This window comes from Schistocerca americana, chromosome 4, assembly GCF_021461395.2.
Source record: "Schistocerca americana isolate TAMUIC-IGC-003095 chromosome 4, iqSchAmer2.1, whole genome shotgun sequence".
Classification (NCBI taxonomy): domain Eukaryota; kingdom Metazoa; phylum Arthropoda; class Insecta; order Orthoptera; family Acrididae; genus Schistocerca; species Schistocerca americana.
Genome location: NC_060122.1, coordinates 514,282,568 through 514,354,656, shown reverse-complemented (window position 1 = coordinate 514,354,656; position 72,089 = coordinate 514,282,568).

Here is a 72,089-nt window from a genome sequence, read left to right as displayed (position 1 = left end):
GAATGATCAGCACTGTCTTTATGGACTGTGAGAAAATTTTAGCTTTTGACCAAAATTGTATCAATACGTGTGTTCATTTGATTTCTTTGTTATAGTAATTATGAAAAATTTTATCAAATCATTATTGGCCACTGCCCAAAACAATTTGCAAAATGTTTTGAGGGGAGCATTGGGGATATGTAAGTAGGCTGTTTATGTTTTCTTATTGGCAACGTTACATAGCGCTCTGTATGAAAATCACTGGCTGTGCTGTGTGCAGTCTGTGGCTGGTTGGCATTGTTGTTACACTCGCCATTGTAGTGTTGGGCAGTTGGCTGTTAACAGCGCATAGCGTTGCGCAGTTGGAGGTGAGCCGCCAGCAGTGGTGGATGTGGGGAGAGAAATGGCGGAGTTTTGAAATTTGTAAGACTGGATGTCATGAACTGCTATGTAAATTATGATTTTTCAACACTATTAAGGTAAATACATTGTTTGTTCTCTATCAAAATCTTTCATTTGCTAACTATGCCTATCAGTAGTTAGTGCCTTCAGTAGTTTGAATCTTTTATTTAGCTGGCAGTAGTGGCGCTCGCTGCATTGCAGTAGTTCGAGTAACGAAGATTTTTGTGAGGTAAGTGATTTGTGAAAGGTATAGGTTAATGTTAGGGCCATTCTTTTGTAAGGATTATTGAAAGTCAGATTGCGTTGTGCTAAAAAATATTGTGTGTCAGTTTAAGGACAGTCATGTATAATTGTTCTAAGAGGACATTTCAGATTTAATAGTCATGGGTGACTGGAATTCGTCAGTAGGAAAAGGGAGAGAAGGAAACATTGTAGGTGAATACGGATTGAGGGGAAGAAATGAAAGAGGAAGCCGTCTGGTAGAATTTTGCACAGAGCACAATTTAATCATAGCTAACACTTGGTTCAAGAATCGTAAAAGAAGGTTGTATACATGGAAGAATCCTGGAGATACTAAAAGGTATCAGACAGATTATATAATGGTAAGACAGAGATTTAGGACGTAGGTTTTAAATTCTAAGACATTTCCAGGGGCAGATGTGGACTCTGACCACAATCTCTTGGTTATGAACTGTAGATTAAAACTGAAGAAACTACAAAAAGATGCTAATTTAAGGAGATGGGACCTGAATAAACTGACTAAACCAGAAGTTGTACAGAGTTTCAGGGAGAGCATAAGGGAACAATTGACAGGAATGGGGGAAAGACATACAGTAGAAGAGGAATGGGTAGCTCTGAGGGATGAAGTAGTGAAGGCAGCAGACGATCAAGTAGGCAAAAAGACGAGGGCTAATAGAAATCCTTGGGTAACAGAAGAAATATTGAATTTAATTGATGAAAGGAGAAAATAGAAAAATGCAGTAAGTGAAACAGGCAAAAAGGAATACAAACGTCTTAAAAATAAGATCGACAGGAAGTGCAAAATGGCTAAGCAGGGATGGCTAGAGGACAAATGTAAGGATGTAGAGGTTTATCTCACTAGGGGTAAGATAGATACTGCCTACAGAAAAATTAAAGAGACCTTTGGAGAAAAGAGAACCACTTGTATGAATATGAAGAGCTCTGATGGAAACCCAGTTCTAAGCAAAGAAGGGAAAGCAGAAAGGTGGAAGGAGTATGTAGAGGGTCTATACAAGGGCGATGTATTTGAGGACAATATTATGGAAATGGAAGAAGATGTAGATGAAGATGAAATGGGAGATATGATACTGCGTGAAGAGTTTGACAGAGCACTGAAAGACTTGAGTCGAAACAAGGCCCCGGGAGTAGACAACATACATTTATAACTACTGACAGCCTTGGGAGAGCCAGTCATGACAAAACTCTACCATCTGGTGAGCAAGATGTATGAGACAGGCGAAATACCCTCAGACTTCAAGAAGAATATAATAATTCCAATCCCAAAGAAAGCAGGTGTTGACAGATGTGAAAATTACCTAACTATCAGTTTAATAAGTCACAGCTGCAAAATACTTACGCGAATTATTTACAGACGAATGGAAAAACTGGTAGAAGCGGACCTCGGGGAAGATCAGTTTGGATTCCGTAGAAATGTTGGAACACGTGAGGCAATACTAACCTTACGACTTATCTTAGAAGAAAGATTAAGAAAAGGCAAACCTACGTTTCTAGCATTTGTAGACTTAGAGAAAGTTTTTGACAATGTTAACTGGAATACTCTCTTTCTAATTCTGAAGGTGGCAGGGGTAAAATACAGGGAGCGAAAGGCTATTTACAATTTGTACAGAAAGCAGATGGCAGTTATAAGAGTCGAGGGGCATGAAAGGGAAGCAGTGGTTGGGAAAGGAGTGAGACAGGGTTGTAGCCTCTCCCCGATGTTATTCAATCTGTATATTGAGCAAGCAGTAAAGGCAACAAAAGAAAAATTCGGAGTAGGTATTAAAATTCATGGAGAAGAAGTAAAAACTTTGATGTTCGCCGATGACATTGTAATTCTGTCAGAGACAGCAAAGGACTTGGAAGAGCAGTTGAACGGAATGGACACTGTCGTGAAAGGAGGATATAAGATGAACATCAACAAAAGCAAAACGAGGATAATGAAATGTAGTCAAATTAAATCGGGTGATGCTGAGGGAATTAGATTAGGAAATGAGACACTTAGGTAGTAAAGGAGTTTTGCTATTTAGGGAGTAAAATTACTGATGATGGTCGAAGTAGAGAGGATATACTCGTAAGATGTAGACTGGCAATGGCAAGGAAATCGTTTCTGAAGAAGAGAAATTTGTTAACATCGAGTATAGATTTAAGCGTCAGGAAGTCGTTTCTGAAAGTATTTGTATGGATTGTAGCCATGTATGGAAGTGAAACATGGACGATAACTAGTTTGGACAAGAAGAGAATAGAAGCATTCGAAATGTGGTGCTACAGAAGAATGCTGAAGATAAAGTGGGTAGATCACGTAACTAATGAGGAGGTACTGAAATAGAATTGGGGATAAGAGGAGTTTGTGGCACAACTTGACTAGAAGAAGGGATCGGTTGGTAGGACATGTTTTGAGGCATCAAGGGATCACAAATTTAGCATTGGAGGGCAGCGTGGAGGGTAAAAATCGTAGAGGGAGACCAAGAGATGAATACACTAAGCAGATTCAGAAGGATGTAGGTTGCAGTACGTACTGGGAGATGAAGAAGCTTGCACAGGATAGAGTAGCATGGAAATCTGCATCAACCCAGTCTCAGGACTGAAGACCATAACAACAACAACACCTCTCACCACGGCCGACAGCCTTCACTTAACGCCCGAGAGCAGCGGCGTTTGCATAGAGTAGTCAGCGCTAACAGACAAGCAACACTGCGTGAATAAAAGTACGAATCAATCTGGGACGTAAGACGAACGTATGCTTTAGTGTAGTGCAGCGAAATCTGGCGTTAATGGGCTATGGCAGCAGACGACCGAGCCAAGTAGCTTTGCTAACAGCACGACATCACCTTCCGCATCTCTCCCGGGTTCGTTAACACATCGGTTGGACCCTAGACTACTGGAAAACCGTGGTCTGGTCAGATGAATCCCGATTGCAATTGGTAGGAGCTAATCGTAGGGTTCGAGTACGGCGCAGTCCCCACGAAACTATGGAGTCAAGTTGTCAACAAGGAGCTGTGTAAGCTACTGGTGTTGTTTACATGGAACAGACTGGGTCCTCTGGTCCAATTGAACCCATCACTGACAGGAAATAGATACGTTTGGCTACATGGATACCATTTGCAGCCACTCATGGCCTTCATGTTCCCAAACAATGGCGGAATGTTTATGAATGACAATGCGCCATGTCACCATGTCGCAACTGCTCGTGATTGGTTTACAGAACATTCTGGACAATTCGAACCAATGTTCTGGTGACCCATATCGGTCGACATGAACCCCAACGAATATTTACGGAACATAATCGAGAAGATAGTTCCTGCACAATATCCTGCACCGGCAACATTTTCGCAGTTGTGGACGGCTATAGAGGCAGCATGGCTCAATATTTATGCAGGGGACTTCCAACGTCTTTTTGAGTCCATGTCACGTCGAGTTGGTGCAGTACGCCGGCAGAGCAGGTCCGACACGATATCAGGAATTACCACATGACTTTTGTCACCTCATTGTTGGTGGATGTCTGTTGCTACCAGCACGCTGTGTGCCAGGCACACAACTTGCTTGTGGTTATCAAAGCATTTTTCAACACTTTCCTGGGTACTGGATAGGAAGTGAAGGAGTTGTTAGTTGGCCTGCTCGTTCGCCTGATTTGACAACAATGGACTTTTATAGCAGAGGTAAAATCAAAGATGAAGGTTGTGCATCTGTTCCGACGTTCCATGACGGTTTGAAACATTGTGTTGACACTTGTTGTTGCAGCATGTGCAATGATAGCAAAGAAGTCACTTCATTATGTCCAGGAGTCCTTACACCAGTGACTGCGAACGTCTATTGCAGTAGGCTGAGGGCATTCGAATACTTATTGACGTAAATGGAACCTTAAGATAGTGTTTTTGGCACAGTCTTTTGTAATTCCTTTTCTGTTGCTGTTGATATAAATTTTCAGTGTAAGCATATACCTTGAACTTACACTCATGACGCGAAGTAGTTACTTAACAGTCTTTATAACTAAATTCTTTTACAAATCCATTCAATTTCATCCCCGGCTGAAATACGTCTGCAAGGCGTTAGACATTTTATCAGCACCATCACAATACATAGATTCGCTGACGAAATTCGACATAAATAATTTAACATAGATTGGAAAGAAGAGTAATGTCCATATCTGCGGCACTAGTGGAAAATGTGATCTTTATTACCTTTTATTGAAGCTGTCGGGGGGGTTGGAATGTAGTTTAATATGCTGCACCAATTTTATTTTATCTTTTACCCAGAAACAAACAGAGAGCAAAGAAAGTTTTATTCCTAAACTAAAATAATTTCTCTGTTTCACTGACGAACTATTATTGAAAAGTGGCAGTCTGTAAAAACAAAGATAAATGAAGAAACTTGGTTCTCAACTTTAGTTGCATGAGTAGGACTAAAAAACATGTTCATTAAAGTTAACACGTAACACATGCACTTGTGGTGTACAGGGGCTCGTTCCACATCATTTCTACAGAGGAATCTTTCAAATGTCCTACGGAACATACTTATAACAAACTGACTGACTACCGGTCCAACACACTTCAATGAAGATTACACTGAAAAATGAACATATACACTCGAAGACAAAAAAAAGAACAAAAAAACGCACATCGAAGGAATTATCCAAATAGGACGGAAATGGAAATTGGTAGATGTGATGTACGGACAAACAAATGATTCAAATTACCTTCCTTTAGGAAAGTGGAATGCGCTACTCCCCTGTGGCGTAACTTTCAAAATGCTAAAGAGCAGCTCGTCGTTTCCGTTCCTGCATTATTATAGCATATCCATATTTCGGCTAGTAACTAGCCGTTATCAATGGAGTCTTTCTGAGTTGTTATACATGCTCTGATACGTCTACACCTGTTGTTCAGGCTCTTGTCACAGTTTATTAAAAACTTTAATGAACTGTGAGAAGGGCCTCAATGGAGTAAAGATCAGTGTGACAGGGATATATATTATTTTTGCTAAGAGGGAAGATATGATGGAAACAAGAAGCCTCCTATATGTTTTGTGTAATAAACGTGAATGTGCACGTTCCGTAGGTTGGTATGTAAACGTCGGAAACTGGTTAAGAGTAACAAAATGGAAAATATAGATAGTGACCGTTTGCTGCAAATCATTTTCCTACTGCATTAAAAAGTAAAATAAAATCCAAGAGAATTATCAATAAAGTAACCAATCTGAAAGATTGGATGAAGATAAATTTTACCCAGTAACCTTCGAGTGTACACTAATGCTTGGCAATAACCATTTCTCTTTGGTAGAAGATATTTAATACATTTTCCTCCAAAGGGTCGGAGAGTGGAGTATGTAAGATTTGCAGATGACATGGTTGTGATGGAAGAGAGTGCACGAGAGATGGAACAAATGTTAGATAATCTAACACAAAATTAGATGAATATGGAATGAAGATTAACAAGAAGAAAACGAAAAGCATGGTAATCGGAGGAAAGGGGAGAAAATGTATGAAAATAGGGGGAGAGGAAATAGTGCAAGTGAATAACTTCAATTACTTTGGAAGTGTAATAATGGATTATATGTATAGCTCAACAGAAATTAAGAAAAGAACTGCAATGGCAAAAGAAGGATTCAAGAGGAAACAGGAATTACTTTGTGGACAACTAAACAAAGATCTGAGGAAAAGACTTGCCAAATGTTACATCTGGAGCGCTGCACTATATGGTAGGGAGACCTGGACATTGAGGAAGGAAGATGAAAGAAGACTGGAGGCACTAGAGATGTAGATATGGAGAAGAATGGAAAAGTGAAATGGGAAGACCGAGTAAGGAATGAACTAGTATTAAGAAGGGTTGGAGAAGAAAGAAACATGCTGAATGTTACCAGAAAGAGAAAACGGAACTGGACTGGACATTCTTTGAGGAGGGACTGTTTATTGAAGGAAGAAATAGAAGGAATAGTGGAGGGCAAAAGGGGAAGAGGAAAAAGAAGATATCAAATGCTGGAGATTATAAAAGGAGACAAATAGTCAGAAATCAAAAGACTGGCTATGGACGGACTAAAGTGGAGGAGGCTTAACCCACGACAAGACCTACCGTAAGGCAGGACACCATACTACTACTACCTCCAAAATACATCTTTTTTTAGTCGTATTGATATTTTTCCTGCACTGCCGAAAACAGTGCAGTGCCTATAGAAGAACTGTTGCAAACATTAAGTGGCACCATTTCCGTCAACATTCTTTCTTTATTTAAATTCTGATTGAAAATATTTCCGTGAAACCACAGATTCTCTGCAAAACAAAGACATCTAGGTAGACACCGAGGTACTTCTACGAATGTAACGTATTATAGTGGACACCTACAGCGTTCAGATCAACAGTCAATAATAGGGAAAGTAAGTATATCTAAAGTTATTGTAACCTAAATTTGAGTTTGTACTACTTTTTGTTGTTGTTTTGTTTTGTACTGGAATAGATTGTAGTTTTGACATAAATTTATTAAATTGTTGGACCATTTTGTTTGTTATTTAGGACTATAATTTGTTTTAGACCTTATGAGTTCTCAAGAAACAATGGATGGTTGAAAGCCGTATGTCCCAGTTATTCGAACTTTAAAAAATTGATTGTTTTCTTTTTGACAATTTATTCTTGTATCTAGGCGCTCCAGTCCGGAGCCGCGCTGCTGCTACGGTCGCAGGTTCGAATCCTGCCTCGGGCATGGGTGTGTGTGATGTCCTTAGGTTTGTTAGGTTTAAGTAGTTCTAAGTTCTAGGGGACTGATGACCACAGCAGTTGAGTCCCATAGTGCTCAGAGCCATTTGAACCATTTATTCTTGTATTCGTTGCTTACTATGATGGTAAAGGTCAATTTTGTGAGATTTTTTAAGATTGATTTTTTTGTATTACTGGGGCTCAAAAGGTTAAATAGTTTCAGAAGAAAGCTTAGACTTTGATATCACATAAGGGTATTTATTTCCTTCTCTACAGCTCACGTTAAATAATTAATTATAATAGCAAGATGCCATTTCGACAACAAGCACTTAGGAAATTTATATTTGAAATAAACACATCTCCATCTGTTGAAAGAATGTTAGCGGCATAGTTGAGAGCACAGCAAACTTTAATTTAAGTCGTTACTAACGACCCCCTCTGGCTTCTCACGAGTAGCTTAAAGTATTTACGACCAGATGACTTGTCTGGCATAGCGGCAATAAATTTTACACACAGACCTCTTTGTGTATCACTCTGTCTGTTAGTGATAACCGAATCGAACTCCAAACAGAAGCTGCTGAAATTAGCTTTCATCTCTAGATACAAAAACGCGGCAGGTGGCTTTCATTCATCATACACAAACCTTTATCGCGAATCATTCTGTCTATTAGCGAAAACTGAATCAAAACCCTTACAGTAATTGAGAACTGTTTGTGGGAAACGGTATAAGCGTCAGGATACCTTATTTTCAGAGTTTACGTTGAAATCGGTCTATGTACTTTTGCTAATACTGTAGGAAATAATTCATGTGCCAGATCATTCTCATTTAGTTCAAGGGCTTGTCTAAAGCTGACACCTGAATTACCTCCATTACATTGTCCATGGAGACCGATATAAGTGCCATCTACGCGCATTCTTAGTACAGAGGTCTTTTCTGTCTGTATCCGTGAAGATATACATTTACATGCTTCAATTCGTTATTTACTAGCTTAATGCTTTAAAATGGACCTAAATTCAGAGTGTAACACTGTGACGCTGATAGGAAATACTTGAAAATTCATGGAAAGGCTTACACTACACCAACAGCGATAAATAAACCAGCTAAGTGCAAATCTATGTTTCCTGAAGAAGTTCAGGAAATAGTCACGTCAGCGGCCAGGTTGAAAACCCCCCTTCACCATCACTAACATGCAACAAAACCACTTTTTTGATATCTATGTGCTAACAGACTTGTACATCAGTAAATCCCAACACAAACTAACCCAATTCAGATCAACTGAAGTGAGTAATTACAACAAAATTCTGGTCAAGAAAAACCTTCAATGACATTGGGGAATGAAATGCTTATTCAGTCGTCAAGAAAGATTATACAGTGAGAAACATAACACGTCTGGAGTACCTCCTTCAGTTAAATTCGTCACCTCTAATAAGTGCCGAAAAAAGGAAGACCTTACGTCTATACTTCCTTACATGAATAAGAAACACCACATGTTCGACAGTAACATTTGACAATCGAATTAAACAGGCGATTCCAATTAAATTTCAAAACGATTAACTTTCTTATTCGGTATTTGTTATTTTGAAAGTTTTCTTTTTCAGTACTATCCGTATCTGTATTTCTGATCCAATAAGACAATTATTAAGGACAAAGAAACATTAGATAACATTTGAGTTGTTTTTTGCATTTCCTGAAAAAATGCCGTATGGCACTTATATCGTTTCCGTGAGATAATCTTCACATACGGAAGGAAAGCGCGACCGGGGGGGGGGGGGGGGGGGGGGGGCTTTAAAAGATGTGTATGTACAGATTTTGTACTTGAAAATTTTATTTTGACGTAATTTATTTTTATTGAAAGACAGAAATTATCATAAAATTACATCTTTCCTAGATTGTGACGTATTTACGTGCAGCACGTGAGCTGAGTTTTAACGTATGCACCAACCCTACACGGTTTTTGCGTCGAATACCAAGAATACATTCGCGCAGTCATTAGCAAGTGTCAGAAACAGTTACGCAAGAGCTAGCCAAAACCCAAAAGAGATAAGAATGCAGCATCGCGTAATCCGAAAGCAGGGGCTGTGTCACACCACAGCGACGCTAAAATCCAAACACGGGAGGAAAATGCAGTATTCAAGCAAATAATAATTTCGCGGCTGACGCAAACTGGCCCGGGCACGCTGTTGAGTCCATCTCGTGCTTCCCTCCCTACAGCACAGCGGACGGTGTGACGGCGAATAACGGCAGAAAAACGAAACACAGAGCGAACGCGGCAACAGCGGCAGCAGCAGAAGGCGTGCGGCAATTATTAACGTCGCTTGTACGGCCGCCGTCAGAACATCCAGTGTGGATTCATACCGCGGCGACGTTTAAATTATGCCCGCAACAAGGGCGGGGCCGGAGCCGCTGACACCCGTCACGTCACGCCTTGTTTTTCGGTGTTGGCAGCACTGGCGGCGCTCATTAGGCCAGTCCGAGTGTCGGCACGCAAAGCAGAGCGGGCCGTCGCCCCTACCAGGTAATTACACGCCGGGACCCGTTATTAGCGTCGGGAATGTGGCGCGCCCGACTGCGGCAGCGTTGTACGGCAGCTGCGAAACTCCGCACTCGTCGCGCCCATGTTATGGCACTACAACTGCGCAGGGGACACTTGCGTCGCCCCCGCAGTGCCTCCAACCGTTTAATGTTGAACGCAGTGCCCCGTCGCTGACACGTTGCTTCCGTGTATTGCGCAGCGCGTCACACGTGGTAATTTTTGGCTTGAAAACGTCTTTGAAATGGTCGTGGTACTGTCCGCAGCTGAGAAGAATGCACCCGACTGGAATACGGCAGCCCAGTTGAGTGCGCATTTTGGCGTGATCTAGTACTCACCGTTCTAAATACATCTTTATCATCCACACCTTCATGCACACGACTGCTCTTCATTTACACTATTTCTCCACCGGTCGATTCCCTAACAGCGTGTGGAAAAAAATGAACACTTAAATCGTTCTGTAAGAGCTCTGATTTCTCTTATTTTATTATGACAATTGTACAGAAACCAGATGGCAGTTATAAGAGTCGAGGGGCATGAAAGGGAAGCAGTGGTTGGGAAGGGAGTGAGACAGGGTTGTAGCCTATCCCCAATGTTATTCAATCTGTATATTGAGCAAGTAGTAAAGGAAACAAAAGAAAAGTTCGGATTAGGTGTTAAAATCCTTGGAGAAGAAATAAAAACTTTGAGGTTCGCCGATGACATTGTAATTCTGTCAGAGACAGCAAAGGACTTGGAAGAGCAGTTGAACGGAATGGACAGTGTCTTGAAAGGAGAATATAAGATGAACATCAACAAAAGTAAAACGAGGATAATGGAATGTAGTCAGATTAAGTCGGTGATGCTGAGGGAATCAAATTAGGAAATGAGACTCTTAAAGTAGTAAACGAGTTTTGCTATTTGGGGAGCAAAATAACTGATGATGGTCGGAGAGGATATAAAATGTAGACTGACAATGGCAAGGAAAGCGTTTCTGAACAAGAGAAATTTGTTAACATCGAGTATAGATTTAAGTGTCAAGAAGTCGTTTCTGAAAGTATTTGTATGGAGTGTAGCCATGTATGTAAGTGAAACATGGAAGATAACTAGTTTGGACAAGAAGAGAATGGAAGCTTTCTAAATGTGGTGCTACAGAAGAATGTTGAAGATTAGGTGGGTAGATCACATTGTAAGTAGGCTGTTTAGGTTTTTATATTGGTAACGCCACGTAGCGCTCTGTATGAAAATCACTGGCTGTGCTGTGTTCAGTCTGTGGCTAGTTTGCATTGTTGTCTGCCATTGTAGTGTTGGGCAGCTGGATGCGAATAGCGCGTAGCGTTGCGCAGTTGGAGGTGAGCCGCCAGCAGTGGTGGATGTGGGGAGAGAGATGGCGGAGTTTTGAAATTTGTAAGACTGGATGTCATGAACTGCTATATATATTATGACTATTATGGTAAATACATTGTTTGTTCTCTATTAAAATCTTTCATTTGCTAACTATTCCTATCAGTAGTTAGTGCCTTCCGTAGTTCGAATCTTTTATTTAGCTGGCAGTAGTGGCGCTCGCTGTATTGCAGTAGTTCGAGTAACGAAGATTTTTGTGAGGTAAGTGATTTGTGAAAGGTATAGGTTAATGTTAGTCAGGGCCATTCTTTTGGAGGGATTGTTGAAAGTCAGATTGCGTTGCGCTAAAAAATATTGTGTGTCAGTTTAAGCACAGTCATGTATAATTATTCTAAGGGGACGTTTCAACGTAACTAATGAGGAGGTATTGAATAGGATTGGGGAGAAGAGAAGTTTGTGGCACAAGTTGACTAGAAGAAGGGATCGGTTGGTAGGACATGTCCTGAGGCATCAAGGGATCACAAATTTAGCATTGGAGGGCAGCGTGGAGGGTAAAAATCGTAGAGGGAGACCAAGAAGTGAATATACTATGCAGATTCAGAAGGATGTGGGTTGCAGTAGGTACTGGGAGATGAAGGAGCATGCACAGGACAGATTAGCATGGAGAGCTGCATCAAACCAGTCTCAGGACTGAAGAGAACAACAACAACAACATAGGTTATTGTTAGTCAGAGCCATTCTTTTGTGGGGATTATTGAAAGTCAGATTGCGTTAGGCTAAAAATATTGTGTGTCAGTTTAGTGATGACCAGAATAAGTAAAGAGCGAAATGTCTGAGTACGTTCAGTTTTGCTCATCTGTTTGAAAATCAAATAACGTAAGAGGTTTATCAGCACAGTAATTCATAAATTTTTCTAAGGGGAGGTTTCATATTATCTATGTGAGCGTTCCAGATTACGTTATTGACAACTGTAATTCCTAGACATTTAGTCAAATTGACAGTCTTTAAATTTGTTTGATTTATCGTGTAATTGAAATTTAACGTTCTACTCATGCGGATGACTTCATACTTTTTCTTTTGAGAGACGACTATCACATTTCGCACCATTCAAATATCGTGTATAAGTCATTTTACAATTTATTTTGATCTTATGATGACTTTACTGTACGTTAAATGACAGCGTCATCTACAAACAATATAAGAAGGCTGCTCAAATTATCTTTCAAATCGTTTATATAGAATAGAAATACCCAAGTTCCTACAGCACTCCGTGGGGGAACGTCTGATAACACATCTGCTCTACTTTTCCATCGGTTACTGATTTCTGAGACGAAACGTCGGAACCAGTCGCACAACTGAAGCGATACTCTGTAGGTATGAAATTTGATGAGTAGTCAAAACCCTGCTGGAAATCTAAAAATGTGGAACAAATCCCCTGTCGATAGCATTCATTACCACGTCTGAACAATGAGCTAGTTGTGTTTCGAAAGGGTGATATTTTCCGAATCGCTGCTGACTGTGTGCCAATAGACCGTTACCTTCGAGGTAATTCATTATGTTCCAACACATGTTCCAAAAGCTTACTGCAAATCGACGTTAAGTCATATGGGTCTCTAATTCAACGGAGTACTCCTGCTTCCTTTATTGAGTATTTGTGTAACCTGCGCAACTTTCCAGTCTTTTTGTAAGGTTCTTTCGTCAAGCGAGCGGTTGTATATGATTGCTAAGTATCGAGCTATTGTATCAGCGTACTCGGAAAGGAACTTTATTGATATGTTGCCCGGACCGAAGTATTGCCTACATTAAGTGCTTTAAGCTGCTTCACTACATCTAGGATATCTACTTCTAAGTTACAATTTTGCCAGTTCTCCTCGAATCTAGTTCTGGAATATTTATGTCTTCTTCATCTTCCTTGGTGAAGGAATTTCGGAAAACTGTGTACAGTAAATTTGCTTTAGTGGCGCTGTCATCAGTTGTATTACCATCGGTATCACGTAGCAAAGATAGTGAGTGCAATTACGTCCATACTTTAGCTTTGACTGACTTAATGAGGTTCGAGCGACGTATATGCAGCAAACCCCCTATAATCTAGGAGCGGATTATCCGGTTTGCGCATTATTAAAGCAAAGTTCGCCGATTTTGAATTTTTTTATAAAAACGGAGGCTGAAATATTATAACTGGAACCAATATTTTCGTTTAAGTGACAACATTATGTCTCATTTCGAGCCCTGTTAATAGCAAACTTGCTGTAAAAATAAATGGTATACTGTAAACCTCGCTAAGGAAAATGAACCAAACCGAGATGATCATGGAACCCAATACCACGAACTCTGAGCCATAGAAATGTGTTGATACAACCCTACAAGAGTACTGCAAATGTTTCATTCGTTTTCAGAGCTAAGTATTATTTGTGCGAGAGCTAATCGTTTATTAAAGTCCTATCGGTACTGAATTGGAAATTATAGTGAAATTCCGATGAAGCTTTCCATAGATGCTTTGGACAGCGTCTCTAGCATGCCTGTCGATCGCGTCACCTCGCCCTTTTCAGTGAACACGTTAAGATGGGTAGAAAATAGCGTCTCCCGCCGAGTATGAGCACCTGATGGGAGATTTCCCCTGATTTCACGCAGCCCACATAGTAAAACTGTCGTACATTTCCTTCTTCATGACAATTTTCGGCCGCACATTAAAGGGGCGATGGAGGTCCGCAGCGTTTTCGATGGGAGTTATTTGAGCACCCGTCATACAGGACGGGCTTCTCTTCCACTGATTTTAACCTGTGCCCTCATGAACCACTGGCTATGATGACAACACTTTGACACAGACAACGAGTTGCAGACAAGCGTACAGAATTGGCGGAAAGCACAGGCGGCTTCCTTCTATGACGAGGCTATTGGAAAGCTCGTAACACGCTACGACAAATCTCTAAGCCGTAGCGACGACTATGTAAAGAAGTAGGTAGTAGCTAGAAGATGCAGCTAACTGTTGCAAGTAAAAAATTTTCGATTTTCACTTTAGTTTCCGTTTCGCGACCGATCTAGACTTAATAAACGAATAACCCTCGTGCAAATATGATTGAAGCATGAACAGAACCGTAAACTCACCAAGTTTGCATTTTGCACCCTACAAATTGTCTATAAGTGCTCCTCTGGTCACACGACACAAATCCAAGCGATAATCAAGTTCCTTCTGCAGTGTACTGAAGCGTTTCTGAGCTGTTCCAGTGTTCTGGGCAGTGAGCGCAGTAGATACAGTAATTAATGTACCCGCAAATGAAAAATCACAAGGCGTTAGGTCAGGGCTCCCGGGGACCAAGGGAACAGAGCCACATCATCGTCAGCACTACACCCAATCCAGCTATGCGAAAGTTCGTTGTTCACGTAGCGATGAACATCGATGCCCCAGTTAAGGAGTGTGCTGTTTCAGGGCAGGTGAAATTTTTGGAATCAGCAGTCAGTTGTGGAAACAAACACAACTGCAAAATCTCAGTGTAAGAGGTACCAGCACAGTCTTCCCATTGAACAGGAATGGCCCATACAGCTTCGTCTGTGACACTGCAGAGAAAACGCTAGCTTTCGATCAAATTTCGTTCATGCACCACAACTACATGAGGATTTTCAGTGCCCCACATTGCCACATTGTGACAATCGACCTTACCAGGTAAATAAAAGCTTGCTTGGTTGCCGGCGACCTTGGAAAAGACTTTGGAGGCGACATTGGAGGCGAAATGTTCATCCTCACGTGCTTTCTGCATTGTGATGCAAAATTTAAAGCCCCGTCGATAATCTCCCGGTTTCAAACATTTGCTACGGTGTTCCAAGTTCGTAGCCTGAGCAGAACATTGATTCTTTTTGGACTGCATACGGATCATTCCGTCACCGTCTCTGCATGGTTGCCTCTGACACTCTAGCTAGACCGGTACTTTTCTTTTACAGAGACAACCAGGATCCCTACATTGTCGATAGCAACGCACAACAGTCTGTTTACATAGCAGTTCTTTTCCATAATTCCTTCTGAATGTACGCTGCACTAATATGACAGATAAATATCTTGCATATTCCAACATACCAAAATTCTTTTCTTGCTTTGTCGTCATTTTGTCAAGGCACTGCATTCGTTAAACCAGTCGGTGGGCACAAAGCAAACACGGTTCTATTCATGTATCAATCATATTCGTACATGTAAGACATCGGAAATTACAGACCTCTGAAAACGAATGAATCATTTATAGTAGCCCTGTATTATTAGAGTAGGCAGACCAAAATTCATTTTATTATAACTGTCTTTTGACAGAACCATCGACAGGAGAAAACTGAACGAAAAACAGAAACAGAAAAAATTGGACTATTATTTTGTGAACGAGACATGAAAATAATTCACACGAAATCTCCTATGTGTTAAGCGTAATTTTGTAAATATGTTATCAGATTTTGGCGAATAAAGTAAGAAATGTAGTGGGCTTTCAAATGCGGCATGAATTATGTTTTTTGAATATTGTTAACAGCTTTTTTTACTGAAAACAGGTCTGTTTAATTAAACAGGCCACCGATGGAAAAACTTTTTTGCTGAAAATAACTTATTCTTAGGCTGAGAAATCCAAAAAACTGTATCACCCACCATTTCTTCACATTTTACAGTTAAATTTATTAAATTAAGCAATTTTTTAAAGGATTTAACAGCTTTTTTATGGTTGAAATAATTTAAAAAGGAGGTGTAATGAATGCAGATGACGCTGGTAGCACTGCTGAAAAACATTTGCTGGCAAAAAAGGTCGATTCTATTTTTGTGTTAACAGATGGCGTTTTGTTTACTGCCAACCTAATCTCACTTTCCCGTTTCTTGTACATGTGATCAGTACAATGTCTAATCGTGGTTGTAAAAACTCTGCTGACAGTTTTTGCTATATTTGTGGTGAATCTATGTTTAAAAAACACCAAAGTAACATTACAGACTTTGTGAAAAAGGTTTATATATCATACTTTGGATCTAAACTTGGTGATCAAGATAAATCTTGGGCGCCGCATAAGGTATGTTATGTGTGTGTTGAAGATCTGAGAAAATGGTCCAAAAAGGAGAAAAAAGCCTTTAGATTAGCTGTTCCTATGATAAGGAGGGAGCCAAGAAATCATTCTGATGGTTGTTACGTTTGCAGTGTTGGTATTACTGGTCATAATTCGGAAAACAACAAGGTAATAAGCTCCTCTAACCTTTCGTCCGCCATCCGACCAGTAGGGCATGGTGTAGATTTGCCGGTTCCTGAACCACCAGATGATTTAAATTCTATTCCAACAGAAGTATTTTCTCATGTACAATGTAATTTACATGAACCAGATGGTGATGAATTCCATTGTAATACAGAAAGTCTAGAGCCCAAATTGTTCACTCAGACCGAGCTTAACGATTTGGTTAGGGATCTGGGCTTAACGAAAGAAAACGCTGAATTGCTTGGCTCTAGATTAAAAGAAAAGAACTTGTTGGCAGTTGGAACCAGCATATACATGTATAGAAAGAGAGAGCAGTCATTTTCCAAGTTTTTTTCAGCTAAAAGTTGATTTAGTGAACTGCTCAGACATTCCAGGTCTGATGAATGAGTTTGGTATTGAATACAAAAAGGAAGACTGGAGGCTGTTTATTGATTCATCCAAAACTAGTTTAAAGGCCGTTTTATTACACAATCGTAACATGTATGCATCTATACCTGTTGGACATTCTGTACATACGAAAGAAAGCTAAGAAAACCAAGAAGTAGTGCTAAATAAAATAGGCTATTCTGCTCATGGTTGGATAATATGTGGCGATCTATAAGTAACATACATGCACCTTGGTGAGCAAGGTGGCTTTACCAAATTTCCATGTTTCTTGTGTGAAGGGAACAGTGGGGCTAGGGATCAACACTGGTGCAGAAAGAACTGGCCTGTGAAGGAGTCTTTAAAACCTGGTGAGAAGAACATTCTACGCAAAAACCTTGTAAATCCAAAAAAAGTACTCCTGCCACCTCTACATATAAAGTTAGGCCTAATGAAACAGTTTGTAAAGGCTTTGCCTAAAGATTGACCATGCTTTAAGTGTCTTTGCCGAAAGTTTCCACATCTTTCAGAATCTCAACTAAAAGAAAGTGTCTTTGTTGAACCTGACATTATAAAATTGATGTTTGATATTAACTTTGAATCCATAATGTCCTTAAATGAGAAAGAAGCATGGGTATCAGTCAAGCAAGTCGTTACAAAGTTCTTAGGACATTAAAAAGACGCAGAATATGTTTCTATTGTAGCTACAATGTTAAAGAAGTTTAAAACTGTAGGATGTTTAATGAGTCTGAAAGTTCACTTTTTGAACAGTCACCTTGATTATTTCCCGGACAATATGGGAGACGTCAGTGACGAGCAAGGAGAGCGTTTTCTCCAGAACATTAAAGTGATGGAAAACCGCTACCAAGGCCGCTGGAACACCAACATGATGGGGGACTACTGTTGGTCACTTCATCGAGAAGTTCAGCAAGTGACTCACTGTAGAAAAAGTTACACAAGAAGCTTCAATGAAACAAAGAGAAAGAACATACAAACCAATTCCAGCTGACAAGTGAAACCTCTGTTACCACACATCATTGCTTTAAGTAGTTTGCTGTAAATACAAACCATGCTTATGTTGTAACAAAGCGCTTCGTTAGTTTCCCCATTTACCGTATAGCATAGGATTTTTATTCAGTATAATAAAAAGCATATTGTTCGAAAACTATGGGTGATACAAAAAACTAATGCTAAATTTGGATTGAGCTCATAAAAATCAATAAAGATCAGCTATCAAAGTAAAAAAAGTTTTTCGTTGGCCTGTGTTATCTGCGTGTTTCGACAGCTCTGCTCAGCCTCAGGTTCACATTAACCTGGATAATGAGGAGAGTACCCTATATTAAGTCCTCCCACCTCTTCATTGAATCGACACTTTCAGAATAATATAGGTCAAATTCGCCATTTCTGTGTACTTGGTGTCAGTGTATACTGTCTGATTAGTTTATTGATACTGGTAATGACTATGCAACTACTGATATACGTCCAGTTTTTTCATCACGGTACATGTTTTATTTATTTAGATAAAACATCGGAAAAGCTAGAGTTACCTCGTCTATTTCGTGCTTAGAATGCGCGTATGTGACGTCTGATTGCGCATTTCTGGACAATTTTCGTCTTTCTCACTGATGCTAGACATAAAAAATAAAAGAAAGTAGGAGCCCATGGACGGCGAACGACAGAACGTTGTAAGTCTGACCACGAGTCAATTGTCAGTGCACATTTTTCGGGCGGCCAAGAACACAGACCGTTGGCAGGAAGTGAGCTAGAAAAAGGACTGTTACACCTCTTCCTGCCTCAGCCTTCTTGACATTTTGCTCACATGCCTACTAACCACTAGATTATGGCATTATGCATCTGCAGAAGAAAAACATTTCAAATACTTAGATACCTAAGTAAATGGAGATTTGACTTACACCCAAGAAATGAAAACCAGAATTCCAATGGCAAACCAAGAATTCAAAAGGAAGAAGAAGCTGCTATGTCAAAAACTTGACACACAAATGAGGAAAAGACTGATAAAATGCTTCGTGTAGAATGTAGTTTAGAATAGTGCAAAAAACATCAACAATACCAAAAAAAGAGAAAGGAAAACACGTTTCAGGCTTTAGAGATGTGGATATGGAGAGGAATAGAAAGGATAATAAAACAGAAAGATTTAAAAGTTAAGAAATGTTAAGAAACTTGGTGAAGAAAGAGAAATATTGCAGGAGACTTTCAAGAGGAATGAAATTGCTATGTACGCTGTCTAAGAACGCAGTTGCAATTAACAGATGTTTTAGAAGGGATGGTAAAAGGAAAAAGAAGATAGAAAAAAGCATAACATTGGAGAGATATGGTGGAAGTACTGAGTAGTAAATACCGACAAAAATGATGGAAGAAGAAGGAAAAAGATAGAAAGTCTGTATTATATAGAGACCTACTTAATGAATAAATCATTTAAATTTTTAAAAAAAGTTAAAAATGAGCCAAGTGTTATTTCTTCACAAACAGAATGATTCCTGTATGTGTGTGTAGAAAACTAGTAAAGTGGCGAGAGCATGCAATGTGTCTGTTTCATTTTGAATATGGTTATCTTTCTCTCTGAGCTCCATCGGGCTAGTTGTCGACTGCGGCAGCGAAAATATTTGTCAGCCGAAAACCACACAATAACTAGGTGACCTCTGGCCTGGTTAACCACGAGTAGAGGACGGCCGCTTCTGCTATATTCATTCTGGTCTCTTCCCTGAATTCGACTGCATCCAGCAGTGAGCCACTAGTGGGAGTCTCCTGAGTGGGAAGTGTGCTGCAGTGGATTAATGCGGGCTGTACTGTTAATGATTGATGATGATTATTATTGCTTCCAAATTTATTCACTCGCTCGACCAGTTATTTATCTCGGTGAATTAATAGTTCGTTTGGAATGTTAATTACTCACGCCAGACAGGTGGAAGCGCTAGGTGCTAAATTTTGCATCCTGGATACCACCAAATCACCTATAGAATTGAATCATTTAGTCTTCGTACTATACTGTGCTCATACAAGCAATAAAATTTCTTTCTTTCCTATTCTTTCTAATGTCTCATTTTTAAAGGCCAGCAATGTAGTTACTTTGATTTGTTTAGTGTAGCTCTCACTACCCAGTAACGGCTGAGTTATCGGGTGGAAGTAACACAGAGGAAAACTTACAGAATTAATAAATTAAAAGCAGCATGCCATTCGGATAGTTGTTCACAGCTAATAAAGAATCCGACGGGACACGAGCTGAGCTAGACAGGGTCTGATAATATAAATGTTGATATGGATTAATGTGGTTGTGTGCGCTGATTTCATCTCCTGTGTTTAATGCACTGTGGTTTAACCCAGTACTGGCTGCTTTTCTGGGTAAACTTTAGAACTGAGACGCGCTGATGGTACAGGACAGGATAGTGCTTAGTGTGGCACCCGAAACCGACTTCGTGTGGACCGAGGGAAAGTGTGCTGTGCAGGGGTGTCACAGGTAGAAGCTGCCCTCACTTTAGAAAAGACACCTCGGCTAATATCATACTGGCGCCGAGGCTGTTGTGCAGTTTATCACATGTACCACTTCGGGTGCCGAGCTGCAAGCATTTGTTTCGGATGATGGAACTCTGCTCAGGAGGAGGTGGGCTTCCGGACCATGCTAAGGAAATTACTTTCAGCTAATAGACATCTCCCAGTGGTCCAAAAAACATGGCAAACAGCTGTGACACGTTAAAGTTTCAGAAGATACTGCGAAGTTGATGGAAAGCGTAGAGAACAGTTTTCTAGAGTTTCCCAGGGACTATGATATGAGGCTAGCTGCTGCTACATAGGTTACCAAGTGGTGAAATTGAGTAAGGTCAGGAGAACGTAACATGCAACACGAAGTTTTTAGCAAACGTGGGAAGTAAATCGAGATTACTGGTTTGATCAGTAAGTTCTTCACTGATCAGAAACTAGGGATGTCATCTCTGGACGTGGTGCTGAATGCATCGGTACTCCACAGGCTTCGCTCTCAACTAGGACAGCACATTCCATTAGAAGAGTGGGGTCCAAAGTTCGAGTCTTTGGCAGAGCGGTTCTAGCAACGTTAGCATGTTAGAACCATTGCGAACTAGAAATTCATAATCGTGTTCTGATCTACTTTCTCACCTTTGTCACTACATTCTCAGTTGCATGGGCCACTTCGTCTCACCTGTAGACAATAACTGTAAATGATGTGTAGGCAGGTCAAGTTAAATTTCACGAACTCACTTATATGATTATGAGCTAACTCCGACCTCCAGCATTAGCTTTGCCAGCCGATAGTTCTTCCCATAGTTAATATTCCGTGCTTGTAATTTTCGTGATTTCATGATTTATTTAGATGAGTGTTCATTCTCATGCCTTTTTGTGATAAACTGAAGAGTTCCCTTAAATCATCTCTTTGATTTGAGCAGATGTTGCCTCACTGATCATATTTAATACTTTTCAATGATAAAATGTGTATTCCTTACCTTAAGAGTCACTGATAGAGCCACGATCTTTCACAGTATTCGTCATTCTTCCGCTTACATTTATTCCAACATCTCGATGAGTCTATTATCACGATTATTCCCAATGAAGTTAACTTCACTCACTCTCTCTCCCTCTCTCTCTCTCTCTCTCTCTCTCTCTCTCTCTCTCTCTCTCTCTCTCTCTCTCTACACACACACACACACACGCACACACACACATGGGGTTTCGCATGATACATAAAAGAAATAATTTCACTATACTACGTATGCCGTGATGAAAGTTATGTCTAGAAGGAAGATGTGGAGAACAGCAGCATCTATTATACTTCTGTTTCTTAGGGAATAAACGTAAGGCAAGAGCGATTACGGAGCATGCCTTGGATACCACTAACGATCTCGATTGCTACGAATTTCACGTGTTCCCCATTTAAAGAATTTATGTCTTGGAAATTGTACAGCGAACATACATAGTCCGTCACATCTGGAAACAGCATCGCTTTATCTCTGCCCTTGTGAAAAATTGTTGCAGGTGTTAAGCATGGCAGCAAGAAAGGCAAGGAGAGTGGAGATTCTTTGCCACCATTACCTACAGAAACCGTAGGTGAGAAAGTTATGAGAAAGTGATTACGAAAATGAAGAATGGGAGACAACTGCCCTATGACCTTTAACTCTTTCCAGAGGTTGGGTAAACTTTAAATAACACAAGAGTTTATGTTAGGAATAATACTTCTCGATTTGCTGGTTAAATCATAAGAGATACTGGAAAATATCTGATATAAAATGTTACTTTCTCATTACGTAAATACAGGGAAAAATACTTATGTCAATTCGTCAACTGAATCGAGCTTGCCTGTAAGTGACACGTATCGTGCACCAGATCGTTATCACTGCGTCTTCTACGCCGTATAGGTGCACTAACATTTTTAACATTCATTTATTATGAACAACGACACTTGTGAAAATGGCAACACTCAGAAAGAATTGCTCAAATGGTGCCAAAATCCATGCAAAAATTCTAGCAGTTCGTTATTCATATTCCAAATAGATTGTGTTGATGTAGCTTTAGCAGTTCTTAGTTGCTTATTACTTAAAAGTCAGAGAAAACTGTTACACAAAATTTATTTATTTATTTGTCCATATGAATCTCTTTTTCAGTGCATATATTATACACAAGATATCGGACAGAAAAACCTTTTAGTTGTTGATTTTACAACCATTAAACATACATCACTTAAATTTTTATAGTAAATTGGATCTATACAATTAATAATTACAAATTTGATTAAATACTGTATACTGATAACTTATTTCTTCAATAGAAGGTATGATTTGCATTTTTTCATTCAGAAGATATTGTGAGACTGAATATTAGCTATTTTGCAGTAGGTGGGCTGTCACAGACGTTTTGAAGTTTCGTAGTTTGGGAAGAGATTTTATATTTCTTGTTAATCTGTCGTATGGGTTTATCCCTGCGTGATATACACTTTTTTGCATAATGTGGTGTTACAGTGACTAACATGTATGTAACTGTCTAACCTGGTACTGGGTAATCATTGACACTTTTGTTTTGAGGGGAAAGGTTTTCTTCTCAGAGTATACTTGTTTTTACAAGCATAACTACTTCCAGTATATAAATGCAGGGAAGGGATAAGATCTCTAGATCTTCAAATAAAGGTTTATATGGTTTTCTGCTGCTTGTTTGTTTCATTATTCTTGTAACTCCCTCTTGTATCCTGGAAACTGTTTTGGCCTGCTGTACATTTTCACAGAAAATGATACTATACTTCAGTATTGAATACACACGAGCAAAATATACAGCTCTAACTATTTCTGCACTAGTATTGTCGCGAAGAATTCTTACTACATAGAGCCTTTTTGCTAGTTTTGAATTAAGGGACGTGATATGAGGTCTCCATTGAAGATTTTTCTAGATATGAATCCCAAGAAATTTGGTTTCAGTAACAGAACTACTATTTTGTTTATCTATATATATATTACTAGTTGCGCTGCATTTTTATTTTGACCCGTGTGGAAATTCATGAATACTGTTTTTTTTTTTTACATTACTGTAAGATTGTTTCTGTCAAACTATCACACACTTCTTTCGTAATATATGTTGCAAAAGCACTGAGATTTTCTTCTTTATTCCCTTCAGTAAATGGAATGGTGTCATCTGCAAACAATACTGGTTCTGAATCCGTAACATGTACTGAGAAATTATTAATCAATATCAAAAAAGAAATGGACCTATAATAGAGCCCTGTGGAACACCATGAGTTAATCCACACGGTTCTGAAAGCTGTACCTAGAGTTCATTTCCATCCATGTACTTAATTCCAGTTACCTAAGAGCGATACTCCAAATACAATTTAATCCACTTATTTGGCACACCCCTAACATCATATCGTTCAAGTTTACTCAGGAGCACACAATGATCAGTCACATCAAAAGCTTTTGTTACGTCCAACAATAAACCTGGTGGTTGTCCAATGCATTTAAGACATGATTTGTGAGGTTTAAAGTGGTTGTTTCATTTAGCACTGTGATCTCAAGCCATGTTGACATCAAGAAATAATATTATTCTTGCTGAAGAATGTAGTTAGTTGTAAAAGGAACACTATTCCAAGAATTTTCGAAAATTCTGACAGTAGTAACACTGATCTTTAACTATCCAAATATTTCTGATCACCTTTTTTTATATGGGGGTATTACTTTTGCCATTTCCAGTTGCTGGAATTTCGTGTGTCTAATAAAGTAAGGAGTATTTGTCTTGCTGTTATTTTGATAATAAACTCTGGAATATCATCAATACCAGCTGAATAATTACTCTTCCGTGAATTAATAGTGTTTAGAAGTTCAGTTGGACCTACTGGACTCAGGAACATGGATATATTATTTATTTCAATAGATGAAAGTTCTTTCATTGTTGTATTGAGTGGGTTACCAAATTTTTCCTTCACTAGTTTTCCGGCAACTGTAGTGTAATAAGAACTAAACTTGTTTACAAATGCCCTAGGATCAGTGAGATTTTTGCTTTCGTGCGATATAACAATATTTTTGTGAACTGTCTTCTTCCGCATAAGATCCTACACAGCTTTCCATATGGAATTAATGTTTTTGGATTACTTCATAATGTATTTCTCATTTCTCTTAATTTTTGCCTCTTTTATGACACTTTTGAGAAATAACTTGTTTTTTTTATTTTAAATTACTAAGAAATTCTGGACTGCTGTCAGCTTTTGAGAGCAGAAAGTTACGGCTTCCTTTTGCAAGATACTTTAATGCCTAATGCAAACCAGTTTTAGAATCTGTCCGTGCTTCTGTAAATCACTTTCCGTTTTGGAAAAGCGACATCAAAGCTTCAAAATGTTCAAAAAATTCTCCATCTTTTCGTTGGTAATAGAGAGAAGTTAAAACCTGCAAGCAAATACAACCATGCCATGTCGATTTTAAGTCATTCAGTATCAGCATATGAGTCAGAACAGGGCAGTTCTTTTGTCACTGGGAAATCAGCTATTCATAAAATCACATTTCGACTAGCGCAGAGTATGATGTTACGACAGTCAGAGGAGAGAAGAGGGTCGTATGCTGCAATGTGGAGTTGCTGGTTCTGAGACGTGATCCTATAACGCATCGACTGCTGTTGCGCTCTCGTGGTTCTCCTGGAGTGCAGCGTTTCGTGCAGCATCTTGGTCCAACGCTGAGCAGTAAACTGAGGTGACAAACGTCATTGGACACCTCCTAATATTGTGTTGGATCTCCTTTTGCCCGGCGTAGTGCCGCAGCTCGAAGTGATGTGGACTCAACAAATCGCTGGAACACTCTGCAGAAATACTGAGCCATTCTGCCTGTATAGCCACCCAAAACTGCGAAAGTGCCGTCGGTGCAGGATTTTGTGTGCGAACTAACGACTCTATTATGTCCCATAAATGTTCCGTGGGATTCATATCGGGCGATCTGGGAGGCCAAACCATTCTCTCGTATTGTCCAGAACGCTCTTCAAACCTATCGAGAACAATTGTGGTCCAGTGTCATGGCGGATTGATGTCCACAAAATTTCCATCGTTGTCTGGGAACACGAAGTCTATGAATTGCTGCAGATGGTATCCAAGTAGCCGAACATAGCCATTTCCAGTCAGCGACCGGTTCAGTTGGGCCAGAGGATCCAGTCCATTCAGTGGAAACTCAGCCCACACCATTACGTTGCCACCACCAACTGGCACAGTGTCTTATTGACAAGTTGGGTCCATGGCTTCTAGGGATCTGCGCCACATTCGAACCGTGTCATAATCTCTTACCTACTGTAATCGGGACTCATCTCACCAGACCATGGTTTTCCAGTCGTCTAAGGTTCAACCAATATGGAGACGAGCCAAGGAGAGGCGCTGCAAGCGATATCGTGCTGTTAGCGGAGGCACTCACGTCGATCGTCTGCTGCCATAATCCATTAACGCCTAATTTCACCGCACTGTCCTAACGGATACGTTCGTCGTACGTTCCAGATTAATTTCTGTGTCTGTTACGTGTGTTGTTCCTCGTTTGTTACCACTTACAACTCTACGAAAATGTCACTGCTCTCGGTCGTTACATGAAGGCCGTTGTCCGTGGTGAGAGAGAATGCCTGAAATTTTGTACTCTTGACACTGCGGACATTGGAATATTGAATTTTCAAACGATTTCTGAAAAGGAATGTCCATGCGTCTAGCTGTACCTATCACTCCACGTTCAAAATCTGTTAAGTCCCACCGTGCCGCCATAATCACGTGAGAAACCTTCTCACATGATTCACCCGTGTACCCAATCCTCTGTCCTTTTATACCGCATGTATGCGTTGCTACTGCTATCTGTATATGTACATATTGCTATCCTCAGGCTTTTGTCACTTCGGTGTATAACTAGTGTAGATCTATAACACGTATATGTTGTTGTACTCTTGTTGATACTGTAAAATATACCCGTTGAGGCCTTCCCACATTTTTCCTCAAGTTATTGGAACAGTTCCTTCGTGAATAGTGGTATAAAGTCATAGGTAGGCAAACATAGATTCTGTACTGAGGTTCAGCATGTTTCGGTACCGAGGATTGCTCTTCGGCATTTTAGACTGATTTCATGATATTACGTCAGACCTCTGTATCTTGTACCAGTAAAAGAGTCGTGTGCATTCAAACTTAAGATATTTCGTATCAAAACGGGACCTGTATTCTGCAGAGGGTGATTTTCAAGTTGCACACTGGAATAAAAGTAATTGAAATCGTTGTATAATTAATATTAATTAAATGCTAACAGCTATTTAAGGCAGAGTTAAAGCAGCACCGGCAATATGCTGTTTTTGATCATCAGGTTGAAAGAAAACGTCACGGAGATCGCTATGATAGGACACAGCCACTGACCCCCTCATGACAGAAGGTAATGACTGCTGTTCACATTACAAAACTGGGACCTATCTGAAAACAAGTGGTGCCACTCCTGTGTCCAATGATGGACACACCATCAATGGTTCGCCTTTCTCACTTGTCGTACGTGGGGATCGGAACTATGTGGAGGATGTGTCGAAACAACCCTGGCAGCACGTGGGCAGGCGTTATCCTGCAACAGAATGACACTGTCCACAACACTCTTGAGCGTTTGGATTTGATGGCACACTTCAGTTTTTGCAAAATGTCAACGTACTGCTGTGCGTTAATAGTTCCGCCATGTTCCAGTAAGTCAATGAGAAGCGGGATCTTGGAGCCAAAGGAGAACGTCATCATGCCTGTCCTGGAGATTGCGTGTCTATTGTTTCGAGTACGCTACAGATGTTTCGCTAGGAAGACCTTACATATCCTCCATACAGTCCTGATGTCTCCCCGTGTGATTTCGATATTTTTGGAGAAATGGAGAAAGACACTCCTGGACGTCAATTTGCTTTGGACGAAGAGGAGTACAATCATGTCTCACAGTGGGGTGAACGTATTAACAGTTACGGGGGTTACTTTTGAAATCATAAACAGTTTTCTTACTTTTATTTATATTTCTCGTTTTCATTTAACCGCTCTTATGTTATGGGTGTAAAAAAGAAATTCGGGCATTACTTATTGAACGAATCTCGCACAGTGGTGTAACGGAAAAGACGTAACGGTGTACAGGAAAATTTGTGCATCAATTTTAGAGCACCAATAAGGCAGAATTCTGCTGCTAATGTTACTGAGTATGATGTACGAAGATGATAAATCAAAAATGGTTCAAATGGCTCAGAGCACTATGGGACTTAACATCTGAGGTCATCAGTCCCCTTGGAACTACTTAAACCTAACTAATCTAGGGACAGCACACACATCCAAGCCCGAGACAGGATTCGAATCTGCGACCGTATTGGTCGCGCGGTTCCAGACTTAAGCGCCTAGAACCGCTCGGCCACACCTTCCGGCAATGATAAATCAAGTCGTAACCCCCCTCCGCTGTAGATTTGACACGCAGATATATTACTTAAATTACAAAATAGTGTTTTCCATCACCCTGTGTAAATACTCACGAGTAAGAAGATTTGCATGTGGAATAAACTATATGACTGCGATAAGTACGAGCAACAGAACGAACACATGACACGGCAACTCGACGTTTCTCTCGAGACACGCGCAGAACTGAATTAATGTTGCCCGTCTGACAGCCGAGATGTTATCGCGAAATCGCATTAACCTTTGATTGCAGAAACGCTGTCATTGTAATGCCGGATGCAGACGCGATCTTGGAGAGGAATGAGGCGAGCGAAATGTCTACCGTGTCAAGTGTTGCTATACGACAGGCGTGCCTTGTAAATCTCGATGGCAGTTTCTTGCTGATAAAATATGTCGGAACATTAATTAAGGGCAGCAAGGCGGCGCAGCAACCCGTTGATTGCTTCATCAGACAGTCAGCAGGCAGATACAAGGGCGATCAGCCGGATACGTCAAATAATATAATGCTAAATGTTTCTGATGGCTGTAACCGCGAGAACCTTTTTTTTTTTTTGTTTTCCCTCTCGTCATGTGGTGATATGTGTAGTACGCGCAGGCAGGGCGGTGTAATTATCGTTTAGTTTCTCGCGAATAGATTGGAACTCTAATGGACGAGATTGGGATCGGGAACGCGGCCAGTGATTATGCATGCGTCTCGCAACGGAGGCAGATTAATTAAGTCTAGCAGACCCCTCGCACCCGCCGGCCGACTTTTCCGGCTTACTTAAGCTGTCTGGCAAACACGACAGCGACGGGGCCAGTAATTACAGCAGATCTGACGTAGAGCTGTATCCAAGACAGGTCGACACGCGTGTTTTCTCAGGCAGGAGAGTTTCGCAAAAAGGTTCAACAGTCCGGCTCTCAGCAGATCCGAATAGGAACGCTGTGTCACACCAAAAATCGCCAGTCGGATAGCCGAAGTTATCGAAGACCATAAATACAGTGCACGAAGTAACTAAATTTCAGCTGCGATCGACTACGAATTAACACTATTCGAAATCCGGAGGTTGAGGTAATGTGTCAGGCAAGGCTAGGAGATTAATATAAAGCCAAACCACCGCAGTTAGCGTATTATTCGCTCTTTTATTACGACTTTCGCTCTTTCAGAAGAGCATCTTCGCAGGTACGTCACCTGATGGCGGAGACAAGTTCAGCAGCGTCGTCAAACACTAACGGTTTGATTTGGATCCTCTATGCTCAATATTGACAAAGATGCTGAGCGTAGCTCTAAATTTTTGAGGTGTGATGAATAACTTACACTCGTTGACAGAGTAAACCCGCTGATAGTGTAACAGTTAACACTCAACTTGTGGCAGATTTTCTTTACATTGATTCCTAAAGGACGCTGTCATTCCTGCAGTCGATGCCTGCGTTTTCTTAGAAAAGAGGTAATGAGGTTGTGTGCCAATGTACTGTGTTCAACATCTCCACACTCTCTCTTAACCATACTGAAGAGAGTGTCTTTCCCGATTCTAAGGCTGCGGTACTTGGCAAGAGTTCACATTATATAGTCTAGTACGTCATTCTGAATAGTACGGTACTTAACAAACAGGCTGTTTCTGAAAAAAAAATCGTTATATTATCCAGTTTCGATTAACTTTGGAGGAATCATTGAGAAGCTGCTCCAGTACCTTCTACTTCATTTGTCTGCAACTCTATACATTAGACCACCAAGGTAAGGATGTATAATAATACTGATGTTAAACTCGGACTGTAAGCGAATTTCTTACCATTAGTGGTGCGTTTGGTTATTAATTTTTCCATTTAGAAGAAAAGAAGGAAAAGTAGGACGTCATGTGTCATCAACAGCGAAGGTGCGCATTAATACTAGCCCAGCTTTAGGAACATGGGCTGAAAGAACTAGGCGTAGTGAAGGAAATCTTTTTAACATTCACCTGACGTGTTTCTTGCGTAAAATACTGAAAAAAACTGAAATACTGCAGCCGGATGAGTATTAGATGTCACATCCGCAATACGAGTGTCTTCGCAAAGTGTCCTGACATTTTATTTCAGTTTTCTTAAAAAGCATTTGTTTCATGGACTTCTGGCTAACTTATCGGTTTCGAGTAGTGTCATCTTGCTACTTTAATGAACAGTATAAATTATAAAATGTCACTATCGACATAAAATGCGAGGTCTTCTTTCAACCCTCGCTATACCTACCAAAGAAAAGAGGGGGGGGGGGGGGGGTATTCATGCCCACGTTTTGACAATATTGTTATCTAGTCATGTATTTCATATTTTAAAATCTTGAGAAAATATTAATTTTTTTAGTAATTTCTTACGGCAGAGTCCTTTATTGTTTTAAGTTTTTCAGTAATGCTTAGCCTCAAAGTTTAAGTCTTAGTCTTAGTAGTGAATGTTTCATTTCATGTTTCACGTTCAGGACCCTCCTTACACATCCATATATCTTTAAACAGTATAATGTGGATAAAAGTCCTCTACAACTAAAGAAATTTTCAGTTTTTTTAAAATGTTGTCATAGTGGTCATAGTGCTCTCAAAAAACCCCTCCCCTCTACGTACGCATTACGAGAAATGCGTTGATGTTACTAGAAGATGTTCTCATGTTGAGGACCCTTACTTATACACCAGTATCTATTTAAAATGTATGTTGTTAACAAAAGTTAGTAACAAATAACGACATTTATCTTTAAAAATTTTTTTGTGATGAGTACAAAGTACCCACACGTTACGGAAAATGCGTTGGTACTGCTAAGGTTAAGCCTTTTTTAAACTTATTTCAACGGAGAACCAGCAAACATGATGTATCTCGTCATTTTTTTGAATTTCTCTAGCCTATCTGCAAGACGCCATGAAATAGGAATATCTATGGAGCGGTATTTATATGTATAGCATATGATTTTCATAATCAACATATACTGCTGCCGAAGTCACGTGAGTATGGTACGACGTAAGATTTGTCCGTAAGCGCTCTGCTGATTTTGAATGTTATTACATCGCTGATGCACACACGCTCCGTTCTAAAGTGCCATGGATATTGTACACACGATTCATAGGCATCTTAAAAGTTGGCGTTTGAAACCTGGACTGAACTTGGTTTAGAGCTTTGACTTTATGAACGACAAGGTATTTCGCCTGTTTGCAACACTTGTCACAGCTCACATGTCGGTTTTTTTTTCATCTTATAAATAAAGAAGGGATAACCAAAGCACTAAGGTTCTTAGTATGGCAAAATGCAAGTGCCTCGAAGAAGTTGAGGGAAATTATTAGTTTATCATACTGTGAAATATTTTTCAGGTATGTAATTCTTCCGCTTTTACGTTCTGATATAATATTTAAATCCTTGTTATTCCGTAAGGAACCTAAAATATTAACCGCCATACTCATTCTCCACATCTTAAGTACTGTTATTACAGTTTACTGTTGTAACTACTCGGAAATAAGCACAATGGTTTGGGGATTTGTACATTCCGCAGTAAATGACTCACGTTGTCGTGAATAAGTCTTATCTTCAGCTGAAAATCGCTTTAAATGTCTTCTAATAACGTTATTCACTGATTATTATGCACGAATTCTGTCTGTGTGTGACTTCATAGTTTATCGCCATGTATAGTTAATATTTATACCCTGATTTCAGTTTTGTATTTAAGCAAATATTACGGTGCACTGATGACAGAGCATCTGTCGACCCAAGTGAATAGGAATTATGATGGATGCTCAGTCAAACGGGATCTGTACTCGAGATACGTAACCAAAACGAATAGTAAGTAGTTGACCATACTGGATGGTAGAATACATTACATGACCAAAAGTATCCTAACATCTCTACGTAATGCGCAGCTGACCACTTCATGTCACGAGCGACGGATCTGCCAGTATTTGAAGAGGCGGGAAGTACTGGGTTCTCAGCAGAGAAGCAGTAATAGGAGAGTAGGTCAGTTAGGAGAACTCGGTAACTCTGTACGTGGACTACTCATTGCGAGTCAACTGAATAGTAAATGTATAAGAGACATTCCATCGCTTCTAAAGATGCCAAAGTCAGCTGTTGGTGATGTAATGGTGAAGTGGAAATGGAAGGTACAACCTCCGGCCGCTATGGACGAGCGGTTCTAGGCGCTTCAATCCGGAACAACTGCAGCTAAAGTAAGACCAGGCAGGCCTCTTGTAATGATGGACAGGGACGTTTTCAGAATGAGATTTTCACTCTGCAGCGGAGTGTGCGCTGATATGAAACTTCCTGGCATATTAAAACTGTTTGCCGAGCCGAGACTCGAACTCGGGACCTTTGCCTTTCGCGGGCAAGTGCTCTACCCTCTGAGCTACCCATGCACGACTCGCGATCCATCCTCACAGCTTCAGTTCTGCCAGTACCTCGTCTCCTACTTTTCAAACTTCACAGAAGCTCTTCTGCGATCCTTGCAGAACTAGCACTCCTGGAAGAAAGGTTCCGAGTTCGAGTCTCGGTCCGGCACACAGTTTTAATCTGCGAGGAAGTTTCGGAAAGGGACCGTTGAACATTGCAAGAGTCGTTGCAAAATTTCCACAAAATCAGCGGAAGGAATCACTCGAGAGTTTCAGCAGTCCAACCAGCACAATGATTGTGGGTAGGGAGTTTAAAAGAAGGGAGCACAGCGGTCGAACATTTCTGAAGTCAATGCTAACACACGCTTGAGGTGGTGTAAAGAGCAATGCCACTATGCAGTGAATGGAAACAAGTGAGTTGAACTCATGAATCACGAAGTGTCCTGTGGTAATCCAATGGAACGGTCCGTGTTTGGTGAATGACTGGTGAAGATTACCTTCCATCATGTGTAGTACCAATAGTTGAAATAAAGGGGAGGTGATGTTGCGGTATAGGGGTGTTTTTCGTGGTCAGGGTGTGGTTCCCTTATTGCAACTAAGAAAACTCTAATTTCGGAATGAAATGAACACATTTTACAGCATTTTGTACTGCATACAGCTGACGTACAGATCGGAGACGATAATTGTTTTTATGGTCATGACAAAGCACCGTGTCATAAAGTAGAATCTGTGAAGCAATGGTCTGTGAAGAATAATATTCCTGAAATGTCTTCGGTCCCAACCGAAGCCAGTGTAATACCTTTGAAACGAGTTAGAATGACGACCTCTCTCCAGACCCCAGCGCTCAACTTCACTACCTTCTCTCGTTTCGGCGTTTGGGGAAGAATGGGCTGTCATTCTTCCGTAGGCATTGAGATGTCTCGTTGTAAGTGAAGCGTGGAGACACTCCATATTAATGTTCTTTAGTATGTTCCCGGCATCTTTTCATCAGATAGTGTTTTAACGTTACACAAAAGACCTTCAAGAGGTGGACGGAGTCTGGCGTTTCGGAAACAGAAGAGACAAACAAGGCCTGAAAGATAGAATGAGGTACACAAAGCGAAAGAGTTTTCTAGAAGGAAGACCTCCTCATATGCAGAAATACGGATACCGAAACCAGAAAAATAACCGATGAAAAGTTAGGTTTGGAGCTCAGCTCTGTATGGTTGCAAAACTGGGTGCAATATTTTGCGGACCGATACTCTGGACAAAAGGTCTCCAGTTAAGCTCAACACATCTCGGCCCCACGCTGTGGACAAAAGGGTTCCAGTTAAGCGTCTGAAGACGGACAGATGTGGGGTACAAGTGTTGTGCTTTGCTTTGGATACAGTGTACCGTTTAAAGACTGACTGACAGTTGAAGAATGCCGAAAAGTTCCCGATGAACTGGGAAACTTGAGTGGGGAGCTTACAGCCCTTCCCGTTACAAACAGACGCGCCTGCTACTTAGTACACACACCTGGACACACTCACACTTTTCTACGAAAACGCGACGTATAAGGTCCGTATTACAATGGCAAAGTTCTCTGCCAAATCTTTTATTAAAGTCAGGGCCCATGCTGCAGCTTTTATACAATATATGCTGCAAATATCCTAGTGCACTTCCATAGATTTTATTAAACGTCTTTTATTAAAGATAAAGGGTGAGGAACTTAAAACCGAACCAACAATGTAATCACTGCAGGGTCAGTAGATTATGTTGGAATTAAATTTAATGCATGATCGTATTTTAAATGTTGCTTTTGGTAACATTATTGTTACAAAAGACGTTCAAAATGATCACACTGAGCATCGATGCACTTTTGTGCCCGACCGAGCATATTGAGAGTCTTCAGACACGAAATGTTGTTGTCAGTTACGTTGATTTCTCGATATTGCGAGGATTAGGTAAAGAAACTCTCCCCTTTAACTAGCTACAAACGAACAAATCATAAGTAGACAACTCTGGGGAACACTGTCCACTGCTGACAACTCATTCAACCGTCATAGCTGCATGAACGCAATTCAATGAAACGTTTGATGTGTGAAATGTTGCTCCATATTATTGGAAGAACACGTATTTCTTTTCATTATATCTTGATTCCTCGTAGAATTCTTCGAAAATTGTGAGGTAAACTTAGTCCGGACAAAAATTACTGGTTGCCACTGTACAATTACCGGAATCCGCACGTCGAATACCAATTTTCTCATCGTGAAGTGGACGCTCTCGTGAGGACTGCTTGCCGTGTGATATCTAGTGATCTGTGAATTAACATGGCCAGATAAATAAAATCATGCCTCGTCCGATATGAAATATCTGCCCACCAACAACTTTTTCGACAGCTGAGTTGTAATTACCAATTCGTTTCGGTTTGTGTGTCACCTTCATCTCTTTCAGTAGTTGCACAGTCTGAAATTTATTTCATAAACAAGTTTGGGACAATTTTGTTGGGATAAAATACGTACTTCTTATTTTGGACTTCTTTCAATATCGGTCAGTGGAGCCCTAACGGTGAGTTACCTATCTCATTTTGCATTTGAAACAGGACTAGTTGTACGCATTTCTTAACTAAGTCGCGTATGCTTCTCTTCACTGGAATACGGGTATTTGGAAATTTTTATACGAACGTGTTCCATCAGTCCACTGAGAAGCGATGTAAGTCTCAGCTACAGCTATCTACAGTACATCTACAGCTGCGTCGCTACTCTGAATTTCATACTTAAGTGCCTAGCAGAGGGTTCTTCGAATCACATTCAGACTATTTATTTACCGTACCACACTCTTAACAACGCATGGGAAAAATAATCGCTTAAATCTTGCAGTATGGGCTCTTATTTGTCTTATTGTATTACGATGATCATTTCTTCCTACGTAGATTAGCGACAGTACAATATTTTCATATTCAGCTATACTCTCCCGTACTGAATAACGCATATACGTAAGCACTCACAACACTTCACTGTGATGAATCGCATAGTGCACTGGTACGCAACCATCTGATGAATGGCAGCAAGAATCAGTATGTGAGTTAACGAGCATTGCGCTCTATTTTAAATATATGGACGAAAGAGTTAGCCTACAGGAAGAGTGAAACGAACGGGCGCAGATTCACCACGATATGGGGAAACTCACATGCGTCTATTGTCTTGTGAGGCCTAAGTGCTGTAGTGTACGAGTGAGACAGACGAGAACGTATGTCATAGGGAAACCCAGTAGAAGCCGTTTGTGCCGAGGAGACATAGCTGTGTTAAATATGGCAGACATAAGATCGGCTATAAAGGCGTATATTTAATTCTGTAGTAATACAGGGAATGAAGCCACAGTAACTTTAATCTGCCATCCTCCATAAATTTTCATGGTGATCCTAATAAAACTTGAATATTGATCACATCCATAATAGTTTGGGATTTACAGCTAAAGTAAAATTAACAAGTTTTGTAACAAAGACCTGAGTGCTAAAATCTGAACGCATTTGTCAATCTTAATGATCGACATTTTATATAAATGGTTCAAATGGCTCTGAGCACTATGGGACTTAACTTCTTAGGTCATCAGTCCCCTAGAACTTAGAACTACTTAAACCGAACTAACCTAAGGACATCACACACATCCATGCCCGAGGCAGGATACGAACCTGCGACCATAGCGGTCGCGCGGTTCCAGACTGTAGCGCCTAGAACCGCTCGGCCACCCCGGCAGACTATTTCATACAAAAGCACATCATTAAAATGACAAATGTTGTAAATATCAACTCTGTAACTTTATTTGTTTGAAAGATATAGTAAATTTAAATTATCTGTATTTAAAGTTAAGCATCACATCATCATTTCCTCCACGCAAAACACAACATGACACCTCATTGAATCATTAGGTAATACAATATTTGCTGTAAAGTTTAGTGTATAATAGTTACTTTTGTTCTTTATTTATTTATCAGAAAGCACATTGGTGCAAGACTACTGGCCGTGGCATTCAAAGCTAAGAAGGAAATTGTATTGGTTTTATGTAAAAGAATTTAACGTTTATTATGTAATGGATATTATTGTTACTATATTTGGAACGTGAATATGGTCAAGCTTTGATTATTTAAATATGTTCAAGTGTAATCAGGCAATCAGCCAATCAGATGGACGGCTTCAGGAAAGGGAAGTGCACTAATCAATTGAGCCAGATGTTCGGAGTGCGGGAAAACGCAGCCGGGGACAGGCAGAGACACAGTGCTGGTGGAGATGCGAAAGCGGACAGTTCGGCTGGAGACACCAAGAGGACAGTTCGGATGCAGACGCGAAAGCGGACGGTCGATCTTTAGGCAGCTAGGAAGTGAAACGACTTAGAAAATTTCGCGTTGTGTGGTATCGCAGGACTTTGTCTCTGAGCGGTGAGCAGCCACGCGCCTGGTGTGACCTCATAAGTTTTCGCGTAGATGCATTTCGCTATGAGATTGTGAACGATCGAACTGTGTCAAATGGATATGCGCTAGAGTATAACAGTAACTCGAAATACCACCACTTTCGCTTTTCGTTTGCTTTCTGAATAAACATTGCTCTAACTAAATCAAAATTGTGTGGTCTACATCATTTATGGGTCGTTAATTTAGTTCCCGATATTATTATTACTGTTATTATATGTTATGTTAACTTTTTATTTCGCAAACTTACCATCAGCCAGACAACTTAACCAAAGGGTCACATGTGTCTAATTTAGGGCGTGTAATGTGACAAGTGCGGTTCAACCCTAGACTAGTTTGAGCCAAGACATTTCGACGAAGAGGAACCACATGTGAGCCCGAACATCTTTGGGATGTTAGCTGGCAAGTAGTAACACATACATTCGCTAGTGGCGCTAGCTGTATGGGACTCAGTCATAAACAGCGCGGGTAGCTGTTTCATTATGGGTTCGCTTTTATGTTACTCATTCCGTATTTGAAAAATATCCTTTACAGCGTGATACAGGTCTAAGCCGCTACGGAAATCATTGCAACCCCAGAGGCTGGCACCACGATTTGAGACGACGCAATGCTGTATTGGCGAGCTGGTAACACACCAAGTTGGCTTCTGATGACGGGAAGCACGACTACCTGCGAAGGAGAATCTAAAATTTCTTAAGAGCTGTCTGTAAGGCTGGTGCCCTATAACGAAGAACTGCAATGCTGAATTACCCAGCGTCGATTCTTCATTAAGGGCATTGCAAAAAGAGTCCACCAATGACTAGCCTATACGAAGGGAAATTCTGCGCACTAAGCGACAAGAGTGGAGGAAAGGAGACCAAACTCCCGATCAGGAAGATGCTGAAGGTTATTTGTATTCTGAGTCTTTCAGACTGTGAGTCTTAATTTTGGAGCTGATTCTCTTTCTCATAAAGCATTCGGACTAGGCGTCTTTCTAAATCGAGGTCTGATTCGGGAGTTGATTCTCACTGTCATGGCCGCGCTGAGTGGCCGCGTGGTTCGAGACGCCGTGCCACGGATTGCGCGGCCCCTCCCGCCGGGGGTCCTCCCTCGGGCATGGAATTGTGTGTTGTTCTTAGCGTGGGTTAGCTTAAGTAGTGTGTAAGTCAAGGGACCGATGACCTCAACAGTTTGGTACCTTAGGAATTCACACACATTAAAACATTTCATTGTCATGCCTCATGCCGTGGTACTTGGTGTCATTTCTGAACATACATCCTGTGCACGTATCCTCATTCTGACTCATATGGTGCCATGCCAGTCTCTTTTCTACTCACTTTTCAGTCTGATAACTGCATTCACCCCGATTTCTATTAACGCTTTGTAACATCCACAGCTTCCATTCCGTTTCACATTATTTTCTTTACGATCCAGTGTTCGGATTCATGAGTATTCGACTGTGTTGGTGCTATTTGATTTTAACCTCCTCATATAACTTGTATACCACATCTGCAGTCTTATTACTGCAAGTATAAGAAACTGTCTGAACATCGGGAGACACCAAAGGCACAATGTGACTCAGACAATATAGCTATGCTGACCAATGGTGCGGGCTGCTCTAAACCTGGTTAGGCTGCTCAGAGTGATGCCCTGAAGCCTCGTGTACAGGGAGACACAAGCCGCTGGCCGTCAATCAACATCCGCATGTGATCATCCTCAGACCGCCTTCACTATAACACGGCGCACTGACGCTACTCCAAATGCGTACGCTTTCGCGAACCAGCTGTTTCATGGATCAGAATGTGGTGTGACCAAATGATTAACCCCTCCCTCCTTCCCCTCCCCCTCCCCTTCCCCTCACCACTCCCTCCGCCCACATGCCCAGTTGCTAAGTAGTGTCTGTACCCAATTAAATCGGGCATGAGCACTTTAAACTGATAATTTTTGTCCAAGGCAAATGAATAAACACAATTATTGCTACTTCCAATTACTGTTTTAAATTCATTTAATTTAGTTTGAAATGAATTTATTATTACATTTGAAGCCCAAAATGGGGCTATTTCATTTAATTTATCTACTATTACTACAAGGGACGTTTCATAAATAATGTATCACTTTTTCTGAAAGCAGGTTGGTTGTATTCAGGATTCCCATATATCATATTATTCTTCACGTTCTTGGCTACACAATCCAATTTTTCAACATAGTCCCCGTTCAACGTGACAGCCTTACGCCACGTTACTGGGACGGCCTGTATGCCCCCATGGTACCATTCTCCTGGTCGAACGTCAGAGCCAAGACCTTGATGCATAAATAACCTCCGCATCAAGGAGGCATGCTACCACTCTACTGGTCGATGTCGGATCTATCGTCTCGCTGCATCAATAAACTCCCTACCATCCACGTTTTGCTTCCCGTGGAATGCAACCTTCACCGTGCCAAGTAGATAGAAATTGGAAGGTCGAGATCCAGGCTCTAGGGTGGGTGAAGAAAAACAGTACAATGAAATTTTGTGAGTTTCTCTCGCGTGGGCAGACTTGTGTGAGGTCTCGCGACGGAGAAGCTCGTTTGCATTTTTTTGGCGACGAAGATGCTGATATCGTTTGTGCAGTTTCCTGAGAGTAACACAGTACGCTTCCGGTCTCATCGTTGCATGTCGGGATGACCGGCAGAGGGCGCGTCTTTGAAAGTTTGCTTGAAGGATGGGTTGGTGGCGTCGCTCCATGGATTGCTATTTTGTTTCCGGTTCGAAGTGATGGATTTATGCTCATTGCCTGTGAAGATGTTCGAAAAAATTTGTCACGATCAGCCTTGGAAACGCTTAGGCGGTTCCAAACAGTGGTCCTTCGTTGCTCTCTATGGTCTTCTGTTAGGCGGCGAGAAACCCGTCGGACACACACCTTTGATTACCTCAACTGGTGGACGAGTGTGTCAACACTACCAAAAGAGGCGTCTAGTTGTGTTGCGAGGTGTTCAATTGTGACCTGTCGATCACATCGAGTCCACACGTTCCAACACTGCAGGAGTCACAGGTGTATGGCCGGCCGGAGTGGCCGAGCGGTTAAAGGCGCTACAGTCTGGAACCGCACGACCGCTACGGTCGCAGGTTCGAGTCCTGCCTCGGGCATGGATGTGTATGATGTCCTTAGGTTAGTTAGGTTTAAGTAGTTCTAAGTTCTAGGGGACTTATGGCCACAGCAGTTGAGTCCCATAGTGCTCAGAGCCATTTGAACCATTTGAACAGGTGTATGTGGCCGCCCACATGCGGGAGGTGGGAGACGTTTGCGCGACCTTGTTGCGATGATGGCAGACGCCTCCCCCAACGACTCAATGTGCTTTTGTTCACTGCCAAGTCAGTGTAGATTTTCTGCAAGCGCCTATGAATATCTGCATCTTCCGCCAAAAGAAACTCAATCACAGCTACCTATTTGGAATCCACGTGAGTTACAGATGCCATTTTGAAGACTTCGTATAGCGTCGCGACCTATAGGATCTTCATGAAACTATAGGGGTTGAAGCGGGAATATTCCATGATGTCCCACAACAAATTTCGAATTTCTTCAACCGAGAAAAATAATGTGTTGCATTGCTTACTGAACGCCCATCGTACATCGACCCATTGTCCAAAGGGTTTAGAAGTCTTGCTATAATGTAACTGTTAAAATGAGGTTTATTGGTGTGACAAAGTCGACTAAGGAAAAAAGAGGAATAAAGAACACAATGAATCAAAGAGACAAAATAAGTGAGTGTGTATTGGATCATGAGTTGTTATTGAAAACAGTTTGTGGAGGGATGACGTAAAGAAAGAATCGCACAGGCTGGTATAGATATGAGTATACTTGTGGGATATAGCAAGTAAGCTGAAAAAAACCTGTCAGCCAAGAGACAGGAATGCTTGACTATATCAACAAATGCTGAGATGATTCCTTGGGAAACAACACGGTCGATTTCCTTGAACATATTTTCGCATTGCTTTGTGCCCCGTGTCGTCGTCTACAGGAAGTTAAACCTGTATCTAACTTACCTCGAATTTTATACTCAAGTAACACTTTTCCCAATCTAATGGAGATTTTGAAGTTTCCGAATTTTCCTCAGGCCTGCTCCAGTGACCTTTCCACTGATCACGTTATTGTCACCGAACAGCTGTGGCTGTAGTGCAGGCGACGGCGCCGTGCCCGCGAGCTCTCGGACAAAGGAAGTCTGCAGATGGCCGGTGCATCCAGCGCAGCGGGAGCCGCTCCAGAGGGCACGTACCAGGCAGGCGGTGCCGAGTAATGGGACAGAAAGTACCTGTTCGTGGGGCACGTGACTGCACAGCTGGCGGGGTCGCAGGCGGAGGCGGATGCAATACGTGCCTCGCACAAGTCTTCTCCCTAGAAACGCAGTGCTCGACGAGACGGTGGCCTTTTGCACACCAGAGCTAGCGTCACGACAGTTCCTCGTACTGCAAGATACTTTTTTCTTCAGAAAACCCGGAAAGAAATGCCCTTAAACAACCACAATAGAATCACTGCGCATTTTGAACATGAAATAGGATTCGAAGAACGACATGTAGTGAATGGCCATCTGTAACGCACAAATTAAGTAGTGCTAATGCTTTTTATGAAGGAAGGAAGGTTGGGTTTAACGTCTCGTCGACATCGAGGTCATTAGAGACGGAGCACAAGTTCAGACTGTAAGCAAATTGGCCGTGTCGTTTTGAAGGAACCATCCCGGCATTTGCCTAGAGCGATTTTGGGGAATCACTGTAAACCAAAATGTGGATGGCCGGATGTGGGTTGGAACCGTCGTCCTCCCGAATGTGAGTCCGGTGTGCTAACCAATGCGCCACCTCGTTCCTTAAATAATGTTTTTCATCTTCTTCTAAGGTGCTTCAGAATTTAATCACACAGCAGATAAGTCACTTTACCCAAAGAAGAACGTCGGTCGAAACTTCGCCGTGTATTTCAATTTTTTACGTCGGGCGTTTCTAACTAAAGCAACGTTTATTTCTGAGGCCAATTTCGGTTGAAAAAATGCGGAAGTTGTTGTGGGACGCCGTGGAATATTTCACCTACAACCCCAACAGTTTCATTAAGTCCCGGTGGGCGACGTTGCAATACGCAGCCCTCAAAATGGGGGTCTCTAACGGAAGTGCGTTAAAAGCAGAGAGTAATAATTGCGTTTCTTTTGGTGGAAAACCAGAGCATCGCACATATTCATAGACTCTTGCAGACCGTCTACGGAGAGCTGGCAGTGAACAAAATCACGGTGAGTCATTGGGTGAGGAGTCTGTCATCATCGCAACAAGGTCGCTCAATCTTGTCTTATCTCCCGCGTATCGGCCGGTCACGCCTGCAGTGATGGAACGTGCGGACACTCTCATTCGAGGTGATCGAAGGATCACAATCAAGCAACTCGCTGCTCAACTGGACGTCTCTGATGGTAGTGATGAAACACTCGTCCACCAGATGGAGTACTCAGAGGTATGTGTCCAACGGATTCCTCGCCACCTGACTGAAGATTATAAAGAGCAACGAAGGACTATCTGTGCGGAAGTACTTGCACATTACGAAGCTGATGGTATCAATTTTTTTGTCGAACATCGTCACAGGGCATGAAACATGGATTCATTACTTCTTTGGATTCATCACCTCGAACCAGAAACAAAAAGATAATCCACGGAGTGGCGTTATACGAATTATCCTTCGAACAACAAGTTCAAAGCCTCATCATCCGCTGGAAAAACCATGGCGACGGTCTTCAGGGACTCTGAAGTGGTTATTCTGTTGGAGGCCCTCCATCATGTGTAACGACAAACTCAGAATTGTATTGTGCTACCCTCAAGAAAAGAGAAAAACTCAATTATTACTTGTGAGTTTAGAGATTAAGAAGATTTTCTTGTATTCCATCACCTATCGGGCGAGCATCCGAGATAGTATTGTTTGTTTTTCCGATATTTCAGCTGGTAATCTTAAAACCACCTTCAACGTGAATCGCAGGCAAAATTTCAACCACTTGACAAAGTAATGAGAAGTAAACCCGCCTGCTTCAGACATAACAATGTTGACAACAAGAGCGTCAGTAACAGAAAAAAACTTATTCGTCTAAGAGTAAAGCATACCATGAGCAGATCCACGGTCCATAAGAATTGTGTGGCTGATTATTAAAAGGATCACATGTGTAGAAATGCCAGGCAGTGCAATTGAGAATAGTAATTTCTCTGAAATCGCAAACGTGAAATGAGAGGATTCCATAATTTGCGAAGCTGGAGACCCTCGACCCGTTTGAGCAGGTTGCTAAATGTATTTCCACACCTCCCCTTCACTACTGGATCCCAGTAGGATGAGACTGTGGTCAGTATGTTGACAATCCCTTAATCCATGCGCATGAACACCTACAAGAAACACCGCTTTCCATTTCTTGCTGATATGAAAAAAGACTGTTTTGTTACTTTTGAAAGGAGTATACTGGGGCATAATTATATGTGGCACCAGAATAAGATAAGACTATTAATAAATTAAAATGAAACTAGCATACTATAAACGATGGATCTCTCTGATAGGCTCGATAATGCGGATCGCTGGCTGTGCTCGACCGCAGATGCTGTACTGCAAGTTCTGAGACTTCGTGTTAGAGTAAGAGAGCGCTGTTTAAATCTCATTGTTTGTGAATCAATTGTGAGTAGCGTAACTTCAGATTGTTAGATGTTTTTGAAAAGCCAAACTTAACTTGCAATATAATTTTGCTACAAAAACTGAGTGTTAGTAATTCACCACTATCAGTACTGCCTCCCTGTCTAGGTAATATTTTTTAAAGAAGTTGGAATTTCTTACATGTTCTCGTTTATCAGCCAAATTAATTTCATGTACATTTCAAGTATTATGGCCAGCATTGCGCACTGCTGAGCCTGTAGCTAGCATATTTACATAATTTTTTTTTATGAGAGACCAGAATATATCGCGTTACTCTGTTGGTTGTAAGACAATTTAATTTATTTGCTATGTGCACAGGGACAAAGTCATCAGTTTTGAACAGAGCTGAATGTATTTTGTAGTGATTGTATTTCTTTATTGGTACTGGGAGTTGCATTGCTCAATCAACCCGTGTAAAGTATTGCTAACAATAACACAGAGCAAGCACACCACTTGCACTTACAACATGCAACACGACGATTCGAGTTCAATACTAATTCCACAGATGAGACATTAAAAAGTTTACTTTTTATAAAATAACGTTACACTTTAAAGTAATATGTAAAGTAATATGTCTTAAAATGAATTGATTTTTGGCAGTTGTTGGTGGCGTAATTTTTGATGGCTAAGTAGTGTTCTCACGTGAACACCAAATAAAAAAAGCACAACCTAAAAAGCTTTATGAACTACATGCTAGAGACTACTTCTCTGGGTATCGTGTATTAAAGATTCATCCACCTGATTTGATCCATTATAAATGGTTCAGAAAGCCTGCGACGGTGAAAACAATAGATGAGTTATTTATAAACAAACCTAAGATTCATCCACTTCCACTTATGGATCAAAGCACATCAGTAATGCCTGTATATATGTCCAGTCTACTTTTGTATAGGGCACATAATTTATGTATACATACCTATATCTACATTCTACAAGCTACCATACAGTGTACGACGGAGGGTACTTTACGTACCAGTATTCCTTCCCCTTTTCCTGTTCCAGCCGTGTATGGCTCGCGGGAAGAACTACTGTTTGTAAGCCTTCGTGTGGACTCGAATCTTTCTATTTAATCCCGTGGGTCATTTCATAAGATACATGTAGGACAAAGCAGTATATCGGTTGACTCTTTTAGGAATTTTAACAGTGAATCACACACCTCTCTTGCAACGTTTGTCACTGGAGATGACTGAGAATCTCCTTGACGCTTTCGATCTTACTAAATGAACCTGTAACGAAACGTGCTGCTCTTCTTTGAATTTTCTCTGTCTTCTCAATCAGTGCTATCTCGTACGGATCCCATGCTGATGAACAACATTGAAGTATGGGACGAGTGTTTTTGTAAGGTATTTTCTTTTTTGATGGACTGCGTTTACTGAGGATTCTTCGAATGAGTCTCAGTCTTTCATCTGCCTTATTCGCGATAAATTTTATATGCCAGTTAACACTCCTAAAAGAGTCAACCGATATACTGCCTTCTCCTACATGTATCTTATGACAGATCTCTTCGTACGCATACTGCTAGGTGTTTTATGGAAATAAACGCTTGCTGTTATTGTTCTGCAGTTTTGTAATCATACTATAAAGCGTCTTTGTGCATTCGCAATACGTTAAATTAGTTTATACTGAAAATCGATTGGCACTCCACAAAATATCGACACTGTGAAGGTCTTCTTACATTTCGTCACAATTTTCTACGGCTGCGACATTTTTTTTATCAAACAGCGTTCTACGCGAAAAGCTTCATGGAAATTACGACGATATCTACTAGGTCATTTACATATATTTGAAAGGTAATGCTCCAGTACTCTTCCCCTCGGGCTTCCACGAAGTTACTTTTACGTCTGAAAACTTCTCTTCATTCAGAATGACGTACAATGTTCGTTTGCTAGAAACTCTTCAACCTAACTACACAACTGGTCTGACATACCACAAACTTGTATTAAGTTCATTAGGTGGCAATGCGGAATTGTATAGAATGTCTTCCGGAAGTCAAGGAACACTGTATCCATCTGGCTGCCTGTATCTACTGCATTCTGGGTCTCGTGGAGGAACAGAGCGAACTACGTTTCACAATATCGTTGTTTTCAGATCTCATGTTGGTTCCTACAAAGGAGACCTTCGGTCATTTACAACACATTTATGAGCGAATGAATTCGAGATATCTGCTTACTACCACGCCCATTCAGCTTGCTGACTGTGTCAAGTGCGTCGTATCTTGCACTCCACCAGAGTGTTGAGGACGCATACTGAACCATGGCCGCTGAATCGCCGCATTTCACAGAATGAGATTTCTCGTGGCTTAGTCCGGTGCATGGAAGATCTCGATGGCGTCCCCAGATGTGTTCAAGAGAGATCAGGTCAGATAGCTTCATCACCATCATGTACGTGTTCAAAAAATGGTTCAAATGGCTCTGAGCACTATGGGACATAACTTCTGTGATCATCAGTCCCCTAGAACTTAGAACTACTTAAACCTAACTAACCTAAGGACATCACACACATCCATGCCCGAGGCAGGATTCGAACCTGCGACCGTAGTGGTCGCGCGGTTCCAGACTGTATCGCCTAGAACCGCTCGGTCACCCAGGCCGGCTGTACGTGTTCGTCAGACCATCAGCACTTAGTTCGGGAGCGGTTGTTTTGGTAATGATACACACAGACCGTGGGGGTTGCACCAGTCGAACACACGGATGCATATACACTGTGCGACAGAAAACTTGAAGCACCCGGAAGTAGAAGAGGAAATGAAATCTCACGGACTGGCAGGGTATGTGAAACTTTCTTCAGTGGTTCCAACATCGAATCTAATTTTCAAAGAACTTGGCAGTTGCACCCAAAAAAAATAAAAAAATACGGTGTTGCACCCTGTCTGGTCTGGATGCGTGCACTGGTTCGGTTCGGAAGGGTGTCATAAAGCTGTTGTGCTGTCCCCTGTTGCACGTTGGCTCACAACTGTTGTAACTGGTGCTGGGACGAAGTTTAGTTCCGAGATGATATCACACGTTTCCCTCATGGACAGAGGTGAGACTCCTGCTGGCTGCAGAAGTACCTCAATATCATGCAGACGATTCTGCCTGTCCTCATGATTCCACTCAGTCCAACATCAAGCCGTTGTCACATCCGAGAACATTATTAGAGACCCTTGCCGTATGTGGGTGAGCTTGTCCTGCTGAAAAATGGTACGACTACAACGTTGCACGAAAGGCAACACATGAGGAGGTGACGACATCCGTGACGTACCTTCGTGCCGTCAGATTCTCTCAATCTCTAGCAGCAATACCTAATGACTCACACCATGACGCTGAGAGTAACATCACTGTGCCTCTCCAAAACATTGGCGAGATATGACGACGCCGTTGTTCCATCTGATGATGGTCATCCGTGATAGTGCAGAAGCGTGATCCTTCGTGGAACACTACGCGACGCAATTCTTCAGCCAACCATACTTCCGAGGTACGGTACCACTCCAAACGCAGCCATTTTTATTATGGTGACAATAGCAGCCTACGTGTGGAACGGTTATTCTCCAATACAATTGCCACTAATATATTATCAATGTTGCGGGATGACACAGAACGCTACAAGCAGACCAGTATTTGTTCTCTTATGGCAGGAGCAGATGTGAAGAGGTTGCGAGGTTCTTGGTATACAATATAGTGATATCCTCTCTCGCGGCGGCTAGACGTGGTCCACCAGAACCTTGACGACAGTTATGCCTGCTCTCATGTTTCCATGCAGTCCAACATCGAGCCGTTGTCGCATCCGAGAACATTATAAATCTGGATACTGCTCGATTCGACCAGCGATCCAAATAAGGACCCACAAATGACATCCCTTTCAAACTCTCTGAAATGCTGAAAATGCAGTCTGAAAACAATACGCGACTTCTCCTTGCCCTTTACAGTGATCACTCAACATACAATGCAGCTGACGCTCCTCAAGTGTCCTACAAGGCCTGGTATCAACATTTAAGACGACCAACATTCAAGCAATGTGGTGTCAATTTTACCTGTCACAGGGAACTGCAGTGTCAGAGATTTTGTACTGTTGTCAAGGAATGAACCATCGTAACTGAGATAAGCGTGTCAGGGCTGTAACATCTGTTTCCCTAGCCGAGAACGTAGTATGGCTGCTCTGAATTTGTTGTTGTTGCCCAACTCAGAATTTCCGTGCGATCGACAGCGACTCCTGTCATCGTTATAGTGTCTATGACACCATGGTGTTCCTACTATCAAGATGGTTACGGTACCTTAGGCACAGTATAACATGAAGACTGTAGTGCTTCTGACCACAATCATACGTGGTTCTTGCCTATCATATCTGTGAGGTGGCTGTAATTTCGCACCTTACAAGCACTCATCTACATATTTTGCCCTGATTTACAACTGGAATAAGGTATCATTTGATAGGTTCTACATTGTATGCATAACTATTTAAAGAACACTGATATTGTCGCATACACCTTGTAAATAGTTGTTAACACTTATTGCATGAAAGTTGATGGATTGTCTTTATTATCATGAGAGGTGGCATGAGCCCCCTCTCATATTTCTATCTTACGATTTTCGTCTCTAATTGCATGCTGTGAAAAGTTGCTATTCCTTCACACGCGGACTTCCCACGCAGCGTCTCTCGTCACCCGGGTGGTCCGGTGACAGGTGGGATCTCCTGATCTGGAAAGGGTTAAGCCGACGGGTGTGAGGAAGTCGAGTGAATGCTTTTCAGACGTCGACATTGTCAAAAGACACGCCTGGAGGGGTCTGAAGTAGCGGCTGGGCTAGAGGTTCCGTTACTTCTCAGAATCTTAGCGAAAACACTTTCTGGCGGGCTACCAGCGAGGCGTGGGAATGACTTGTGTACCCAGGCAGTTGTGGTGGGAAAATTCCCACGCTTTCTGCAAAATAGTAACTGTGATTGGCTGGCTCAGGGCATAGCTCCGTGACGTAGCAAAATCAGCGCAGAAATTGGCGCCAAGAATCTCCATTGGTGGAATGGTAGTGCTCCGGCAATGGAGTGGAATTTTCCGCCTGTTTTCGAGTTGCTGATTGGAACGTTTAACCACGGCCACTGTCGTGGGGGCGGGAATGTTGTGTGTTCAGCCTGTACGGGTGCTCTAGGCAGTCGGCTCTTGCCTTTCGGTCGAGTACGTCGAAGCAACCAGCCATCGCCCCCGGTACGCCAGATCGTGTTCTGGCAGTTAAGAAGACAGTTTGGTGATGTATGTCCACAGCACCGGCAGATAGGGATTTTCCTAGGTGATAATCAGAGCTCAGCAGAGTGCACCTGTTCGTCTTTTTCTAACTTTGTTCTGTCTTGAGTAGCAGCAATTAATGTTGGGTTAGCTGTGTGTCTCTCTTAAGATTTGAGTGGCAAGGAATTGGCTCCACATACCACTTCGTCATAAATCTCACAATCTAGTTTAGGGACAAATTCACCTTCACAGCGTTTGTTTGTGTATCCAATTTGAGCCAATTTGATGTATTATAAATGTTTCATGTGTTTTTGTTTATTATTTTGTGTTTAGTCTTAATAAATCATATTGTTATTTTGGACAGAACTTTCATTCTGTTAATCGGTAGAGCAACCCATCATTTCTCACTACGTTAATGAAACCTTCCTTTATTTAACTTATTTATCAAATTAAATTATTGCAGGTGCCAAACTCTTTTCTACTCCACTTGCAGGGTTGATTACAGTCAGTTCGCGTATATTTTTTAATCCTTGTGCAACAGCAAAAGTCGGAGTTAGAATAGGGGGGGCTTAGAGCATCATTTACATGTGTAGATTCTAGAATTTAGTGTTAAATACACTGCTAGCCCCGGCACCTCGCAATCAAAATGGCCTAATAAATGATTGCCCATACTAGTAAAGGTTGGAACGCCAGTGGAAATGAAACAGCAGACATAACTCAGGCCCTGGGTGGAAAAGCCCGCACAGGTATGTTGCTAGTCCTGCGTAACACCGGGAGTAGCCAAGACAGACGGTCGAAGCACCTGAGCGCTGAAGCACAATACAGCGGCGGACGGCCTGTCTCGTAGCAAGGCCGGAAGGATAACCGGATAATAGTTCGTAAACTGAAAATCTTGGACGCAGCAGAGAGGAACAAGGAAGCGCAACCCTGGAAATCACTCAGGCTGGGCTATTTCTGAGGATTTTTACTCTGAGAAGTGTACCATTGTATGAATTCCTAATTAACGGGAATAGGTATTTCTTCGCAAACTTTCCGCGATGGATGACAAAAGACTAAAATATGGTTGGTCAGTGTTCAGAAGAATCTGTAGAGAGGGAGAATATTCCGTGGTTTCGAGAATATGATTTGCCTTCTGCAGTTACGAGGGAGGGCAGCCGAGCTTTGCTGGGAAGCCAGCAGTGGAGAGAAAGGGGTCTTCTGTTTTGAGCGCCCGTGTTTGATGGCCGCTCAGTATCAGCTTTTGTTGGTACAGGCGGACTTGCTGCTTTTGCTCTCAGGAGATTTTATAGTTAGAATGGTTAGGCACTGTACTCTTGCGAACTTATACAATTCTGGACTTTGCCTCCAGGTAGAGAGTCGTCGTTGAGTACGCAGCGTTCAGTGATTGAGATCACTTCTTCTGTCTATAGTCACGTTGAGACGTTACCTGAATTCCATCCTTGTGGCTGAGAGTTGCGGTTCTTGTCTGTAGAACACAGAGAGGAAATGACAGTATTAGATAATACTAGTGAGAGGACCGCCTTCTGCTGTCCAAGTGCTTGAAAGAGTTTTTTATTTTGTGACTGCAGTACATACTATATATCGCTAATTGCTTCGGCTTATTAGGGTTACATAGCTAAACAGCTGTGATCACGTTTTATTTCCACTGAAGTTGCACACCACTGTAGATCATCTTTGAAAGTAGTGTCCTCTAGTGTTTGGTACGTAGGTGATGTCAATCATCTCGCATTATTTATATTACATCATGTAGCCATAAGAAGGGGCGTACCTGGGCAACTGATCTATCATATTAGTAAGGAAATCCATTTGTATCTCTTTATGTCCATTGGACATTGATGTATAAACATTTGTAATTTATAAAGGCTTTTTAATCCACAATAAATGTATTGGCAGAAACAGCATTTATCATTTGTAGTAACTAGTTCCCTTAATCATTCGTTTATGGTTATGTTGTAATTTATATGTTAAAGAGCAAGAAGAAGGAAATAATATCACCACTAAGAGATCCTAAGATCTGCTTCAGGGAGTGGTCAGATAGGGCCAAATCTTCATTTTCACGTTCAGTATTTTCCGTTGTGCACATTCATTTTACACCCACCTAGAGCAGCATCTTGGACCTATCATATCGACTATCACGCCGAAAGTTAATACTAAGTTAGACGGCATCACAGTTACATAACGCACTACCGTACTTCATAGTTTTAGAAGCAGCACATTTTGCTGCTGTAGTTACGTTTCGTGACTGTGACACTTTCTGGCCGCATTCTGCTGTTATCAGGTTCCCACCTAATAATTATACCTTTATTTTGGCCATGTGGCATCGCACAAATAAATGTATTATAATAGACGGATACCTGACAGTGATAGCATGTTGCCGAAACGTGTCGTGCCAAACTAAATGAACATTGCAACTAACGGCTACACAAAGAAACGAATTATTGACAGATGCGCACTCGATGATGACAGCGTGAAGCCGGAACATATCGTCCAAAGCTAAACATTGCAACTAAAATTTACACAAATATATGTATTATCAATAGTTGGGCACGTGATGATAACAACATGAAGCCGAAACGTGCCGCGCCAAGTTAAATTGTAACTAAACGCTAGACAAATATATGTATTATTAATATATGGGATCTTGACTATGACAGTATGTAGCAGAAACCTGTAGTGCCACGCTACATACTGTAATTAAATGTTATAAAAATAAATGAGTTATTAACAGATGTGTTCCTCAAAATCGAATCATGCTGTCGAAACGATTCGTGTTGTTTACAAAATTTGTACGACAGTTATGGAATTCATTCTGATCAACATAAAATGTACAAATTTTATTTTAATTAATTTCCACTATGGAATTTTCACTCTGCAGCGGAGTGTGCTCTCTGTTGAACGCAGAAACTGTCAGTAATCGTACTAGATTGTAGAATATGTCAGAAAGTAACGCCGCATCTAACAATTATGTGAAGACTGTTGTAGTGTGTCACTCATGTAGACCACATCTCCTCATAATAGCTCCCCTGTGAAGGTTTGCACACTGAAGATAATGGCGATTCACTTGAGGATTCACAAGGAATTATTGAAGCATTATTGAATTCATTTACTGCATGGATTTTATTTTTTATTGATATATTGTTTTTTTATGCCGTTTGGTATATTCACGAAAGAAGAATGAATAGTTTCATTCCTAAAAAAAGACCATAACCGTTGCACGATAGGCGGTATCAGCACAATCATTTATTTTATTTTTTTCGTCCATCTAAGAAATAGAGTGCTTCTCCCCCTCAGGTCTTTCTACCATGTGAATATGATTCCATTGGGCAGTAAGGGTATAAAGTGTATATAAACTAGCCTGTCGTCACTAATAATGTTATGTGATTCTAGCAAATGATTAACAGTTGATATTTCGGTTTCGTTTTGAACATAAATTTGTGTAATGAACTTTCAAACGTAAGAGAAAATTTCTGCCAGTGAGGTGAATATGCTCGTAAAGCCAGCTCAGTGTTTAGTCCTTAATTTTGTAAATACGTGTTTGTGCTAACTACAGTGTCACATTAACAGATATCCAACTTAAGACGTATAAACATCGTGATATGCCTCCTTTGACAACTTCACGCGCTGATGATTGGTCGGTAGTTCTGAATGAACATTGGTTGTAGTAACTTCCAAACTGAGACAGACAGCCTCTTACTCACAACCTCTTCTTGCTTCGTAAAGATTATTTGTTTTACTCAGAGGACGTTTCAGTTGAGAACGTCTCCAACAGCTGGCGTTTTGGTGAATGAGATTCTGTAATGACGTTTATTATTATTATACTTTGCCGACATGTTCTAAAAGATCATGGAATTTATCACACGTGTGATGTTCTTAGGCTCCACCTGTAAAACTCTGGTAAAATGAACAGATCGAGAGTGTAACTTTCTGCATAATGTTGGATATATTTCATGTATAATGATATGTGAAAAGAAGTGGGTTAAACATGTAACAATGTTTGGAAATAGTACGTTCGTAGCCTAGAGAGCAGAGAAAAAGGCATAGCGATTTACAATATGAGTATCAAGAGGAAAATGTCTGCAGAGAAATTTCATAGCCAGCTCTGGTATCTTGTCTGTTACTGTATGTGCCTCGGCGAGTGGAATAATGATGAAGATTGTCTACTGGAAATATTGCCCTTTCTGCAGTCGTAACATCGAAAAATCATCCAATGCCAGTATGTTTCAAATCTCGTCTGGAAGCTCTTCGATTCGGACGAGTAACGAAATTCGGACACTGTGGAAGTCATGCTCCTGCCATCTACCGGCAGAGTGCGTAAACAGCAACCCGCCGGCCGCTATAAGAAACTGGACGAATGATAGGTAGCCTATGTTCGTCGTACAGCCTAGCCGAGAGACATTCATAGAAAAGCACGGAAAAGCACGGATGATGCACGTGAAAACAGCATTGAATTCCGAGAGCTTCATTGTCTGGTAAAAGAACATTATTCAGAGGAGGTAAATGAAGTGGAACATTTTTTGCTCTCTACTGATTGGCACAATATCACTTGACAGTTATATAGCTACAGAAATTATTTCGATATGCTGGTACGCCATTTCTCAAAAGACCTGACTTAACTTTCAATCAGTAGCGTACTCTTGATGAACAGGCCAATTTTCTATGTCTTTCTGTATGTGTACTGCTTTATGCATCTAAGGTTGGCACCTCAGATCCGACGGTCTGTCTCTTTCTTTCTCTCTTATCTCATTTCGGTAGGTAATAACAAGGACCACGTAAAAAATCCAAATACTTCTCATTTGCTGTTTTTTGTTGCTAAAGTACTTCTTTCCCCAGTGCCTCATTTCAGTTTCTTCAGATCACATTAAATCTGGTGGTATAACATGTGCCTAGAAGCTATTCTGTTTTAGCCTTTTTTTGAAAGTAAACCTCTTTTCTTGCTGTTTGTTCCTCTTTTATAGTACCAGTTACTAACTTTTACTTAGTTTCACAAACCCAACTACTTAACTCCTTTCTTCGCGACCTTTTAAGGTAATATTTTCTTAAGTTTTTCGGATTCACTAGGCGTTAACGACCTACAAAAAAAAAAAGATTCTTATACATATTGTCCTATTTTAAAATAACCTCTAGACTTCATTATTTCCTGAAAGCTCTACTTAGAAATACTTGTAACTTGCCTAAATTGTAATTCAGTGCAAAACAAAACAAAAAATACACGAAAATGTCTTGGCTGCATTTCTTTAAGACACATTTCTGCTCATGTATATATGCTTACAACTTTATGCTTCGATATCGCTGAGACACCTTCAATGTACAACATAAAACTGTCCTTGGCCATAAATTAAAAAGTTCAAATTATAATGTTTAGCCCAATGATAATGTCTGAAGTCAATGTTTTAAGTGGAAAGAAATCATTAATTTCGTTCACATGCAGTAAAGAAAATGAATCACACTCAATCAGAAAACGTTTGTTCTGTTGTTAGATGCTCATACTTCCAATAGTTGGGACTCTGAATGTCCCTTCCTACACTAGATTTCACTAGATAGTTTCAGTACAACTATGAACCGCACTACTAATGGTCATCTATAGCAGCTTCACACCATTGGAATTGATTCTTAAGTACTAGGTCGCAAGTTTGTAATTTCCCGTTACACAAAATATTACAAAAGACATCTTGCACATGCTTTTACGAATGTTCCTCCTGCCAGTGCAGCTGCAACAACGTTGTCTGTCACTTCAGCGGCAACCGCTGAACAAAGCTATTTCTTTGATTCATTGACTGTTTACGGAATAATGTACGGGTGTGTAAAACATTAGTGGATGAGGTATCAGTTGTAATTTCATATTTTCTCCGGTTAGTGCCTTATGCACTGTGTAATCTCACCCCCTTCCCCCCCTTCTCTGTTGTTGCTACTGTCCACTATGATAAAGTCTGTTCTGAAGATTCGAGAGGAGTAAGATTTACAATAAACTTTTTTACTTAGTTTTTCTTGCACGGTTGGCTCCAGTTCCTCATGTCTAGACGTCTGTTTCTTGAAGCTTTAATTCTCACATATTCGGTTCGATTGATCTAAATAATTTTGAAGAATGTCGTGGCAGAATTTTAGTTTTTACATTGATTTATTGTGTCATATTTTACAATATCACAATGTCTTTTGAATTTTCACATTAACTAACCCGAAATTACATTGTTCGCCCAAAATACAAAAATACGTACGATCACATCCGAGACAAGCTTACAACTCTCTCACTTTGCGGTACTAACAATATTCTAGAACGACTACAATTTTTCTTGACAAATGAATTTCTCTTAGTTCGATTGTTATTTCGTAAATGAATCCAGAAATAAACATTGCGTGATTAATAATAGAAATTTTAAGTGTGCCAAGTATGTCGTAGTTTCAAATGTTTCTAAAAAATCAGTTTTAACCGTACATTCAGAGCTAGGACATATCGATTGTAACAACAAAAATAAATTAATTCCTTTTCATACATTTTAGTTTGAAATATAACATACTGTGTATAAAATTATATGAAGTTTTTCAGAAAAACAGGTGTGATGATATTAACCTGTGCAAAATATTACTGATATCGACTACTACTGTTGAGGAAAAGTAATGCTAGAGGAGGGTGTCCCTTTACAACTGGAACCTTGAAGTTAGGAAGTAGGCCTACTTCAAGTACTATTTACCTCTAAGCTGCAAAGATGATTACATCATCCAGAACACACTTCTTTTTGGGTGGTCAACAGTCCGAATTTGTTACCAAGAGACAACACCGCGCAGAAGTACATAAAGAGCGTGATTCCGGTTTCCGTTTCGAGTAAAGGAGTAGAACATGAGCACCTATAGGGTTTCAAAAGCGCCCTATGTCAAGCTTTATGATTTACCTACAAAGATTTCTGGACTTTTATTTCACATTACGTAAAAGTACGTGGGGTATCCATAAAGTAACTTACGTTTCAATTTAGCATGATACATAGGTCGGGGTTCTGTATCATCCCTATTTTGAAATGTACTGTTCTTAGACCGCCCCCAGCAATGACAGTGGAGAATATTTTCTGCTGCTCGTTAATCTCTAATAGCCATTCAGAATAAATGCAGACTAAATCTAAATGGTCAAGTTACTGTTTTTGTTTGAGAAAAATTTTTCGTAATTTCGTGGAGTTTTTTCTATTTATAGACAGTTAAATGGGCGAATATGTCATGAATTTTGCAGATTTGAAAATGAAAGGACAATCATTCATCATGAAAAACTAAGTTACCCACGAACTCATGTCTTAAAACTGTTGAAAAAACTGATTAAAATATGATTTTTTTTCAATATTGCAACTTTCTGCCCAATGTTGACGCATTTCTCGCACTGTTCCGCTTTTTCAATAACTTTTCTAGCACTTTTCTGAACAATGCTGACTAAAGATACGCAGTTGCTTCGTTCAGCAGTCTTAAATGTTTGACGTCCTGTTTTGAAATATGCAACACGTCTGATGTATATATCTTCACTTACACAATCCTCTCTACATGTGGCATAAACCTCCCAATGATGCCAGCATTTATAATTGAAAGATGCCGAATAAATTTTGATAACAAAATCAGATGTTACAAACATTTTCATTTCGCCAACGCCTTTGTCAGTTAAGCAAAGTTAGGATCAGAAATAGGCAAAAAAAACAAACAAAAAAAAACTGGTACCAGAAGAAAGGATTTGTTATTCACCTTCGAAAGAGGAGTAAAGAGGAAGAAATATAGAAAGTAACAAGACTGTGCTGCAACAAACAAACTGATTATGGGGAAATTTGGTTGCGTTAATCATATATGGATTGGGTTATGTTTTGGGGCTAGGGAACCCTACAACGAATTTAGTAGCGCCTCTGTTGAAACAGTCCGAGACTAGTTTGCTTAAACATGTAAAACGTAACAAAAGCGTAAACCGCTCAATCAAACTCATTCCTCCTTTCTCCAATTTTAACTCGTTTTCACCGCACATTCGAGATATCACTTAAATTGTAAAAAAAAGATTTAGTATTCTACAAACTTTCTAAAATCTCGAAACACGAAGAAAGAAAGGCTAAACCATCTCAGAACATTGTGGCTAGCTACCCTGAGAGCAGAATAAATTATTTCCCTAACACTCTAGGAAGTAGACTGGCCATTTCACAAAATCTTAAAAATCGTGCATCTCAGCGTCAGCGTTGTGTTGTAGACTTGGCCCTGTGATCTCAAGTTTTTATTGCTAGAGCAATCGTAGGAAAAGAGTTTCATATTATATCATTGAGAAACATTTTTATTTTCCCGCGGTTTGTTAATTATATACTGGGTCAATGTGTGTTCTATTTTCTGCTTCATTTCCTTGGGCAACTTCGGAGGCGATGTTGCTGCCACCGCCGCCGTGACACATTAATCCACCAAATATCGCATTGACAAAAATGGTACAACAAACTGCTGTAGGGGGCGAATAAGTATTCAACGAATATTGGAGCCTTGAATGAAACAACAAACAAATTAAGTACAAACATCTGTATATATTGTTAAGAATAATGTAGCAGGAAGAAAAAATAATTATGTATGGGTTAAGTGATTCTCTTGTAAAGGTCATACAACACATATATTGTATATTGTTGACTGTTAAAGAAAGTAGTATATTTGCTTACCGCGAAACAGGGGTAAATTTTTTTATTTTTTCCACACTCATATGTACACAGCCAGCTCTCTGTTATTCGCGTTAATGTGGGCCTGAGATAACCTAAAACTGTCTTTACCGGCAAATACTATTTACTGTATGTACAGAACAAGCTAAAACTCGCATCACGCTGTACGCACGTAAAAGAACGCGTTGGAAATGATCCATTTTTGTCTCCTAGGGAAAGGACTAGACAAACATATTCACATGGAATCGATTGCGGACGTTTCAGAGCGAGACCCTCATTCAACTAAATGTGAAATGAGAAATAATGGAAAAATATTTCACAGATATAGGACTGTAGAATTGGAGCCCATGTCGTTTCCTGGTGGTTCAAATGGTTCAAATGGCTCTGAGCACTATGGGACTTAACATCTGTGGTCATCAGTCCCCTAGAACTTAGAACTACTTAAACCTAACTAACCTAAGGACATCACACACATCCATGCCCGAGACAGGATTCGAACCTGCAACCGTAGCGGTCACGCGGTTCCAGACTGAAGCGCCTAGAACCGCACGGCCACAAACGCCGGCTTTCCTGGTGGTAAAACATGAATCATATCCATAATTATGCATTCTAAACGAAATTATTGGTCTAAATTAAATCAATACTTCAGACTTCGCTTTCGTAAAAAAAATTTTCAAGTTCGTTGATCTACGTACAGATAATCCACGAACCAGATAATCCACAACAGGATAATCGATAGTTTTGTCGTTATATACAAATGTCTAACCGCCTTACCGAGCTCGTAGAACTAGTTTATGGTTACAGAGCTTGTGCCTTTGTGGCGTTTTTGTTACATTCTCAGCATAGAATATAATGGATCTTAAGTGCAGTGGTAAGACAGACATAGCACACAACAGTATGTCAAGAATGTGGAGCAGGAGACATAACACACTAAAAATAAATAAATAAATGAACTCCCGGAAATTATTTGACCTAGTGTATACGACATCTGTTCAGGATTGTGGGCGGTTATTTTCGCTGTAGACCACCACGCCGGTTTATTTCCGGACTGAATGTTACATAGATGGAACTCTCAGTAACGATGTGGCAGTCTGTACGCAATACGTGTCACAAGAAAACTGTAAGCGAGCTCTCCGCCGCGCGGCATGCGGCAACGGAGGGTGGGTGGGGGTGGGAGTGGGGGGGGGGGGGGGGTATTGCGGCGGGTCGGTGCTCACGACGCTGAGTGGTTCTGACGAGGAGAGAGAAGCGAAGAGCGAGGCGCTGCCCCGCCGCCAATTACTGCCGCCTCTTTCACCCGCCATTTGCACATCACATCAAGGGCCGGCGCCCTTTCAACTATAAATAAAGGCTCCGGCCATTTCAACACCACCGCCGCCCGCCGCCCTCCAGACGTACCGACGTCTCTCCCATTAATTGGCAGCCCATAATAGTTTCGTTAACTGGCAACCGGCGCGGCGCGGCATCCTCTGGCCCGCTGAGGGATGGGCGTGGAACAAAAAGGCGGACAGCGGGAGATGGTCGGCGCTGGCGGCTGCACAAGAGAGGAAGAGGACTGGGGGGGGGGGGGGGGGGTAGAGGGAGGGGCAGGGGGGGGGGGGGAGTGGAGAGGACCGCCGTAATGGGCTGGCACCGCGGCCGGGATAAGGAATCGACGAACAAGTGCGCGCCGCTGTTCCGCCCGTGGGCGTCGGGCTGTCAGGGCGCTGTTAGAGGCGCCCACGGACCACTGCGGCGCGTTTTGTCCGCCGCCTCTTCACGCGCCGCGGCTGCGTTTATAAATTAAGGTGTCTCGCGCAGCGCACGGCGCTCTTCAGGAGAAGCGAGAAATTGTTATCAGCTGCCAAACGTTTGACCGACGCCCTGAAAGCCCCAGTCCAAAGCTCGCCACGAGCGCATTAACCCCAGCAGTACCAAGGCACTTTCCATAACGTGCATTGCCAATGCGAGGGGTACTTTGTGCCAACCATGAAAAAAGATAAAATTCCTTAGTTGTTAATCTACATCTACATCTACATCCATACTCCGCAAGCCACCTGACGGTGTGTGGCGGAGGGTACCCTGAGTACCTCTATCGGTTCTCCCTTCTATTCCAGTCTCGTATTGTTCGTGGAAAGAAGGATTGTCGGTATGCTTCTGTGTGGGCTCTAATCTCTCTGATTTTATCCTCATGGTCTCTTCGCGAGATATACGTAGGAGGGAGCAATATACTGCTTGACTCTTCGGTGAAGGTATGTTCTCGAAACTTTAACAAAAGCCCATACCGAGCTACTGAGCGTCTCTCCTGCAGAGTCTTCCACTGGAGTTTATCTATCATCTCAGTAACGCTTTCGCGATTACTAAATGATCCTGTAACGAAGCGCGCTGCTCTCCGTTGGATCTTCTCTATCTCTTCTATCAACCCTATCTGGTACGGATCCCACACTGCTGAGCAGTATTTAAGCAGTGGGCGAACAAGCGTACTGTAACCTACTTCCTTTGTTTTCGGATTGCATTTCCTTGGGATTCTTCCAATGAATCTCAGTCTGGCATCTGCTTTACCGACGATCAACTTTATATGATCATTCCATTTTAAATCACTCCTAATGCGTACTCCCAGATAATTTATGGAATTAACTGCTTCCAGTTGCTGACCTGCTATTTTGTAGATAAATGATAAGGGATCTATCTTTCTATGTGTTCGCAGCACGTTACACTTGTCTACATTGAGATTCAATTGCCATTCCCTGCACCATGCGTCAATTCGCTGCAGATCCTCCTGCATTTCAGTACAATTTTCCATTGTTACAACCTCTCGACACACCACAGCATCATCTGCAAAAAGCCTCAGTGAACTTCCGATGTCATCCACGAGGTCATTTATGCATATTGTGAATAGCAACGGTCCTATGACACTCCCCTGCGGCACGCCTAAAATCACTCTTACTTAGGAAGACTTCTCTCCATTGAGAATGACATGCTGCGTTCTGTTATCTAGGAGCTCTGCAATCCAATCACACAATTGGTCTCATAGTCCATATGCTCTTACTTTGTTCATTAAACAACTGTGGGGAACTGTATCGAACGCCTTGCAGAAGTCAAGAAACACGGCATCTAACTGTGAACCCGTGCCTATGGCCCTCTGAGTCTCGTGGACGAATAGCGCGAGTCCAGTACGGTACAGGTACGAGTCCAGTACCTGAAAATACCTTCTAGCACACTCTTAGCGGTAACAACACTCTTCCAACAAACTTTTTTACCGACCTTATGACCACCACAAAAATATATATAAATCAGATTTTGTTTATTATTGTTGGCGTTTACTGCCGGCCCGGGTGGACGAGCGGTTCTAGGCGCTGCAGTCTGGAACCGCGTGACCGCTACGGTCGCAGGTTCGAATCCTGCCTCGGACATGGATGTGTGTGATGTTCTTAGGTTTAAGTAGTTCTAAGTTCTAGAGGACTAATGACCTCAGAAATTAAGTCCCATAGTGCTCAGAGCCATTTGAACCATTTTTTTTTTTTTGGCGTTTATTCTCAACATCTTTTTGTAGAGTCTGATTTATAACTAAGGCCGTCAACCTGGCAACACTGTATACAACCTTAATTGGGAAAGTAACATCTGCTAGTGAGACTTAAATTCTTGGGTCGTTTAACCAAAAATATAAAGCATGTGTGGAATCTGGTAGAACAATTAATAAAAAATAATAATCACTTTTTCAGAATTCTTAAATATAAAAGACTGACTAGTTCACAATACCTTCGAAAGGTGAGCATTAATTATCCCCCGCCCCCGTCCCCCTTCCTACTGCGTGTCTTAATGGAAAATGTTGTCCAGTCTCCGCTGTCCCGAGTCTCAGCTGTTCGCTGAAAATCCCATCTTTCGTTATTGCTGTCTTGCTTATTGTCCAGCTACAGACAGTAGAACAGCACAATACGACACAACTGCAGTTGATAAATGTTCCCTGTTTACTGTTTTACCTACGAAAAACACTGCGAGATTTCCACATTGGGTATACAGAACACATTAAAGACTGCACACATAACATCAACAATAGTCACACACATACACAATACAGGACACTAATCTGGAAAAGTAGAAAAAAATATCCAAGTACTACACTGACTCAATAAAGCACACAAAATGGAACTTCTGAATAAATTGGAGATACGGTATATTCAATCACAAAAATATGAAGACAAAACATTAAGTGAGAAACTGGAAAGCGAATCAGTGAATTTCTTCATATCCGTGAACAACATACTTAAATAAAAATAGTGACAGATTGAAGTAAGTGCCGTTGTAAATACACTCCTGGAAATGGAAAACAGAACACATTGACACCGGTGTGTCAGACCCACCATACTTGCTCCGGACACTGCGAGAGGGCTGTACAAGCAATGATCACACGCACGGCACAGCGGACACACCAGGAACCGCGGTGTTGGCCGTCGAATGGCGCTAGCTGCGCAGCATTTGTGCACCGCCGCCGTCTGTGTCAGCCAGTTTGCCGTGGCATACGGAGCTCCATCGCAGTCTTTAACACTGGTAGCATGCCGCGACAGCGTGGACGTGAACCGTATGTGCAGTTGACGGACTTTGAGCGAGGGCGTATAGTGGGCATGCAGGAGGCCGGGTGGACGTACCGCCGAATTGCTCAACACGTGGGGCGTGAGCTCTCCACAGTACATCGATGTTGTCGCCAGTGGTCGGCGGAAGGTGCACGTGCCCGTCGACCTGGGACCGGACCGCAGCGACGCACGGATGCACGCCAAGACCGTAGGATCCTACGCAGTGCCGTAGGGGACCGCACCGCCACTTCCCAGCAAATTAGGGACACTGTTGCTCCTGGGGTATCGGCGAGGACCATTCGCAACCGTCTCCATGAAGCTGGGCTACGGTCCCGCACACCGTTAGGCCGTCTTCCGCTCACGCCCCAACATCGTGCAGCCCGCCTCCAGTGGTGTCGCGACAGGCGTGAATGGAGGGACGAATGGAGACGTGTCGTCTTCAGCGATGAGAGTCGCTTCTGCCTTGGTGCCAATGATGGTCGTATGCGTGTTTGGCGCCGTGCAGGTGAGCGCCACAATCAGGACTGCATACGACCGAGGCACACAGGGCCAACACCCGGCATCATGGTGTGGGGAGCGATCTCCTACACTGGCCGTACACCACTGGTGATCGTCGAGGGGACACTGAATAGTGCAGGGTACATCCAAACCGTCATCGAACTCATCGTTCGACCATTCCTAGACCGACAAGGGAACTTGCTGTTCCAACAGGACAATGCACGTCCGCATGTATCCCGTGCCACCCAACGTGCTCTAGAAGGTGTAAGTCAACTACCCTGGCCAGCAAGATCTCCGGATCTGTCCCCCATTGAGCATGTTTGGGACTGGGTGAAGCGTCGTCTCACGCGGTCTGCACGTCCAGCACGAACGCTGGTCCAACTGAGGCGCCAGGTGGAAATGGCATGGCAAGCCGTTCCACAGGACTACATCCAGCATCTCTACGATCGTCTCCATGGGAGAATAGCAGCCTGCATTGCTGCGAAAGGTGGATATACACTGTACTAGTGCCGACATTGTGCATGCTCTGTTGCCTGTGTCTATGTGCCTGTGGTTCTGTCAGTGTGATCATGTGATGTATCTGACCCCAGGAATGTGTCAATAAAGTTTCCCCCTCCTGGGACAATGAATTCACGGTGTTCTTATTTCAATTTCCAGGAGTGTATATGTAAGGAAATAACGATCCAGATTATTATGATAAATACGCTCTCCACGAAAAAGCCGTATATTATAAAGCGGCACTACCTAAAGCGTTCTCGCGGTAGACTATATGTAAAAATATCTTTGTAACTTTTTTCTTTCTTCATACGTATGCTGTTTTCATTGCGTACTACACACAGAAAATTGTCTGTGATGTTTAATATGTCTCAATTTCTGAGCAAGTACGCCGCAATAAAACTGTAAGTAGAAGTTCTTTCCAAATTCACCATTGACTCTAACAAAGATCTACCTTTAATTAAAAAATGTTTGCTCTTTTATTCATTACAGTACGGACAAGAGAACAAGACAGCACCTCACACATCGATAGTAAAACGAATAAACGGCGTAACACACGAAAAAAACACACTAATAGAAATCATTTCCCGAAACACGTCGTTCCGTATACAATAAAAGGAAAATATTGACTGGTAACAGAAAGTTATTTTGTAAACAAATCCATTCTTTTACAGTCCAGTCGTTTCTAATGGATGTAACAAATAAATGGTAATATATCTTTCAAGTTGTTGAAATTTGACTTGTTACCTTCCCCCCCCCCTCCCCCTCCCCCCCTCCACCCACTGGGAAGCTATCTTATGCAGTGGTACCTTCTGTCAGTACACATTGGAAATCAGATTAATCAGTTATAGGAATTTGCACTATAGCTGCAATAGTCTGGAACCTTGACTAATCCGGTTAGTTGGTTGATTTGGGGGAAGGGACCAAACAGCGAGGTCATCAATCCCATCGGATTAGGGAAGGATGGGGCTGTAAGAGGGCCGTGTCCTTTCGTAGGAACCATAAAGGCATTTGACTGAAGCGATTTAGGGAAATCACGGAAAACCTAAATCAGGATGGCAGGACGCCGGTTTGAAGCGTCGTCCGTCCGAATGCGAGTCCGTTATGCTAACCACTGCGCCACCTCGCCCGGTGACTGACCTGGCCTATGTGCCGTCCTCATTATGCTCGTACTGCTAGAAGATCTTCACTGAATCCCTAATACTGCATACTTCCCAATCGTTATAGTGTATTGAGAAAGTCTCGACAGTTTTCTAGTCATTTTTATTCGTAAACAAAACGAAATCAAAATTTAATAACCAGTTAACGAATCACAAAGCAAACTCAATTCATTTTCTTCCCAATTTTTTCCCCTTATTGCTATTTCATTCTCCTTGTCGCAAATGGGCGCGGGGTGGTCTGTCAGCGATTACAAGTAGCCGCTCTTCAGCCAAATGAGAGTAAAAAGTTGAAAACGAAGTGTAAAACTGAAAACAGCAGTTGACAAAATGAATGTTTGACATAACACAAACACATAGATTTAGTTGCATAATTTAAATTATAAAAGGTGTATTTGTTGATTAATTAAAATAGCAACACACATGAAATGGCAAATGAATGTTTCACAAGAGATAAGATAATGGGACAGTTACATAAGTTAAAAACGTAAAAAGCCAGTGTGTCGACATTAAAGTACATACATAGATGAGTTAAGCAATGAGTGGACCTAGACTACCAGGAAGAGGGGTATTATGGGAATTTAACAGCTGAGGTAGTGCGTAAGAGGTGGTTTGTATGGGCGTATGTTTAGAAGAGGAATTCGAGAGAGTGAAGAGAGATGCCGTTCCATATCAAGCCTAAGGATGTGGGTGGGGAGGTGTGGAGAGGAAGGAAGCCCTGACCAGGGAAGGTGGGTGGGTCTTTTTAGATATGGTAGAATGGATATATATCAGGACGGTTTTCACGATCGGATAAGGAAAGGCTATTAACGTTTAGTTGGGAGAGGATGTGGAGAGGATGGAGAGGCAGCGTTGGGGGAATATGGTGGTAGAGGCGTGATAGCCTAACAGTAGCAGTGAGCAGGGAGGACATTAGGGGATGGGTAGCGTAGAATTTAGGGTAACATAGGATAATTGGTGGTGCTCAAGATGGAAGAGGAGGGGAGTTTTATAAGTTGGTAGTGGATGAGGATGAGGGAGGGTAAGCGGATGCAAAAGACTATGCGGTGTGCGTGGCGTTCGAGGATCTGTAGGGCGTGATAAAAAGATGGAGGGGGTTTCTTTCCTACTCAAGAAGACAAATATAAATGAAACCTGTCGAACGAAGCAAAGCTATTTAGTTAAGCTTTTAATACAGAAAGCAAAATCAGAAAATCGGTATTTCCTAACCAATTAAGTTTAAGATTAGTTTGTATTTGTAAAGGTAAGCTTGCAACACTGAATTCTGTTATTGACGTAAACTTCAGGAAATACTTCTGTCACTGAGATAAAAAAAACTGACACCTCCATTTATTGGTTCTCTGGTGTACTATAAAACTAACAGCGCCATCTCTTTTGTGTACTACGTCATGGTGATCGTGTCACCGAGGTAAACAACTGTACTACTTAGCTGAGCAGCCTATAAAAAATTTAAATTAAGTTTTCTTTGTGATCCTATTTTGATAACATAAAGCCTACGTACTCAAAGATATGATCATGTTAACTATGAAAATCTCATGAACATTTGCGTAGCAGTTTTGGAGATTTGCATGTTCAAACAGACAGACAGAGTTTTTGAAAATAATCTTATCGTATTCTGTTACGCTCCCTACATTACCCACAATCAGTTTTGCCAAATATATTCTATGTACAAACAAAACTGTTTACAGTTTTATTGTTAGTATAGACAATATACTTCCATTAGATACTAACGTTGAAAAGGAAACTGTAATATACCCATTATATTTTAAGTAGCCTGTTTATATGTTTGTACGTTGGCAGCGCTATATACTGCATTAATATCACTGACAGCGCTCTGCGCCCTTGGTAAGAGACTCTGTGGTTGGACAGACTCACAGTTAGAAGTTAATAGTTAGCAGTGATGGAGGTTAGCAATGTCAGCGTGAGCGGACGGTTTGAACATGTGTCTTTCATGGAGTTTTAATATTGGTTGTAAATGTGTTGTAAAATGAAGATTGATGTATCTGCTAATGTTTGGACAGTGGAATTATTGATATATAATTTTCGGGAACTGGATGTCACGTGATTATGGTAAAATCTCCTAAATACATTGTTTGCTCTGCAACAAAATCATTCCTTTGCTAACCACATGCCTATTAGTAGTTAGAGCCCGTAGTAGTTAGATCTTTTTATTTAGCTGGCTGTAGTTGCTGCTTGCTGTTATCGCTGTAGTTCGAATAATGAAGATTGTCTATGAGGTAAGTGACTTATGAAATGTATGGGTTATTGTTAGGATTTCTTCTAATTCAGGTCCTTTCTTTTGTATTAACTATTTGCAGTCAGATTGCGTTGTGGTTGTATATTGTGGGTCATAAATGAATTTGATAAGTTTGAGTTGTATTTGCCAGGAAAAATTCTGTGGGTCAGTGTTAAATGATAAAAACAAACAAAGAGACTAAGTTCAGTTTCACTCAGCAGTTTTAGAAGGTTAAGTTGAATTCAGCAATTTAAATAAAAACACAGAAACTTCAATATATTGAAAGTGGTTGTTTATAATTTGCCAACTTTAATAGATTATGTTTCACACATCTGGTGCTCGCGAACAATCTTTGCTGTTATATCTCCATCTACTGATCTATTTACTGTATATTCATTCATGTTTCTGCTGTTCTAGTTCATCTTGGCCAAAATCTTTGCACCGAGAGTGGGCTCGGCCAATGTGGACTGAGAGCGCTGTTATAGCTAATTTGAAGCGGAACAAAGATTTTTTTCTATCTTTACCGTTCGCCTCTCTTCTGGAGTGAAGACGTTATGTGTAATATGGTGTGCTAATGGGCGTGGCTGCATTTCATGACATGATACGGAGAACTGTACACAAAATTTTTCCATACAAAATAAGGTAATGTTTCTCCATACATTTCTAGGGGACGCAAAATCAGCTAAGTTGCAAAATCCGTGCAGTTTGCGCATCAATTTACTTATTCTTACGTACATAAGCCTTCGAGTAAACCCATGCGGAACACACAAATTCATTTCGAAAACTTGGGTCTAAAAATTTGACGTTAAGTTTAAATGTGTTTTGCGTGTTGATTTTATGACAACTCGTACGGGTGTCATGATATATTGTGAAGTATTAAATCTTCAGTTGTGAAGGTATCCTTTGCTGTTCAGGAACGTTATATATTGTGCAGTACTATATAGTCAACTATAAACTTAACTGTATTGTTCAGAAACTTTGGACACAGTGTCATTGACCACAACCAATAGATTCAAAATTTCGATATACATTTACGTAGAAAATGTATGTTTTTGAGAAATTTCATACGCTCCAAAGATTTTCGTAAGTTCGAGTTGTTTGAATAACCTGTTTCGTAATAAATCAGTGTTTGTGATTACAGTTATCGAAATAAGTAACATAACGTGACACATTAATTCTCTCATTTAGAGGAAGCGTATATTTTGCGCATCTGTCCTAAATTAACGCTGCCGATACTGTCAAATTTTTTAGTGACGATAACCCAAAATGGTTTTAGAGGAACTGTAAAACATGCACCAAGTTTTCTGTTGTCATAATAGATATTTCCTTTTTGGCTGTAAATCACTTTATTTCCCAAATGCTATTGGTAATACCTGTAGCATACCAGTCTCATAATTTAAAAGCGAAACAGCAACCTTTGTACAAAATTATTTGTTTGCTATTCTGTAAAATATTGCACCAGTATAAGCTATTAGTTAACTGTTCTGTAAAATATTGAACCAGACATAGTGCAACCCCTCTCCCGGGACTCCTTGATACAGAGGCAGCAACGCTAGACGCTAGCCCCTAGGACACGAGCTGAAGACGAAGCCCCACTCATGACAGAAATATTACATCTAATGGCAACAAACAGACACAATGTGTCAGATGTGCATCCTACTGTGTGTAGGGTTCATACAAGGGATTTTTTAGATTACGCTACTCTCCAGACAATACAGATAAAAGTAGCTGTAGGAACCCCGGAAGTATCAATGTAAGTCCAAAGAAATGACTCCTGCACATGGGAGTGTTAAAATCCTAGTGGTTAACTGCCGAACTATTCGTAACAAAGTGTCCAGAGTTTGAAGCGCTGCTAAAAAGCACTAAAACTCACGTAATACTAGTCGCAGAGAGGTGGTTAAAACCTTAAGTTGACAGCAGTGATGTCTTCGGACAAAATTTAAGCGTTTACGGACAGGATATATAAATGGGAAGTGGAGGTGGTTTATTTGTCGCAGTACACAAGAAATGCAAATCCACCGACACAGAAGTTAAAGCTGTATGTGAGATTGCTTGGACAATACTCAGTATCAATGGTGGGCATAAAATGATAATAAGGTCCTTCTAACGACCATCAGACTCACATCCTGATGTAACCGGACACTTTACAGGAAACCTCATTTCGCTTATACATGTTCCCTAATCATACTGCAATCATTGGAGGAGACTTTCATCATCCAACTATCTATTGGGGTAATTACAATTTTGTTAGTGGTGGATATGACAGTACATCCTAGACACATTGCTAAATGCCTTCTCTGAAAACTACGACAGATAGTTCGCAGCCCCACTCATGATGATGATGTTTGGTTTGTGGGGCGCTCAACTGCGCGGTCATCAGCGCCCGTACAAAGTCCCAATTTCTACACAGTCCATTTTCTGTTCACAATCCAATCTAGTCACGCTCGCAAATGATGACGATGATGAAATGATGAGGACAACACAGCCACCCAGTCCCCGGGCAGAGAAAATCGCCAACCCGGCCGGGAACCGAACCCGGGACTCCTTGATACAGAGGCAGCAACGCTAGACGCTAGCCCCTAGGCCACGAGCTGTGGACGAAGCCCCACTCATGACAGAAATATTACATCTAATGGCAACAAACAGACCTGACCTCTTTGAGGAGGTCCACATCACAACTGGTGTCAATGACCATGAGGCACTGGCAACAAAGAATACCACAGTACAAAGGAAAACTAAAGCAAGTGAAAAATTTGTATGTTCATCAAACCAGCCAAAGAAGTAGTAGTGTCATATCTCAATGAGGAACTTGAAACTTTTAGCACAGGATAGGAGCAGGTAGAGGAACTGTGGTTAAAGTTTAAAAGAATCATGCACTGGATGGATGTGTTCCCACTAGAATGATACATGATGGGAGAGATACTGCATGGTATACAGTCACTGTAAAGGAACTTTTAAAGAAACAGAGGCTACTACGTAATGGGTATAAAACAAAGCATACGGCTGCAGATAGAGACATGCTGAATTAAACGCGTTTGACAGTCAGGAGCGAAATACTCGAAGCCTTCAGTGACTACAGTAGGAGAATTTTGTCGAAAGATCTTTTACAAAATCCAAAGAAATTCTGCTCCTATGTAAAGGCTCCTAGTGGCACCGAAATTAGTATCCAAACACTCATGGACAAAACAGAAACTAAAACTGAGAGTGGCAAAGCAAAAACAGAATAGCTTAAGTATGTTTTCTAATGTCCCTTTAAACGGAAAACGTAGGAATATTGCTACAATTGAATTCTCGTACCACTGACAAGATAAGTGAAATAGATATTAGTGGCAGTTGCGTTGAGAAACAGCTGAAAATGTTAAAACTGAAAAAAAGCCCCAGAGCACGGTGGAATCCCCTCGAACGAGAAACCATGCCCAGTAGGCTTAAGAAGGCACAGGTCACAATTGTCTGCAGCGAGGGTAGCAGAAGTAATCTACAAAACTATCGACGAATATCCTTGACATCCATTTGTTGTAGAATCTTAGAACATATTCTGAGATCAAACATAACGAGATATCCCAAACGAAACGTTCCGCTCCATGCCAATCAGCATACATCTCAATTTCCGAAAAGCATTACCAATATACTCTTACTGTCAAAAGTACGACCGTATGGGGTATCAGGCGAAATTCGTGACTTGATAGATGACTTCTTGATAAAAAGGACAAAGCCTGTTGTCTTGGATGGAGAGTCACTGACAGATGTAGAAGTAACTCCGGGTGTATCCTAGTGAAGTGTGTTAGCTTCCTTGCTGTTCATGTTGTATATTAATGACCGCACGGACAATATTAATATTAACCTCAGAATTTTCGTAGATGATGAAGTTATCTACAATAAAGTGCAGTCTCGACGAAGCTGCACATATACATATTCAATCAGACTTCGATAAAATTTCAAAGTGGTGCAAAAATTGGTAACTGGCTTTAAATGTTCAGAAATGTAAAACTTTACATTTCAGAAAACGCAAAAACATAGTAAACTATGAATGTAATATCACTGAGTACAGTTGGAATCGGTAAACTCATACCAATACCTGGATGCAACAGTAGGGACATGAAATAGAAAGACCACGTAGGCTCAGTCGGGCATAAAGTAGGTAGCAGACTTCCGTTTATTGGTAGAATACTAGGAAAATGCAGCCAGTCTATCACGGAGACTGCTTACTCGGTCGAGCCGTCGTAGAATACTGCTCAAGTTTATGGGTCCCGTACCAAATTAGGAGTAGCAGAGGACATAGAACGTGTACAGAGAAGAGCAGTAGGAGTGGTCACAGGTTTTTTAGACCCACGGGTGAGCGTCACAAAGATGTTGACAGAACTGAACTGACAGATTCTTGAAGATAGACAGAAGCTATCACAAGAAAATCTACCAACGAAGTTGCATTTATTTCATCTACCTGTGCTGATATATGTGTCTGTTAATATTGCTGCAGTGGTACATTTCCTTCTTTGAAAACATTGGTGGCATTAATTGTAAATTGTTTACTTTCACTGAAACGCACAATTAGGAGGATAGTACGGAGGAATTCGTCAGCAGTGCCTCATTCGATGATACAGACTTTCTCATTTTGGATCCCTTTTTCTCCCTTCGGTCTCCTCGAACAGGAATCGGTCAAATAAAACCTGTTATAATACTTGAGGCCATACTTACCGCCAGCATTATTTTCGGCGAATAGTAAGATTATCGAAGTAAAAAGAGATAGTAAACTAGTTCTATCGTTTTCTCTGCCGCATAAACAGCCTCTAAATAGAGGCGGTTAGAAAAGAACCTGGTTTATTTATAGTTTTCCAATCAATCCATTCGCATAATCCAGCCTTCAATCAAAACACTGGTATCCCATTGACTTTATGCTAGAATGGCAGCACGAATTAAATTTGCCATGAGCATCGCGAAACATTGGTGTCCAGCACGTCTGAATTGTAAGATTTCATTTCCTTGATTCCAGGGAAAACATCCGACCTGAGAGCCACCTGTAAGCATTGCGAGTTGCGGCATCATTAACTTGGTTGCCCGATTCGTTTGGTTGTTGTGGATCAGCTAGAATAATGCGGACGGCAGCCAGCTGCAGCAGTCATTCTGATTTAGTTGGAGCTTCACTTTCAGCGGGACTTTTACTCAGTAGCAAGTTATTCCAATATGTCTTGGATGGAGCATGACTCAATGAGGTCTTCAACTGTGATTAGCATCTACGGCACACAAGCAAACGAATATCCGCTGCAAATCCCGGTGGAAGTATCGTTTTGGGCAGTCAAATGACCTTTTTCTACCTGATTACGGCTGAATTTTTTTCTGGCAGGTATCACAGAAACTGTTTACTTACTTGAGCGTGTCTTTGCACATCATTGACAAGTCTAGAGGAATGTGCGTCCACCGTCTCGATCGATGTCGCCAGAAAAATTTGTTCTTTGGCATCTGCACGTTCTGCATTGCACTGCTTTCCGTAAACTTCTTTACGTCGCTTGCGCCATTTAGCTGATCTTGCAGACATACTTGCTTCCGATTCCTGTTGAAGCTTTTTTGTCGTTTTTGTTGCTCCTTCTCTAGGCTTGCGTTACGTGACTGTTCCCTTGGCCATCGAAGAAACTGTCGCTAATGCACTATCCGCTATTCATGTTATTTTGTTACTCCAAACTATTGTGATCGGGGTCTAACAAGGATCAGGAACAACTCGAAGAAACAGCAGACACTGGCAGACCAGCCATGGTCCGTTAACAGCGGCTAGGCGAGTGTGAACGTGATAGTAACAAGAGGAATATGGAGACGTCACGGTAGAGTAACAAAAGTTCAAACGAGTGATCCAAAAGCGAAAACGCCTGAAAAGCATTCTGATACAACCCGCATAACATGCCGGTCCTGCAGGACGGCGTCCTCAATCCTTTCCCCCAACCCCCCGCGCCGCTAACCCTCACCACATCAATGTGAGCTAGATGGACCAGAAAGATAAGAAAGTGAGTTAACAATACAGTCTCATCCCCATCCAGAATTTCACGGCTCTAGGTCGCTGGAAGTTAGGTTGAAATCAGCTGCAAAATTTGTACCGAGCAGACAACCAGATAAGAAATGGGCATAATAAATGTGTTACCAAGTGTTCTACGTCACGACACAGCACATTATTCAGTTTCGTAGAATCGTTGACATTGTTCTTGTAAGAAGTTATTTTATGGTGCAACATTGAAATAACAGTTGTGTTTCGGTCTTTGTGACTATGTCCAAAGACCACAGCATGTTCAAATTTCGCTTCAATAAAACAAATCTCATTTTCCACTC